The sequence below is a fragment of the Vigna unguiculata genome, chromosome 6 (assembly GCF_004118075.2).
Source record: "Vigna unguiculata cultivar IT97K-499-35 chromosome 6, ASM411807v1, whole genome shotgun sequence".
Lineage (NCBI taxonomy): Eukaryota > Viridiplantae > Streptophyta > Magnoliopsida > Fabales > Fabaceae > Vigna > Vigna unguiculata.
The window spans coordinates 20514325-20586413 of NC_040284.1; the positions used below are offsets into that span (position 1 = coordinate 20514325).

The following is a 72089-nucleotide window of genomic DNA, read 5'->3' on the forward strand; positions in this document are numbered from 1 at the left end:
AAATTCTCCTTTTTTAAATCACACGAAAATCATATATGTTTATGTTTTACTTTTATATTTCTATTGACTGAGAACATTAGTTTCCATAATTGTTAACCACCTGTGTTTGTCAATGATGTATATGAGAATATGAATCTTAATGATTTATATTCCAAAGTAATTATTATGGCCACGAGTATTTTTCTTTTAAAAAAGATAACTTTTTACGAACAGTAATGGGAATGCTTATCCAAAAGAAACTTTTTTTTTTTTCCCTCAAATTGCTAGCCATTTTTTCTTTGGAGAAGCAAACATTTTGATAATAATATAAACAATAATGGGAATTTTGCTTTGGCTTCTAACACCGTTGCTGTGTGTTCCCACGGAATCTCATCCACATAACGCTTCCCTAGTCAAAATAGAAACCAATTTCCATTTTTCATAACAGATCTGAGATATTATTAGTTGTAGAACAGTTACGCTTGACTCAGCAATAAAAAGTCAAGCTCACAGAAATGGCGAATTTAAGATCCTACTTTGCCTAATTTTTCGCTGCAGAGAACTATGATCTAGCAGCTGAAAGAGGGTAAATCCTAAAATCACATGTTAAAGATTTTTTTTCATCTTTTTTTTAGTCACATCACACGTGAGACAAGTCAACAGTCTCCAGCAGATTACTTTGTGGCCTATATCTGATGAGGAATAATAGCAATACTCTTAGATACTGATTAACAGAAGTTAAATATTATAAATTGTGTAAATCTCATTTTTTTATTTACTTTTATATGATTTTTAATAGATTTTAACTAACGGTAAAAACAAGAAGACGTGTCACAGGGTGTGTAACCTATCTTTGCTCCATCAAAGTATATATACACATTGTTCTTCAGTATGGTTTGCCCAATGATGGATGATGCTTGATAAAGTTGCCAACTTTTAAGGTTGGAGATGCGCTTCTTTGATTCCGTGCCTTTTGCTTTTGAATTCTGATCTGGGGTTTATCATTATGAGATTTTATCAGCGGTTTGCAGTCAAATTTAAAGTCTTTTTTGTTTTTGTTGTTCTTTTCTTTTAACTTCTACTGATTTATGGATTCGTGTAATTGGAATCTTGAAACTTTCTGTTATTCTTGAATAGAGTGCTCTGTTTTTGAAGTGATTGAATATAACCGAACATTAGAATCAAAAACTGGTTTCTGGAACCTTTTGAGGGAAAGACCAGCAAAGTGTTGAGGCGCAGTTATAACTGAGATTTCTCAAAGAAGTGTCTTTTTCTTTAATTTGAGTTCAATTTTGACCTTTGTTTGTAATTTGTTATTGTTATTCTCCGTTGTTGCTGTTTCAGTTTGTGAATTTCTGTGCTGGTTGGTTGGTTGCAATTGCAAGCGAATAGTGTGGACGAGTGTTGAACCACAATGGCAGAGGATGATATATACACCAAAGATGGAACAGTGGATCACCGTGGAAACCCAGCTAATAAAAAGGAAACTGGAACCTGGAGAGCCTGCCCCTTTATCTTAGGTATTTTTTGGTGTTTGTTTAAGTCCTAGGTGGGATGACATGTGTTTGAATTATGTTGTGTGTGAAATATTTATTTATCATTTTAAGATTCCATTCACAGGAAATGAATGCTGTGAGAGATTGGCTTATTATGGGATGAGCACAAATCTGGTGCTTTATTTTAAGAATCGGCTACATCAGCACAGTGCTACTGCTTCTAACAATGTCTCTAATTGGAGTGGAACATGCTATATCACACCATTGATCGGTGCATTCTTGGCTGATTCCTACCTCGGAAGATATTGGACAATCGCAATTTTCTCAATAATATATGCTATTGTGAGTATGGTCACTTCAACCTGTCTTTACTGGGAAACTTTATTACATGGTCCAGGACTATCATGATCTAGACCAGTTTTCATATGATATGTAATTAAGTTCTATTGATTGTATCTTGTAAATTGAAAATTTTGATTGTGTGTTTGGTAGAAATTGGTCGAACCATAGACATATGATGGTTCTAAATCATGTAATAGTTTCTCCCAAACCAGACACCGCATAGAAACTTCAAATAATTTTAGATGCAATTTTATAGCTTTTTACTCTTATGTTTCAAACTTCTTTTATGTCAAAACTAATCAGAATATCACAATAATAAAATATAAACTTTGCTGTTGTACTGCATATATATCTCAACATATTCATATTTCCTTGATCCCCACTACAGCCGCACACAAATGTTTAATAGTTTATTCTGTGAAGTCATTCAACATTAAAGTTTACAATGGTGTGAAAACTGGTCTAACTTTTTTATGAATCTGTGTTGTAGTCTGTTAAACAACATCTAATAAAAGGTAATCTTGTTGATGTATAATAGGGAATGACACTGTTGACATTATCTGCATCAGTTCCTGGCATTAAACCAACATGTCATGGAGGCGAAAAGTGTCATGCTACTACTCTTGAGAGTGCAATCTGCTTCCTAGCTCTTTACCTTATTGCTCTTGGCACTGGAGGGATTAAGCCTTGTGTCTCATCCTATGGAGCAGATCAGTTTGATGACACTGACCCGGTTGAGAAGGAACACAAGAGTTCTTTCTTCAATTGGTTCTATTTCTCAATCAACATCGGTGCTCTTATTGCTTCTTCTCTGTTAGTCTGGATACAAGACAATGTGGGTTGGGGATGGGGCTTTGGAATTCCTGCTGTAACCATGGCCATTGCTGTGGTGAGTTTCTTTTCAGGCACTAGATTGTACAGGAATCAGAAGCCTGGAGGCAGCGCCCTCACTAGAATCTGTCAGGTCATATCAGCATCCATAAGAAAGTACCATGTTCAAGTACCTTCTGACAACTCTCTTCTATATGAGACTAATGATGGTGAATCTGCTATAAAAGGAAGCCGAAAGCTTGATCACACAAATGAGTTAAGGTAAATTAAGCAATAGCAGCAAATTTCTAGACAACCAAGTAGTTCCTTTTTGCTTACTCATAATCAGAAGCAATTTTGATGTCACACTTGCATTATATGGTATACAAGGCAAACCTTCAGTCCAAATTCATGCCATTTAACTTGAAATCATATTACAATATGACAATCTTATGATCAACCAGTTTTGCAATTGTTCCCTAAGAAGTTGAAAACATTATCCTTGCAAGTGTTTCCTTTAGATGCTATATCTTTAAGTGTTTCTGATGCTGTTCTTTAATCTGATATGAGCAAAAATTAGATTTGATTTGATACACTTTTCTTATTCTGTGTAATAGGTTTTTGGACAAAGCAGCAGTGGTTGCACAATCAGATAAAGTGAGAGAATCACCAAACCCTTGGAGACTTTGCACTGTAACTCAAGTGGAAGAACTAAAATCCGTTTTGAGATTACTTCCTGTATGGGCAACTGGAATCATATTTTCCACAGTGTATGGTCAGATGAGCACCTTATTTGTGTTGCAAGGGCAAACCATGAATACTCATGTTGGGAACTCCAGTTTCAAAATCCCACCAGCTTCCCTTTCCATCTTTGACACCCTCAGTGTCATATTTTGGGTGCCAGTGTATGACAGGATCATTGTGCCAGTTGCAAGAAAGTTCACAGGGCACAAAAATGGCCTAACTCAGCTCCAGAGAATGGGAGTTGGCCTCTTCATATCCATATTTTCCATGGTAGCTGCAGCAATATTGGAGCTCATAAGGCTCAAAATGGTGAGAAAGCACAACTACTATCAACTTGAGGAGATACCAATGACAATATTTTGGCAGGTTCCTCAGTATTTTGTCATAGGTTGTGCAGAAGTGTTCTATTTCATTGGTCAGTTGGAGTTCTTCTATGAGCAAGCCCCTGATGCTATGAGAAGTTTTTGTTCTGCTCTATCACTCCTCACAGTGGCTCTTGGACAGTACTTGAGCTCTCTGCTTGTGACAATTGTGACAAAGATTAGTACTAGGAATGGAAGTCCAGGGTGGATACCCGACAACCTAAACTATGGTCATATAGATTATTTCTATTGGCTATTGACACTGCTAAGTGTTCTCAACTTGATAGCATTCCTTATAGTGTCCATGTTTTATACTTACAAAAGACCAGTGGGAACTCTGCGCTGAAAACTTCGTCTAAGTGTTGTACATTGGAAGTAGTTTCATTTCATTATACATCACATTGCAAGTTTCCTTCACTACTAGTCTTCTTCTTTGCCAACACTGTTGGATATCACCAATTTTATTTTCACACTGTAATCTCTGTCAAATCCTTTCAGCTTTTCAAAATTCTGTAAAACTGTTATTATCGCCACTGCTTTAAGAAGATTGCGTTCTGTAAACATTCTCGTCGTTTTTGTGACCTTTACTTTTTTTTTTTACTTTTTCGTATGTAAAATCCTCACCTTATAATATAAGATATAAGATAATTTTGTAAAATTGAATTAAGATATAAATTGATTTTGGAAAATTGAATTTACTTTAAAGTTTACGATATCTAACATAACATGCAACCTCTAAGTTAACAATCACTGATCTGTTTTGAAATCGAAGGATATAAAATTTTACAATATAACACATTTTTATTCTATTCAAATTTTAATATTTTTCCTATTTTTAGAGTGAACTTAAGAACTAGAGATTTTTACCCATTCTTATTCTCATATAATCCTCGTCATTGAATTATAATACAAATTAAATTATTATTTATTATTTATTATTTAGTATAATCTATATCTAATTATCAAATAGGAGAAACGCAAGTTATAACCATAAAGTGTAAATTTAAAATTTAAAGAAAAATGAATGTGAAAGAATCTATTTAAAACTTAATTCAAATTGTATGTTTATAATTAAATGAACTAAATTTTAAGGAAATGTATGCTCATAATTTTGTGAATCAAACTTTATGAATTAAGTTTCCATTGACAAAGAATAGAAAACACAATAAAAAAGAAGAAAATGATAAAAGAATAGAAAAAGAAAATATAAACGTATTTAGGTTATATATATATATATATATATATATATATATATATAAATATAAGTAAGATTATTTGAAATGATAATTAAAAAGTATGTTTAACATACAAACTTGATGATAAAGTTGAAAATATTAAACATAACTCTAGATTTAGAATTTTAATTTTAAAATATGAAATTTATTGTTGAAGGAAAAATTGTTACAGGTGACATTAGCAGTCCATTATCAAAGACCAAGTGAGTCGAAAATAAAAATTGTGAAATTCAATTAATAAAAATTGTAATCATCTTTTAAAAATTATCAATACTTTTGCACTATTTTCTAGGTCGTTATAAATTATATTATAAAATAAAAAATTTACCCATTCTTAAATTATATTTTAGTTTTTTTCTTTCAAATATAATTTAATTTCAATATTTGATTTAATAATTTTACTCAGATTTTAATTTTAACTTTTGATGTTTAACTTTTCCTCCTTTTTAAGAAAATATATTTTATTTCTTTTAATTTTTCTTCTCTTTTTAAGATAAAAACAAAATAAACTATAAAATTTCTCAAAATTCGGTCTTCCGGATTTGGAGATTTCTTTTTTCAAAATATGTTATTTTAAGAAAAAAAAAATCAAATTTCGACGTGTTTAGTTGTTTGTATTAGATTCATTGTTATATGAAGTTGTCAACCACACCTAAGTATCTTCGTTGTCAGGTTTTGATTCTGAAAGTTACCCTCGACAAATAAACACCCCAAATCGGCACATTCATCAAAATTTAACTATTACAATGTTCCGTAAGCTTTTTCGGGACTCCAAAACAGGTACTTTTTTATGTTGTATTAAGTTTGCAATTTCACTCGAACCCAGGTTTTGCTCGTCAGCTGTTTGATGAAATGTTTGAAACAGAAACTCAAACTTGTCTTTTTGTTACATTGCATATTCTTTATATACTTATCTTCGACTGCAGGTTTTCATCTGCTTAGTTCAATGAATTCCAAGAAATACCTAAAAAACATTGGATTGGAAAGAGAAGACTACTACTTTTTGAAACATGTTGGGAAGGGCTTGCTTTGCACCTATGCTGTGCTTGGGGCTCTGTGGCTCTACACTGAGAAGAATTCCTCACTGGGGTGGGGGAAACTGAAGCCAAGGCTGAAGGAGCACGAAGAAGCATTGAAGGATTTCATAGGCAAAGGAAGGATGATTGGAGACGCTGTTAGTCCAAAAGGGATGAGTGAGAGTGATAAGGATGGGAACTATAACAACCAGAAGGAGACGCAGAACAAGAATTTTGATGAGGAAGCTCAGAAGCTGTGGTTGAGACTGAAGCATGAGGTCGCAACTGAACTAAAGCAGAAGGGTTTTGATGTTGAATAACTGTACGCTTTACACTTAATGAATGCCAGTGTCATTCCCATGATACATGACCTGATTGTGAGGCTGTAGTTGTAGTACATGTTAGGAATCTTATGTATGCTACATGGTAAATAAGTAAGTAGCATTTTGCTGTGTGAAGTATTTGATAAAAACCTGAATGATGATAAAAGGAAGGAATGATCAGTCTGCTTGCTCTTTGTTGAATAACCAGGACACTCTTCCATTACCCAACAACTGAAGTGCTCGTTTGATTGAAGTCTGAAAACTCCTTTTGATCTTTCTTCTCAGTTCAAAATTATTTAATGTTTCGGGGTAGGGACCAAGAGCCTACTGAAAGAATTCCTTCACTTCGTGATACCTTCCTCCTCTCCAATGACTTCAGCAAAATCCACTCCTTAGCTCGATCGGTTGGGATGACGATCGGGGTACCTGTCTAAAATACTCCGATGCTTAAGTCAGAAGGGACCGATCGGGGTGTCAGATTATCCGTTGTAATAAATGCGCAATTAAGATCCTTACCAACTTACCTTTGGGTCCTATTTATAGCTTTTGGCATGGGCCTGTAATTAGGGTTTCTTAATCACGGCCCAATGATCCCTTAATGACGATTATCGACTCGTTTAACCGATAATCGTTGGCTTAAGTTATATGACCGTGCGACCGATGGTTGCTTGGCTGGGTTAAATGACGATGTTTTCGACAAGCTAGTAATGCGTTTTACCGATCGACCGTCCTGTGTTTTTATGAGGTCCGTCGTTGTTGTTTTACCGGTGAACCGATGGACTCTAGAGGTCAGAGGGTCCATCGTTGCTGTTGCACCGATGGACCGATGGACCCTTGAGACAAGAAGGTCCACCGCTGTTAATTTACCGATGGACCGATGGGCGTTCAAGGCTGGAGGGTCCACCGCTACTGTTCTACCGATGAACCGATGGACTCTAGAGGTCAGATAGTCCATCGTTGCTGTTGTACCGATGGACCGATGGACTCTAGAAGTCAGAGGGTCCATCGTTGTTGTTGTACCGATGGACCGATGGACCCTTGAGACGAGAAGGTCCACCGCTGTTGTTCTACCGATGAACCGATGGGCATGGGTACAATTAAATCCTTATGTTCGACCGTCTGACCGATGGTCCTTTAATGATGCTACATGGTTGTTCGCTTACCCGTGAGACCGATGATCCCCTGGGGGTCAGTAATGGCCGATTGACCGATTGGACATACTGTACACAAGCCCTCCCAGCCTCGAGCGATAGGAATGAAGCGAAGAGGTTTTATCCAGACCGTGGTACCGATTGACCGCTGGCGTTTCTCAACGGTTACATTGCCTCGTGGAGCGTGCCTGGCAGTTATGATCTGAAGCGTCGCGAAGCTGGGACCGTCGATCCGAATGTGATCGTAGGGTCCTGGGGCTGCCACGTGTCACATGGTCCCCCCTATAAATAGGTTTGTGTGGCTGTCGTTATTTTCACGCTTTCCTTTCTCTTTCTAGCCGAGCTTCTGATCGTTTTTCTCTATCTGCAGGTAAAAATGTCTTCAAGCGCATCGGGTTCAGAGGGTTTGTCGGGTGGAGAGGTCAGGTATTCTGGGGGCGTTGGGTCAGTTTCCGCCTTGTTTGAGTCGTCTGAGTCGGGAACTTCGCTCGGGGGAGTGTCGAGCGGCACGAGTTCCCTAATTCTCCTAAGCGGCAGTTCTGAGGCCGAGCCCCCGGTCGCGGAGGCGGTGGAGCAGGTCGCTGCTTCTGACGAAAGCGGGGACATCATCGGGATTGACGTTGGCGACGAAGGGGACGAAGTCAATTTGCCGGAAATGTCGGAATATGATTGGGCCCCCTATGAGCCGCGTACGCTCGCGACAAGGTTTCGCTGGGGGAACGACCTGGGGGATCTGGTCGAGCGGACCAGAATATTCAGCGAGGAGGTAGAGGATGGGCACCTTCGGGTCAAGATATGCGCCGGCAACGAGAGAGTGTGCCACGGGAAGGGAGAGGCGAAACTAGACTTCTTCTTTGTGTATGCCTGCCTTTTCCATGATTTAGGTTTGAATGTGCTGTTTGCCGACTGGCAGATGGCAGTCCTCCGCCAGATCCAGTGTGCACCGACGCAAATCCACCCGAACGCATGGGCGTCTATGCAGGCGTTCGACGTCCTTTGCCGAGCGGCCGGCCTGACGCCCACCATGCCTTTGTTCCTTCATTTCTATAAGACGCGGCCGACGACGTCTAAGGGTTGGGTTTCGTTCCTCGGGGCGAACAAGAGCTTGTTCACCCTCTATCTTGCCTCCTACAAGGGTTTCAAGACCGGATTTTTTAAGGTCGCGATTCCCCGCAAGGGAAGGAGATATATCTTTGACGAGCAGGATCGTCCTAAATTTCCACTTTATTGGACGGCGTTCCCACCTCCCACGGATGCTTGGGCTGAAGAACAGTTGACCCCGGCCGAGCGGACTGACCTGACCGTCCTCAAGACCCTGCCCGACAAGATCCACCCGCGACCGCTGATCCAATGCATCCGCTCCCCGGACTTATCGAGGGCGGTTTATGGTTAGTTGTTCTGATATTACCGATCGTCAATCTTGGTCGCAGTTTAACTTATTTGCTTTGCTGTTTTGCAAATATAATGGCTCGGACGACCGCTGCTAATGCCGAGTTTGTGGCTCGTGCTAAGGCTCGACGGAGGGGGGAGGATACTGCTGTGGAGGCGGTGCCAATAACGACCGTCCCTGCAGCCCCTCAGGCCGATCGAGCTCCTCCTTCCACCGCCCCTGCCGGGACTTCGGGCGCCGTCTCGCGGCCTCGCCTGATTGTGAAGCGGCCCGGTTCAGGTGCTGGCGCCGCTGCTGCTGGGGACAAAGGGAAAAAGTCTAAGAAAGATGACTCCCCGTCCGACCGACCTCTCAAAAAACAAAAGAAAGGGGAGGCGTCTGGATCCCTGGCCGACGCTTTCCTCGGCGGCGGCGTACGCCTTGATGACGAGGTTTTTCTTCAGCTGGGACCTCGAATGACCGAGGCGCTGAAGGGCGTGTCTGAAGAGGATGCCCTTCGGACCGCCGGGGAGCTCACCCTCAGGCTAGCTGCCCTGTACACCAAGTTTCTTCGCCCCGAGCGGAGCAGGATAGAGGATTTGGAGAAGGAACTGGCAGCGGCCAAGGCTGAGCTCCACGAAGTGAAAGCGTCGGCGGCTGACCTGAAGGCCCAGTTTGATCGGCTCAACGGTATTAAAGCCGAGCACGCCAAGTGTGCCGGCCTATTGAAAGCTGCAGACGATCGAACGAAGGCGGAGCAAGCGAAAGCAGGTGAAGCCGCTGATGAACTGCGCAAGCTTCAGCGACGCTTCGATGATCTTACTCTGGAGCACATGGCCACCGCTGGTTCAGCTGCCGACTGGCAGAAGAAGGCGAAGGACTTAGAGGCCGAGCTAGGAGTGGCCGACGAGCAAGTATTTGCTCAATATGAAGCGGGCTTCCAGAGTGCCGTCGACCTTGCTATCTTTTACTACAACTGCTCTCCCGACCGGTTCGATGTTCATATGGGGGTGGTTGATGGGAAGGTCGAGAAAGTGTTCGACCGGCTGGATGAGGTCAACGACCCTCATGTATAGATTTTATTTTTTCTTTTTGATATAACCGATCGAACCCGATCGACCGTTTGATTGATCGCGTTCGCTCGGTTATTAGGTAATTTTTTGATAAACACTTATGTAAATTTTAAATTCCTCTCTATTTATCTCATTTGATAGTTCTTTACATCTTTCGTTCGCTTATTGCTCCCTGTTGGCGACCGGCCATACCTCTATTGTTTGCTATCGTTGGCGATCGGCCACTTAATTGTTTAACTTGCTAATCTCGCTTAGTTGTGCTTATTGAGCTGATCGATCGACCGGTATGCAAACGTTAAACTTGACATCTTGATTACCTGTTTTATACAGCTGACATGTGCATTTGGTTCGTTTTTTAGATCGTTGGTGTTAAACACCGATCGACCAAGACAGCTCGTGTCACTTGTTTACCCGTAGGGTGATTAGATCTCTAGGATCGGTGCTGACGGAGTGGGGCTTCCTCTTGGAAGTCCCTGTCTCGATCGGTCAGGCTTTGCTTGGGTCCCGCAGGGACGTAGGGTAATTAGATCGCTAGGATCGGTGCTGACGGAGCGGGACTTCCTCTTGGAAGTCCCTGTCTCGATCGGTCAGGCTTTCCTTGGGTCCCGTACGGAGCCCCGTCGGTTAGAATGTTAGATGGAGTTGTATGAAACGCTCATTTTATTCATGATTAACTGTAATACATTTTGAGGTGTGACGCGTTCCATGTGTTGGGTATTCCTTTGCCGCTCAAGTGTTCCAGCCGATAGGCTCCATTCTGCAAGCTCTTGGTCACGCGGAACGGGCCTTCCCAGTTTGGTGCTAACTTTCCCTGTATTGACTTCTTTCGCGCGTCGTTGGTCTTTCTCCAAACTAAATCTCCTCTGACGAAGTTTCTTGGTTTGACCTTGGCGTTATACCTCCTTGCTACCATTCTCTTGCACGCTTCGGCTCGCACGGCTGCTCGCTCTCTTCGCTCGGTCGTCCAGTCTAATTCCTCACGGAGTCGTCCATAATTAACCTCGAGATCCTGCATCTCCCGCCGAAGGGTCGGCTCTCCTACCTCGACTGGCAGCATAGCGTATGTTCCGTACGTCAGGTTGAAAGGAGATTCCCCGGTCGTCCCGTGTGGCGTGCATCGGTAGGCCCAAAGGACTTGTGGCAGCTCGTCAACCCATGCTCCCTTGGCCTCTCCCAATCTTTTCTTCAACTCAGCCACTATAACTTTGTTCATGGCCTCAGCTTGACCATTGGTTTGGGGATGCTCGACCGAGCTGGTAACATGCCTTATCCCTACCTGTTTATAGAAGTCCTTCAGTTTTTTGTCGATGAACTGACGACCGTTATCCGTGATGATCGTGTGGGGGAGGCCGAAGCGACATATAATGTTGCGCCAAACGAAGGAGTGAACCTGCCGAGCGGTGATATTAGCCAAAGCTTCCGCTTCGACCCACTTAGTGAAGTAATCTACTGCTACGAGTATGAATTTCTTCTGCGCTCGGCCAACCGGGAAAGGTCCAACGATATCCATACCCCATTGGGCGAACGGCCATGGAGCTGTTAAGCTGTGTAATTCGGTCGGTGCCTTCTTCACATCATTTCCATGGGCTTGACATCCTTCGCACCTGCGTATCATGGCTTCGCAGTCTTGCTCCATGGTCGGCCAAAAGTATCCCGCTTGGAGTATCCTGGCTTTCATGGTTCTCCGACCGGTGTGCATCCCGCAGATGCCGTTATGGACCTCGTTCATGACGTACTCCGCTTCGTCTGCTGAGAGGCACTTCAAGAGCGGCGCTGTGAAGCCTCTCTTGTATAGATCATCTCCGATGATTACGAACCGGAGCGCTTGCCTTCTCTCCGTCGGTCTGATCTTTTCTCCAGCCTCGCACCTCTTTAAGAGCTCCCGTATGTCGCCCATCCAATCGGCCGATCGACCTGCCGCAACACATTCACCCGTTGAAGGTCTCATCAGGGTTTGCCTGATGATTGTCTTTAATTGACCATTCTCCTTTCCCTCTGCCAGTTTAGACAGTCTATCGGCTCTGGCGTTCTCCGCTCGGGGAATGTGATGGATGGTAACCTCTTCAAATTTATTCATGGCTTCAACGGCCTTGTGATAGTACTGAAGCAGCAAATCATCCTTAACCTGGTATTCACCTTGCACCTGCCCGACCACGAGCTTCGAGTCCGTGTTACACTTCAACCTCGTGGCGCCCAAGTCCTTGGCTAGTCTCAACCCGGCGATCAGCGCTTCATACTCTGCCTGGTTATTCGAGGCTTTAAACTTGAACTCCAAAGAGTGCTCCACCGAGAAACCGTTCGGTCCTTCGATGACAATTCCTGCTCCAGCATTTCGTCTGTCCGACGACCCATCAACGAAGAGAATCCATGTTTGCTCGGACGCAGGGGTCAGTCCGTGAAGTTCGGCTGCAAAGTCGGCCAAATGCTGCCCTTTGACAGATCCTCTTGGTTCGTATCTGAGACCGAATTCGGATAACTCAACCGACCACGCGATCATTCTACCGGCTAAGTCGGGCTTCCGGAGTATCTTGGCTATAGGATGATCGGTTCGGACGATCACCTGGTGGCTCTGGAAGTACTGACGTAACCGTCGTGCGGTCGTTAATAGCGCCAAGGCCATCTTCTCTATCAGCTGATACCTTGTTTCTGCACTCTGTAAAACCCGGCTGATGAAGTAAATGGGTCGCTGCTCCGGGACTTCTTGTATTAAGGCCGCACTGATTGTGTCGTCCGATACCGATAGGTATAACTGCAGGGGTAATCCTTCTACCGGCCGGCTCATTATCGGTGGACTGCTGATCATCTCCTTTATTTGCTGGAACGCCACCTCGCACTGATCATCCCACTTCTCCGCTGTCTGCTTCTTCATAATCTTTAGGATCGGCCTAACCTTCTCTGTCAGTTTGGGCAGAAAACGTGCCAGAGAAGTCAGCCGCCCCATTAACCGTTGAACCTCCTTCAAATTTTTTGGACTTCTCATCTCAACGATAGCGGCACACTTGTCTGGATTCGCCTCTATGCCTCGGGTGGTCAGCATGAAACCTAGAAACTTCCCCGCCGGCACTCCAAAGACACACTTCTCTGGGTTGAGACGCATGTTATACTTGCGTATCTGTTGAAAGACCTCGCCGAGGTCACGTACATGGTCTTCGGCTGTCTGCGACTTCACGACCATGTCGTCCACATAGACTTCCATGGACCGACCGATCTGCCCGCGGAAGACCCGATCCATCAACCTCTGATAGGTAGCCCCCGCGTTCTTCAGACCGAACGGCATGACCTCATAGCAGAAGTTTGCTCGATCTGTGATGAACGCCGTTTTAGACCTGTCCGGGCCGTACATAGGGATTTGGTTATACCCTGAGTATGCGTCCAGAAAGCTCAGGAAGTTGTGCCCCGAGGCCCCGTCTACCAGCCGATCGATGCTAGGCAGGGGGTATGCGTCCTTTGGGCAGGCTTTGTTCAGATCAGTGAAGTCTGTACACATCCTCCACTTCCCGCTCGGCTTCTTCACCATGACCACGTTAGCCAGCCATGTCGTGTACTTGATTTCCCTGATAAAACCAGCTCTTTCTAGCTTTCTGACCTCCTCCTCGACCGCCTTCCTTCTTTCTTCTCCCATCTTTCTTTTCTTCTGAGCGACCGGTCGGGCTTCACGGAAGATGGCTAGCTTATGGGACATCACGTCTGGGTGGACGCCTGGCATGTCGGCGCTCGACCACGCGAATAGATCTTTGTTTTCCAGGATCACGGCGCCGACGAGCTCTTCCTCTTCTGTGCTCAGGGCTCCCCCGATCTTCGTAACCTGCCCCGGTTGACTTCCGATCAGGATGTCCTTGATTTCTCCTCCTGGTTGAAGCCGATCCTCTGTATTCGTCCGGGGGTCTAGGTCTGTCATCGCTACCTCCGATCGGTGTTGTTTACGCGGTCGGCTGTGAGGTCTGATCCTCAATCCTGCAACATAGCACCCCCTGGCGACCTGTTGATCTGCATGCACCGTGCAGATGGTCCCCTTGTCCGACGGGAACTTCATGGCCAGGTGCAGGGTAGACACAATCGCTCCGAAAGCGTTCAAACAGGGTCTCCCTAGCAACACATTGTACGAAGTGTTAGCTTCAACCAGAAGGAATCTAACCCTTACGTCTCGGCCATCCTTCCTCGACCCGATCCTCGTGCGAAGATCTACGTATCCCCTCGTGTCCACCCGTTCGCCCGAGAAACCTACTATCTGCTCGTTGTATGGCACGATCAGGTCTTCGGAGAGGTTCATCCTTTGGAAAGTCTTCCAGTATAAGATGTTGACTGAGCTTCCCTGATCGACCAACACCTTCCCGATCCCATACTCGGCCACTTCTATTGAGATGACCATCGGGTCGTCATGATCAGGATCGGGCGCCTTGAAGTCGTCGTTCGTGAATGTGATGGGAGGCATCGATCGGATCTTCTTCTCAACCAGATGAACCGACTTCAACGCCCGAATGTGCCTTTTTCGCGCAGCGGAGCTTGACCCTCCTCCGGCGAACCCCCAGAGATGGTATTGATGTAACCCCTCAGGGGTCTCTCCTGGCTACGACTGCGACTCCTTCTTGGACTGCGATGTGATCGGGATGGTCCTCTCCTAGGCTTCTCGCGCTCGGGCTCCCTTTTCTTCTCCGATCGGGTTGGGGGGACCCTTCTCCTCGGGCTTTGGTTCCTCGTCGGACTCCGCTGGGGACGATCCTGTCGAATGTATTTCTTCAAGTGTCCCTGTCGGATGAGCTCTTCTATTTTGTCGCGGAGCGTGTGGCACTCCTCGGTGGTATGCCCGATAGTCCGATGATACTGACAATGCTTACTCCCGTCGGCGTCGGGTGGTGGAGGCTTCTTCCTGATCGCAGGGAGCGAATCGACGCTGAAGGCCTCCTGCAGGATCCTGGCTCGGGGAACAGCCAGGGGAGTGTAGGTCGTGAACTTCGGTGGCTTTCGTTCGGTGGGTCGACTTGCAGGTTTGCTCGGTCTAGAAGCGATCGGCTTCGGGAGCGCAGCATCCTCCTTCTCCCTCTTCTTCACCCTAAACTCCTGCATATCCTCCATCTGTATGAATTTTGCCGCGCGTTCCCTCATCTCCTCCATCATCTGCGGCTTCTTACGGCTTATCTTGTCTACGAAAACTCCCGGCTGGAGTCCGTAAGAGAAGTGATGTCGCGCAATCTCGTTGCTGAGACCCTTTATCTTGACCGACATCCGATTATACCGGTCGAGGTAACTCCTCAGCGATTCCCCATCCTCTTGTCGGATATTCACCAGATTGTCAACTGTCAGAATGGCCGGCTTCAGGGGCGCGAACTGTGTGCTGAACCTTGCCTTCAAGGTGGCAAACGAGTCGATACAACCGGCCGGTAGCTCGGAGAACCACTCCAGCGCCTCCCCAGTCAGCGAAGTTGAGAAGACTCGGCACCAGATGGGATCGCTGACAGCGTGAAACATCATCTGATGCATGAAGACCCGCATATGATTGTCTGGGTCGGTCGTGCCGTCATATTTGTCAAAGGTCGGCATTTTCCACTTCTCCGGTAGTGGCGTCTCCAAGATATATGAGGTGAAGGGGGAAGACCGCGATGCAGGGATCGGTTGTCGTGACGGGCGGCCCCCATCGTTTGCTCCCGAACTCTCTGCCACCGTGCGTGATGCATTTCCCCTCGACGCTTGTGTCCTTTCAACTCGAGCAGGTTGTGACTGCTCATGTTCTGTGGGGGGAAGGCGGCTCTCTACCCGTTCGGCGTCCCTGTGCTGCTGCACACGACTTAACCTGTTCGGGTCCGGTACGGTCGGTGTGGAAGGGATTCCGTCCTCCTTCTGCCTTAGCATGGCATTCTCCTCACGTAAAATCTGCATCTGCGCTTCATAGTTCCTCTGCATCTCGTCCATCCTCTGCTGCATCACTCGTATCATCTCCCTAGTATCCGCTTGATCATTTGCTAATCTCCCTCCGTCCATGTTGCTGTTTCGATTCCTCGTGGTCACCATATGGGTATATTTTCCAAGGAGACTGCTCGGCCCCACGGTGGGCGCCAAAAATGTTTCGGGGTAGGGACCAAGAGCCTACTAAAAGAATTCCTTCACTTCGTGATACCTTCCTCCTCTCCAATGACTTCAGCCAAATCCACTCCTTAGCTCGATCGGTTGGGATGACGATCGGGGTACCTGTCTAAAATACTCCGATGCTTAAGTCAGAAGGGACCGATCGGGGTGTCAGATTATCCGTTGTAATAAATGCGCAATTAAGATCCTTACCAACTTACCTTTGGGTCCTATTTATAGCTTTTGGCATGGGCCTGTAATTAGGGTTTCTTAATCACGGCCCAATGATCCCTTAATGACGATTATCGACTCGTTTAACCGATAATCGTTGGCTTAAGTTATATGACCGTGCGACCGATGGTCGCTTGGCTGGGTTAAATGACGATGTTTTCGACAAGCTAGTAATGCGTTTTACCGATCGACCGTCCTGTGTTTTTATGAGGTCCGTCGCTGTTGTTTTACCGGTGAACCGATGGACTCTAGAGGTCAGAGGGTCCATCATTGTTGTTGCACCGATGGACCGATGGACCCTTGAGACAAGAAGGTCCACCGCTGTTAATTTACCGATGGACTGATGGGCGTTCAAGGCTGGAGGGTCCACCGCTACTGTTCTACCGATGAACCGATGGACTCTAGAGGTCAGATAGTCCATCGTTGCTGTTGTACCGATGGACCGATGGACTCTAGAGGTCAGAGGGTCCATCGTTGCTGTTGTACCGATGGACCCTTGAGACGAGAAGGTCCACCGCTGTTGTTCTACCGATGAACCGATGGGCATGGGTACAATTAAATCCTTATGTTCGACCGTCTGACCGATGGTCCTTTAATGATGCTACATGATTGTTCGCTTACCCGTGAGACCGATGATCTCCTGGGGGTCAGTAATGGCCGATTGACCGATTGGACATACTGTACATTTAACATCCAATTAACGCATATCTTCTTTTAGAATATATACAATATGATAAGGGGATGCACAATGGATAGTTTTTGGCCGTTCAACATAATGTATACATTAAATTGCATGATTTTATCTTGAATCCCAGTGAAGTAAAATCCGCTTTAACATAAATTATGCCTACAAGTGCAAAGCATTCTATCTGTTCAAATCATTTTATATTTAGTTCATGAATATCTATACTATTGTTTTCATTATCACTGTCACTCGTGCTTTTAAATATAGTTTTACTGTAAAGAATGAACCAGGGATGGAGAAACAAAGATAAGTATTGCAAATCATGAAAAAGACCCGTTGTGAGTGAATATAAAAAATGAAACTTGAGTTCGGCTACGATCCTTCAAATTAAAGTCAAAGCATGCGCTTACAAAGCATTTTTATATCGAGGATATTTCTTTTCAACTTCATTATGGTAGCCTATGACGCATTGCCACAAGACTAGCAAAATGTGAAACAGCTTCACAAATCTGTCAGAAACTTTCCTCACACAACCTGACATCTCATGAAGCCTGAATAAGTAGAGACACATTCACCTGACTGAGATATAGATTACAAAATCCCAACCGTAACAGCAACATGAAAAGTAAAAGCGACCTTGTCCTAAATTCTAGTTTAAGCCCGTTTCCAACCAATATCCCAGCACCATATAAATTCAACGCGAAACGGAATTTAGAACGGAGATGCCATTATAATAATTCAACGACGATGAGTTGCAATAGGGTGAACACCTCTACTCATCTTTTTGCTACGACAATCTATATATATAACAGAAAACCCATATTTATCCTAACCAGTGTTAATTTCCGGTTAATCAGATGTTATAGCAATGAAATATATATCCTGAAACTATCATAATCATCCCTCACTATTACATCAAGAGCTATAAAGTCTTAATCCAATTTATTTATTCTAATCTCAACTTTATATAACAAGAATAAGAACATTTATTCAGTTAAAGCATATAAGTTTAATTTAAAATAAAGAGAAAAGTTACATACTGAAATAGAATAAAGAAATTAGGCTGGTAATCATAGTAGTTATATAGATTTACAAGAGCTTTTACTCCTTCATGCATCCACAGAAATTGCATGGTTGAACCACAAATTGGCGGAAAAAGATTAATACTCTCTGCTATCTGAGAGGCTTAACAAACTTTACCTACATCTTGTCGACATTTAAAAGCAGACTACCTTATTCACAAGGGTGATGAAGTCAAAAATTACTGTAACATTAGTACTATAAATGTTTTATTCTTCTACCAGCATCATGAGAACAACTACTACAACAAGTCTGATTATCTTTCCAATGTTATGTTTTCCAACAATGTGAAGTACTTTGTATCAAGGACAAGAATCAATTTCATTATATATGTTTTTACAGCCCAGATACACTTCAATTAGTTACCGCCTCAGAAGAAACTTCTGGCCGTTGAATTTGAATTCTTTAAGCTACCCTTTGCAGACCTGCTTCGCCTATAGCTTTTCAACGGTGTCAAATAGAACCTTAACAAGCCACTGTCAACATTACTTGGTGAATACCTAACACTCCGGTTTTTCTGAAGCATAAACTTCTGCCTTCCATTCAAAACATGGCCTTTAGTCTCAGAACCCCCAAAGCCATTGACTAAACCCGAAGTTCTACAAGGATCTCTACAACTAACACTATAGCTACGAATAAGCTTCTGGCTAACTGACTCACTCGCTTGACCGTTAACCACCCTCCTCAGCTTCTGCCAAGACTCTGCAAGTGGCTTGTTAACCGCATCGCCACCACCGTAATCACCTTCTCCCAACATATCTTCCCTTCTCCTCTGCAATAACCCCAACTTACTCCATAACCTACCCCACTTGTGAAACTTGTTCAATCCCTGTTGACCATCTTCAATTGCAACATCACAAGCATCAACCTTGGAACCGGACCCCATTACACTATCAGACGATTTCAAATTCACATCCCTCAAACCGTTCTCAGTGATCAACACCTTCGCCCCATAGAACAACTCGGTTGTGGCTGGAGAAACCTTAGCATTAGATATCACTCTCAATTCATCAACGTCTCCCATAATCGACTTCCTACGAGAATTTGATCTATCAAAACTCCTCCTCCTCCTATGCCAATCGGAATAGTAATGCTTCGTCTGAGCAGAACCACCAGGACAGCATTCTTCGCCATTCTCCAAACTCACGTCTCCCTCTTCTTCTTCCTCGACCAAAACCTTATCACCAACACGAACCATGGGGGAAACCCTAGGGTATGCTTTCCCAATCAAATAACCATCCCAGGAAGCTCGAGGAGCTTCGAACGAAAACCGCGAATCATCAATGGATAACCTCGGATCAGTGTCACACGATCTTCTACCCAACGCGAAACCGTATTCTCCAACCTCCGATTGCGTCTCCCGCAACGACTTAAACCCTAGCTTTTCGACGGAACAAACGTCGGCGCCGGCGACGTCGCTGTGGCGGTGGTTTCTCTTCGGATTCAGCTTCCGTTTCCATTTCATCAATCGCTTGCTGAATTCGGAAGCCGCGCCGCGAAAACTCGCCGCGATATCTTTGAAATCTCTCCCCGCGCCCTTCCTGCTCCGCAATTCGAGATCTATGAACTCTTTCATCGTCTTCCCCTCCCCGTCTTCATCGCCAGAAACCCTAACTGCGTCGCCGCGCTCGCTCTCACTGATTTCTACGCCAGCACTGCCGGAACGGATCTCGGCGTGCCGATTCGTTGGCTTCTTGCTCTTGTAGTCGCGGTTGAAGAGGTCCGACAGCGAGCCACCCGGTGGCGGCAGTCGGACCTCGCAGGACCTGCGGCGGGGCTCCGGGGCCGCGGAGGAGGAGACAGCGCCGGCTGTACGGTCGGAGAAGGACTTAGTGCGGCGGAGGTCCGGCAAGGAGGAGGAGGAATCGATGCCGGCGAGGCGTTCGCGGAGACAGGAGGCACAGAAACCGGTGACAGGTGTGGAGGGGTGACGGTGACAGGTAGTGAAACGGTGCGTTTTGGTAGTCATGAGTGAGTGTGAAAAAAGTGTAGAAGGAATTGTGGTGGGATCATGTTAGGTTAGTTATGGTACCGCGAAAAGTGAAAGCCACACTCACCCTGCGTTTCCCACCTTTCACTCATACTATATAATCTTAGATATTAATGTTTTCGACCCTTTTTTTTATTAATTTAACTAGATTTCATACCTATATTAGATTTTCGAATCCTATTAAGTATAATTACTCAATATCTAATGTTCTAATATTTAAAATCATGAAATAGTATACAAATTGACCTACTTAGCTTTAAAATAGATTTATTTTTGTTACGAGTAACTTTTTATTTTTCACTCCTCGTAATAAAAATGAGACTTATAATGTTTATTTACTTTTTTTTCATTTAATGTAGTATAAACGGATGCTTTTTTGGATCAAGTGGTCTATTTTTAAAATATTAAATGAAAATATTTTATATCTAAGGTTAATATAAAAATATTTTTTCTTTTTTTTCGTTTTTCTCTGCCGGACTTTATTCCCTTTTCATCTTTCCTTTTATTTTAATTTTCATACCATACCTTAGTGAAATTGAGTAGTGAAGAAGTATTTTGAATTGATTGAATTTTAAAATAAACGAAGTTCAATTTTTATATGATTTTTTTAATTATTCGTTTTCCATCTTGCATGTAGTCTTTTTTTAGTTACATTTTTTTCTACCTTTTAGATGATATTTTATTCATTTGTAATCTTATTTTTATTTGGGTCCTATTATGTGTGTGGAAATAACAAATTAAATAGAAGAAATCTTGTAATGGATGATTTGTTTTAGGAACTCGAACTAAGGCAAGGAAAGCTAATTATTTCATCAATTTGTGATTTGTATTTGTAATTATATGAATGAAAATTTATGATTGAAAATCTATGATAAATGCATTATGATTGAGAATTAATAGATTTAATTTTTGATTGTGATCGAAAGATTGAAGGTATATAGAATTGTTTGCAGGTGAAATTCATAAAGAGAAAAGAAAAACTAATGTAAGAATTGTGAAATTGAGGAAAGAAGAGAAATTTTGTTTTGGTTTTTTAGTAAGTAATGTGACTAAGTACAATAGAAATGGTACGGAGAAGATTAAGTTATGGTTGCATATATTTCTTCATAAAGATTGAGTCTTTGAGTAGTTTGATGTATTTGAATTGCTCTTTGATATCTGAATTTAATGTACTGTAAAAATAAAAATGGTATTGAGAGGATTGGATTATAGTTAATCTAATCCTCCAAAAGGTTGAGTCATGAGTAGTTTAATGTATTTAAATTGTTTTGTGATATTTGAATTGATTTGAGAATCATTATAAAATAGTTTAAAATGCTAAAAAATTGATATTATTATTAAATTTAAATTAAGACAATTCAAGAAATAAATAATTTAAAAAGAATAAACCATAACTAAGGGTGACAAAAGAAATGAAAGGAATATAAAGTTAACCATTTTAAAATATAATTTGTGAGATTAATGTTACATTAATATAAGAAAAAAACATTGGAAAAAGAAAGGACCATCAACTATGGGACATCATTTGCACCTCCACGCTGTCTAATGCGTGGGAGCCATAATGCTTTGGAACCATCGTTAATTTGAATAAGCACAAGAGAAAGAAGATAACATATAAAAACAAAACAAGAAATTATTGGAAATCTACGAGGTATACCACATTTCCCAAACACCTTTTGGAAATTAGATTATTGGATATTGTGTACATAATGCTCCAATTCTCCCGCTCAATTCTTTTCTTCTATCTTAAGGACAACATTAATTTACTTTTAACAAATCATAGGTTTTGTATTTAAGAATTGTGGGAATGAGAAAAGATGAAAAAATAAAGAGAAAAGGAGTAAAAATTATATTATTTGGATTAACATAAAAACAGTCAAAACAAAGAAAATTGAAGAAAAAAAGTTAATAAAAATAAACTATTCATCACAAAATTACTCCTGATCAATATATAACACTATAACTCTGCATTAACTAATCTTATCCTTTTTTTATAGAAGTACCAAATTCATTCAACATACATATTTTAGACTAACCATTTCATCGCACTCATCTAATTTCATTTTCCTAAAACCATCACATTATTTCCATCAACCATGGATTGATATTTCAATCGAGATATTGGAATCTAATATTAATGTTTTGTCTCGTTCTTGAATTGATTGGAAAAGACAACAAATTTCAAGTACTCGCTTGCTTAGCATGGTACTATCTTTTTCTTAAAAAAATATCAACATTAAATCACGTCAAAAATTAAAGAATGGAAATAAAAAATAGAATCATAAAATAAATTTTTTTCTTTTATTTCTAAGTTATATTATATCTTTATTTCATTTATTAAGATAATGCTACGTGTGTGGTTAAAAGTTTGTTAGTAAAACTTGTCATAAATGATTTTCCTGATTATAATGGATCCCTCTCTCATTGTTTTTTGAATTTTTGTACAAAAATCTTGAAACAGACCCAGGTTGATCGGCGAGTTTTCGTCTCGTCAATAATATTTTAATAGAAACAAAATAACATGCAAAATTTATTTCATTTAAGTTTAATACAATTTAGGTTTGAAAAATAAAAATAACGTGTACAAGGATATATTTTTTTCATATACTTCTTGTATTGTTTAACCTGTAAATAAAAAAGGATTAGCTTAAGATAATATAAAATATTTTATTAGGTAGAATGAGTTAATTAAGTATGATCCAGCTTATTAAAGAATCCATCTATATGAAAAAGTATTTATAAATCAAATAAAAAAATATAGTACACCATTCATTCTTTTGGAGAGACCTATCCTATAGTTTTGTATAATTTTGTGAAGAAGTTAGAGGAAGTATAAACAGTGTTTGAATTTGTATGCTTAAATGCCTATATATCTCAAGAGATAACAAATGCTTATTATTATAGGCACGTTAAAAAGTTGAGTTTATATTTTCATTAAAAAACACGCAGAAAAAATATAAAAAATGACATACAATGGTTGAAAGCCCTATCAACCATAACAACAACAACCTTGCATAGCCTAAAACACATAAACAACGTAATACTAGGAGAATCTTAGAATTGACAATTCAAAACTCAAAACTCTTCATTCATTGCTAATTGTATCTGGTTTAAATAGAAGGAGTATTCCTGCACGTGTGACCAAACTCCCATTTCTTGCCACAAATGTAGCAGAAATCGCACCCACACCTGAAAACATAACAGTGGAGATAGTAACATAATCTCTTACCTTCATATTTCATGATATATATACAAAGATTGCAAGTCAAAAACCAATGATAACACAATAACCTGCATGTAATGTGTTCACATCCACCAGTACTTTCGACAAAGACGGTGCAATGGGGACATGTCTGCCACTTTTTCTCTATAGCCAACCTCAAAAGCTTCTCATCCAACTCTATTATATCCATCAGTTTTCGGGACACTCTTCTTTGCTTTGTTATCGTGCAACTCTTGATGATGCAGTGAATATATATAATAAGTTGCAAGTCTGTTTACATTCTATTCATAATCCTGCTACGCATTCATTCATTGTTATAGGTTAAACAAAGGATAAATCAAGCTTTGTGATGCGTGCAACATAACATTCTATATCACCCTTTATCTTCTTCAACCTCGGAAACAAAATCACAATATATGTAGTTACCAATGCATTTAAGAAACTCAATTACCAATTACCAACACGCTTTCAAAAGTTTATATCTAACAATTTATATAAGCCTGATTCGGCATAGATTGAAACAACAGAAACATAAATATGCATCCTCATAGATACTATTTTATTTCTTGTCAAATACCACCAATTCATCGTCAACGGCATATATGTCCATACCAATACGCCACCCCACAACCGTAGCAAATTTCGCATCCACACCTGCAAAGACAGAATTTAAGCATATACATATATACCTCCATTGTTACAGTAATGTGGAAACTAATTCCGTAGAGTACTAAAAGTGAAAAGCTGTTAAGTAAGATGGAAAGATTAAGGCTTCAATTCCACAACAGAATTAGGGTCTGGACAAGTCATATTGAGCATATTTCGGTGTATTCGACTTTCCACATGCTTGGATAAGCAGTGAGTGCAAAATGAGTGTTTGTAAAACCTACAATTGCCATCTTTGAAACGCTCAGAGACTGGCTTGGATTCCAAGCATATGCCACAGATGAAATCATCATAACCCCTTTCCATTATGGAGTGGAGGTGGATCTGTAAGGTTGAGACCCCTAAATAATGAAATATATAGTACTGTTATCAACTTTACCTTCTCTTCAAACTGTTTCGTCTTCATCAGTCAACACAGAAAAAAGTAAAATTCAATGTATTTCAAAGGAAAATTATATTTGGACAAAGTTTTATTAACAAACATGTGATAAAGCATATGTGGTAATACTTTAACAGGTAAAATAAATGTTTGATATGAGTTAGAAAGACAAAAAAAAATGTTTGGTCTATGTTAGAAAACAAATTTTGTCCAACTTTGTTAAAAACAAAGTTTGTTAAAGGAATATAATCCTGTTTGAAATATGGAAAAAAGTTGTTTGAAATATGAAAAAAAGTTATTTGACACAATTTGAGGACTATTTGACCACTTGTATAAAGGTAAAATAGTCTTAACAAAAATTAACTTTTATATTTTTAGAAAAAAGAGAAAGTAAATAGTAGTGAAGGGTAATGTTAAATGGTAGTAAAAAAATATTAGTGTCCTTGAAATATAATCGATCAACACCTTCTCTCATCATTCTACGGATACGATATATGTATTACATATGACATGTCAATAATTCGTTTATTTTAAAAATAGGATATGATACGTGGTATATGAATATTGGAAAATATACAATAATTTTTTAAAAACATAATAAATATATGATTGTTATTGTATGAATCCAAATTAAAACTTTTGTAGTTAATGTTAGTGACAAATTTAGAAACCAATTTATAATATAAACTCTTTAAGTTATCAATTTAGAGATCAATTATAATTTTTTGAATTATTTTAGTTGTCAATAATGTTTAGTTTATAAATTCATATAATTAATTAATTATTTTTTGTCACTAAAATTAATAATTATTTAAATATTTTGTTGTAGTCTAATACGAATTCATAAAATAGATACTTCATTAATAAGTATTGATAAAATATTCTAAAATAGAGGACACTGATACGTGTCGAACACAAATACATAATCCAAATTAAAATATCAGTGTATCATAACTAATAACAAATTGTTTACTTTTAAGATAAAAATTAAAAAGTCAATTCAAAAGAACAATAATGGGCACAAGCTGCAACATATTGATTATTTAAAAAATAATTCTATGAGCTGGACTCAGTATTTTGAGTCGAATAGCTAGTTGAGCACATTATTAATATCTATACTTATTAATTTTATAATTTTATATAAAATTATAAAATACAAAAATATAAAATTATAAAATTATGAGATCGTAAAATTATAAAATTATAAAATTATTAAATAAAAAATTTATAAAAATATAAAGTTATAGAAGTATACAACTATAATATAATAAAAATACATGTAATGAGAACTTAACAATAACGCACTAATCACATGTCAATCAATTTGAAAGTAACAAAATTTGTGAAAAACTTAAAATAATAATTAAACCTAAATAAATTGAATGGTAAGAAAGTGTAGACGTGTAGATATAGAATATAACACTGATTTCAGTAGCATATTTATTAGTGGGGTGGTCTTAACAATTTTCCTGTGATATACTTTTACTGATGAAATTTTAATTATAAACATAAATAATATTTATGTTCCAGAATTTTTTATTATTATTTATTTAATTTAAAAAAAATTAGTTTAGAAAAGAGTTAAATAAGAAAAAGAACAAAATGTAGAAACAAATGTGATACCATAATCCTCTTACAGCGAAACTAATCCCAATGCACGCATGCTTCCAAATCAATATCTGACCGTTAAAACTTCTTTATCGACGTCCTTAAATGTCTATTTATCAGTCCATGGATAATGGAGAGGAACCGTCGATTAATATACAATCCAACGGCAGAGATATAATTCCAAAGCAAGCTAACACACCCTTCCCGCTCCCATAAATACTCAATCTCCCTCCAAGTTTCTATAGCATTTCAAATCTGAAACCTCAAATCCCTAAATTGTAGTCGGTAGCAAAGTTTTCCCCAGAAAATGTCAGGTCGTGGAAAAGGTGGCAAGGGATTGGGGAAAGGAGGCGCCAAGAGGCACAGAAAGGTGCTACGAGATAACATTCAGGGCATTACCAAACCTGCAATTCGTAGATTGGCCAGAAGAGGTGGCGTGAAGAGAATTAGCGGTTTGATATATGAAGAAACCAGAGGGGTGCTCAAGATATTTTTGGAGAACGTGATCCGTGATGCTGTGACTTACACCGAGCATGCTAGAAGAAAGACTGTTACAGCAATGGATGTTGTTTATGCTCTTAAGAGACAGGGAAGGACTCTCTATGGTTTCGGAGGCTGAACAATTGCTTAGTTTGTTTTCTTATTATGTACTTCTTTTGAAAGCTTTTACTTCCATGGAAACTTGTTTAGTTTAATCTTTAAGATACATGTGATACTTTTGAGATTTTATAGATTAGGTTTTACCTGGATTGGGAATTACTGTGTTGCAACAATATTTTGTTGTGTATTTAACTGGTATGGGAATCCCACAATGCTTAACTTGATACTGTGACTTTTGTTAGATGAAAAGTGGTCTGATTTGATTGCTTCAGGTGGAGGTTGGAAACCATGTGGAAAATATCAATTGTGGTGCACTTGATTTTTTTTTATCTAATATTTAACTTAGTGGTATTTTTAGTGTTTATATTTGTGCTTTTTATAAGTTAGCTTTTGTAATTTTTAACGAGGAAATTGCGTTTTCATTTTAACTTTTTTTGGGTCATTTTAATTAATTAAAAACATATAAATTAACTTAATTTTATTTTAAGTCTCACCAAATGTAATTTAATTAATTAAAATGTATAGAAAAATTTATGCAAAAATATAAATTAGATATAAATCACTACTTATTAAAATTTGGAGGAATATGTAAACAAATAATGGGAAAAAATAAGTAAGATGTAAAAAGAAAAGAGCATATGAAATTTGAAAACATTAAGAATGGGTTTAATTTACAAAATATTTTATTATAATATTTATGCCCATTTTTATTTTAATTCATTTACTTAATACATATGTTTAACATAAAATATGCAACAAATTACTTACTATATATTATAGTGCTGTGTGAGATTTTTCTGTAATGCAGAATTGTGTTATTTATTTACTCCTTTTTAATATTTTGAAGTTAATGTTCAATTTTTTTTTTTATAAATTGTTTTTAAAATATGAATAAGCATTTACTGTGAATAAGTTATTTTACTAATATCTTAAAATTCTAGTCAATGTATAAAATTATGTACACTAATTGATATTTGATAAAGTAGTGTTCTTCGATGCTTATTCGATAAAGTAGTGTTCTTCAGTACTTATGGAACTAAATGTAATTATTTTTATTTATTATATCTTTTTAATTAAAACGAGTTAAAGTTAGGTTATTTTATTTGTTTTATTTTTAAAATTTGAATTAATTAAATTTTTAATAAATTTTTTTGGTCTAAATACTAAAATATTATATATTTTAATTGCATATGCCGAAAATCATGATTCACAAATTAAATCTTGGTTGTACATCACTCATGGGCATTTTGATCGTACATCACTCATGGGCATGTGAGCAACAAATATGATCTTCTCTGCAAATCTAAGAGCATTTCGCCACACATAACTACACTCCCTTCAAAGGCATAAGACACAAAGTTGATTCCGGTAAGTATGTCAAACTTCTTCTCTTTCTCTTTCTCCCTTTATAAGAAACCTTTGGCCAGAACCTCAACTCTCATATCACTACTGGAAAATCACGCATTACAAAAAAATAATTTCTTCAAGCGGAAAGATATTCACAAATAAGAACAAAAAAATATAAATGAAAACACACTAAAAATTTACGTGGTTCGACACCTCAAGACTTACATCCAGATATACTCAACAAGAAACGTTATCACTCAAATATAATTTTTGAACAAAAATTGTAAACCTTCGCATAATTTTTTATGGATAAAAAACTGCAAACTCTTAATAATACAATCTTTGTAAACAAAAATTGCAAACTCTTCCTTCAGTTTTTGTAGACAAAAATCGTAAATCATTCATTCTTAATATGAGACTTTGATGAATGCTCACTTAAGAACCAACATCTATTAACAACTCTTACCAGAAAATTGAATACTTTCAAAATAATCAAATTAAACCATGATTTAATGGGCTAGAGTCAATATTTTGAGTCGAGGATACACAGTTGTTAATATATGATATAATATAGAAGTGTCTTTAATTACATCAAGATAGGTATAATTCAAGTTCAGTGGTTCGTATTGTGGGAAGGAATATTGTTTATTTTATAATACAAGTATATTTATCTTTTTAAGTGAATTTTTTTTCTTATTCTTAAAGCATGATAAAAGAGGGTGTTAATTATATTTTAAATAGATTGAATGTTAGGGTGCTGTCTTCGTTCAATTCAAAATTATCAAGACAAAGTCAATGAAGTGAAGGTAGGTAGAGAATATAGGAATATAGCACTATTATTACATTTATTATTAAGGTGTCTTAAAAGTTTTCTCTGCATGAAATTATTATTATAAAAATAAATATAAATATTTTATTTATTTTTTTAATTTATTAAATAACTAATTTAAAAAATAATTAAATAAGAAAAAAGAACAAAGTTTTTTAAAAAATAGACTTAATTACTTTGTTTTGATCACCTAATTTATTGGTTTAATTTATTTTTATTATTTTATTATTTTTTGATTTGATTTAACTTTTCGATTCTTTAAAATAGTTCAATTTTATCTGGCTTGAGTTAACATTAACACCAAATACATGTCATGTGTATTTTCAAAAATTTTCAATTTATTTTTATATTTTTTGATTTTTTTTAACTTTGTCATAAACTCAAAGCTTAATTAAAATTAAAAAATTACAAAAAGTGATGCCACAGAAATCAGCAAAAGAAAGTCGCAATCCGCGTAGCGCTTTAGAATGCGAAATCTGAACGTTGAAATAACTTATCGACGGTCCTTACTTGTTGATTTATAGTCCCACGGATCGCAAGCGGAACCGTCGATTAATTCAAAATCCGACGTCAGAGATCAGATTTCAAAAACACATCAGATTCCTCTTCCCGCTTTAATAAATATCCCTAATTTCCCTCTAGTCACATATCGCAATTGAATTCGAAACAATAATTTCCAAATCTGAGTTTGGCAAGTTTGGATTGAGAAGATGTCAGGTCGTGGAAAAGGTGGCAAAGGTTTGGGAAAGGGAGGTGCTAAGAGGCACAGAAAAGTGCTTCGTGATAACATTCAAGGCATAACCAAGCCTGCCATTCGTAGATTGGCGAGAAGAGGTGGCGTTAAGAGGATCAGCGGTTTGATCTATGAGGAAACAAGAGGTGTTCTCAAAATTTTCTTGGAGAATGTGATTCGTGATGCTGTTACTTACACCGAGCATGCTAGGAGGAAAACTGTTACTGCTATGGATGTTGTTTATGCCCTCAAAAGACAGGGAAGAACTCTCTACGGTTTTGGAGGCTGAAGATTGTTGACTTCTGTTCAATTGTACTTTAGAGTTCATCTTACTCTTCTTTTGATTTGATTCCATGTTTAGTTTTATGGATATCTGTTGTAAAGTATGCTGGCATATTTTATGCAACTTCAATTGAAATTAATCTATGGATATGATTTTCTGGTTTATGTTATTCTGTAAACATTTATTTTTTATATCTTTAGATCTTTAAAATGAAAGCACAGTATGAAGCTAATTTTTCTGAGTTTTTTTATATAACTTGGTTAATTTACTATTTAATTAAACTAGGTATAACAGAGTTAATTTAATTTTGAAAAACCACGTGTAGGTCTAAGTTGTGCTTTTTGTTGACATGAATTTATTGTAAAATTGTTGTGAAAATCACCTACAACTAGTAGAAGTTGTGGCATGGATGAACGACTTCAACCCAAAATAAAGTCGTAGTACCTATGTTTGACATCTTTCAAAATAATGTATAACTAAGCTGCGAAACATCACGGAAGTCGTGTATAAGGAAAATGACTTCTGCAACAAAAATTAACTCCCGAAGAAACCATGTATGTTAGAAGTGATTTCTGCAAAAAATAAATCGAAGAGAAAACATTTATTTAAGTTAAAATATATAGAAATATCAAAGACATTTTTAATCACGTTATATCATAAATTATTTGCAGGTACCGCTTCCTACATTCACGATTTTAGTCAGTTCTTACAGAAGTCGTTTCCGACTTCAGTATAAATTGTTTTGATTCTTCTAAATGTTTCACGACTTTAATGACTTTAATTTTACATTATTTGGAAGATGTCGTCCATAATTTTTACGATTTGTTTTTATATCATGTCACGACTTCTGTTTAATTACGAATTTTCATTGTAAGATTAATTAACCGATTGAAGTCGTGCAAACAAAACACGATTTAGTCCTATCTATAATTTTATTATTTTTTAAATTGACTCACATACATAATTTAAAAAGTAAATTAATCCCGTAGAAAAACAAAATTTTCTGCTACCTATTAAACATTTAATATGCCTCGATTATTTGAGGTGGTGGTGAAGGTACATTATAGGTAGAAATGATTTGTTCAAGAATGTTTGATTAATCTTAGAACTTAAGATTTCGGTTTAGGGTTTTTGGGCCGGTCCATATTTCGTGTGGCTCATCTATTTTATGTTCCAGTTTTATCCTTCTGGCCTGTTGGGTCATAGTAAAGTGTTTTTGTGTTTTTCTTGAAATTAATGAGTAGGACCAGGAAAAAAAAAATATATATATATATATATATATATATATATATAATTTTTTTTTCTTAAAATTCCTAAAGTATCGGGGTTTGCAGAATTATTTATAACAATAGAAAATGTTCTAAACTAATTTTTTATTATTACCTGTGCTTAGAATATAAATTTTAATTTAATTTAATCCACCAAAAGCGATTTACAAGTGAACTTGTAAATTGTAATTTTAAACTATCTGAACATAGAACAATGAACAAAGTTGTTTGGCTTGAAGACTAAATTAAATAATTTGCCTATTAATTAAAATAATGATAATTATTATAAGACCAGTCAAAGTAGCAAAGAAAAGTCAAACAAAAGCGAGATTCCATTTCCCCCTAACGTTACGTTGAAGTTAATGAAGATAATAGATAGGTCTAAATCAATATATTGTCTTCTTCGTGTTTTCTTCACACATATTTTAATATATTCATTCGTTATATTATACTTTCTGATTAGTTAATTTTTCTAAAATTAACATAACTTAAGTAGGATATGAACTTATCAAATAAGGGAAGAGGCCTGCAAACATATGGTTTTTCTGTAATTTTAATAATTTTGAATAATTAGAAACGTACTAATAAAAATATGTTAGAAAATGTAGTGTTAATAACATTTTTTCTTGAAACTGAGTGAGTAGGTTCACACATGGGTCATAGGTCAATCATGGCAATAACATAGTTTCAGATATTTTTCAGATATGCGCGTTCAAATTGTTGTGTTTTATTTTTGTTTCCTTAGATATGATGATACCTTATAAAACTGGTATAAAACAAACATGAAGATGAAGTCTTGTATCTCCACAATCTTCAAATCTTCGGTCATTCTCTCTCAGAAATAATGTGAATACAAGTTGTTAGTGAGTGACTTTTTCTGTTTTATAAATCACACGCACTTAGAAAGAACAATTTTGTTTGAATCAGAAGCATATTCAACACTACAATTCAAAAACAGTAATGATCTAGTTACTGTTTCGATGACCCTCTTTCGTATATTGACATTGTAAATCAATCGCATGTCATTCTCATGGTCTTCTGCTTCACTTCCGCGAATGTTTTTTCTTCTTCTTACCTAGAATTTCTTTGTCAGTTTCCAGGAATCCTCAAACAATGTCTTTTCTTCCATCACAAGATAAAGAACAAATCGAGACATGTTCTTATTTTCTGACTGACAGCTATGGATCAAACACATAGTATTTTCTTGGTCGCAGTTTTTTCATTTTGGAAAAAAAAAAAATCATAGTCAACATCATTATTTTCATATGAACAAAATTATCAATAACAAAAAAAACACCAGTAGTAACTATTACACCTTCACATGAAACATCTGCTACTAGTTCATTACCTTCTCCCACTTTCCATTCACAGTTTAAATTGCTTAAATTCTAACTTTTGCTGACTTGACCCATTTGTATAAACAGTGACCCATTTCAAAATATTTGCACTTTAGAAGAAATAAAGGTTGATTACTCATTTCTCAATCATTAAAATCTCATTCAAATACTTAACAGAACCACTTTTCAGAATAAAAAAAAACAGATCCACTCTTAAACATTTGTTTATACTAAAAGTTCGTTTGATCATAATCAGTAACTTGTGTCTTTCATGATACCTCAAAAAAAGACATTAGGAAGGACCCTAGGAAAACCGCGTGCTGACTATGACTGGCACATTCCGGTCAAACTCCAGCTGGCCATGGACCTGGAATGGTTTTAATGCATTTTTTTTCTTAGCTGGTGATCTTTTGACCTGTGGGATGCAAAAGGTAGGACTTTTAGTTATAAAATAATAACTTCAACTTGCAGGAAGCAAATTCACATTGGAAGAACAAAACGCATGAAATGGAAGCCTTTGAGATCATCTTTCTTTTGATATTTGGTGGTTACAAGAGATGATATGCAATAGCATTAGCTTATGCAAATGAAGAAAACACCAGTTCACAGTTTGCATCAATCTAATCAAGGAAAAAGGAACGTTGGTGTCCAAGATAGAGGTGCAGGCAATGGCACCCACAAGCGCAGTGTTGAGAACCATTCTGTTCTGACATATTTCAATTCTGTGAAGAATTTTTTTTCATTTTTTCTATCTGGGAAAAGAAAATTTGCCTCAGAATCCCCTCAGAGTGAAGATGGAAAGACCACACACAAGGTCGGAGGGGTATCGTGTAAGTTTCTTGAATAAAGATCTGTGCTTTCTTCTCTGCAATTTGGTTATGTGAGTTGATTTCATACTGTATCTGTTCATTGTCAAGTCAACCCTTTTTTATCTAAAGATTGTCAATGCTTTTAGGGTATTGTACTTAGCCTAGGGCATATCATGTGTTTGTGAGATTGCGTTGTGATGGGTTTTCCCAAAACTAATTTTTTTTTTTTTGTAATTTGCAGCTTCAGCAGATGTATCGTCTGATAGTTCTAGGAGTTCATCAAAATATGTATTCTCTCAATCCTCTACATCATCTGGCACTTCAAGTAGCCACCTTGGAGTTGGGAACTTCACCTTTGAGGAAATTTACAAGGCAACAGCAAAATTCTCTCCAGACAATAAGATTGGGGAAGGTGCGTTTGGAACAGTGTATAAGGGAAGGCTTTATGATGGATCCCTCGTTGCTGTGAAGCGTGCCAAGAAGGTATGACATAACATAATGATGTTCATCTTTCTAGACTCTTTTCAATTGAAGTTGAAGTGAGAGAAGCATATTCATAATATGTGAGACTGATCATATTTTAGTTTTAGCTTTTATCAATGAGCCTGATATAGGAAAATTTTGTTGGCAGGATTTACAGAACAAGAACTTAGCTGAGTTCAAGAATGAAATAAACACCTTGTCAAAAATTGAGCACAGGAACCTTGTAAGGTGGCGTGGGTATTTGGAGCATGGAGATGAAAAGATTCTTGTTGTTGAATATGTTAGTAATGGAACTCTTCGAGAACATTTAGATGGTGAGCATGTTTATAAAGAAACTCTAATGATTTCAGCAATCCCTCATAGTCTATGTACTGCCCTGTTGTACAGTTATCAAATAGTGGATGCTCCAAACCAGTTTGAAGAATAAACTCAATTTTGTGACATGTTTGGTTGTGTTCAAAGGTCAATTTTTGTCTAAAAGTAGTTTTTGTATAAGCAAAACATGAACTAAGTTTGCAAACTTTAATCCAAACAGATGTGTCCTATATTGACATACAGAAAATTGTCACTTGTTAATGCAGGTGTTCGGGGAAATGGACTAGAAATTGGTGAGCGTCTGGACATAGCCATTGATGTAGCTCATGGAATTACTTACCTTCACATGTACACAGGTATGTGTCATTATAATTAGGTTACAAAATAAGAAATGTGTTAGAACAAATTTTGGATGGCTTAATTATTACTCTGTATCTGCAACTGTTCCTGATAATGTAATAATTTAGTCTTGTTTGTGGTCTTAATCTAGAATGTATGTGTTTGATTCACAGATCATCCAATTATTCATAGGGATATCAAAGCATCAAATATCTTGATCACTGATAAACTAAGGGCCAAAGTAGCAGACTTTGGTTTTGCTCGGTTGGGTTCAGAAGACCCTGCTGCAACCCATATTTCAACTCAAATCAAAGGAACAGCTGGGTACATAGATCCTGATTACATGCGAACGCACCATCTATCTGAAAAAAGTGATGTCTATTCCTTTGGTGTGTTGCTTGTTGAATTGATCACAGGACGACATGCAGTTGAACCAAAGAGACCTCTCAGTGAGAGAGTTACGATAAAATGGGTAAGTTGGTCCAATCTACCTAATGCATATAGAAGAACCGTTTGATACATTTTAGTCTCCAAACTTCAAAAATAAATGAATATAGTTCTTTTAACTTTTTTGACACGTCAAACACGTTTTATGTTAGTATATGAGTTGGTTACACTGTTTGATACGTTCTTGCTTCAATGTTAGCTGAGAGCGTGTTAGCTAAGAAACGCGTTTGGAGACCAAAATATATCAAATTCAATCTCGCGTTAAATTTGTTTAGCAAGTTGAATTAGATTTGCAAACTGTTGGGTTATTTTTTTTTCATATTCTTTGGTTATAGTCATTGAGAGATTGTGGTCGACATATATATGATATTAGTCTTACATATATAAGGTATTTGACACCACTTTTATCCCAAAACTTTAAAGTAATGGTGTCATGAGTCTTTATTTTTATATAATGTTTAACTTTGTCTATTTTATCCAATGTGAGACTTTTGACTCACACTTACTATTCCCAACACAAACAGCATAAAATGCAGAGCACACCAAGCGACTTGTTTTGTGTTTTATAATGACCATTGCAATGAAATTGTGAGAACATGGTACACTTCAATGAAGTCTTAGCTTATATAATTTGCATGGCATGCAGGCAATGCAGTTGTTGAAACAAGGAGAAATAGTGATTGCCATGGATCCAAGACTAAAGAGAAATCCAGTATCAAACAAAGCAGTGCAAAAGGTTCTGAAGCTAGCTTTCCAGTGCCTTGCACCGGTGAGGCGATCACGGCCATCTATGCAGAGTTGTGCAGAGGTTCTGTGGGAAATCCGCAAAGACTATACAGATAGATCATCTTCTCATACTCATAATGGTTCTCACCATTCTGCAAATTTCCCTCAAAGAGATGGCAGAAAGAACAGGCATAAGACATATGGTATTGAAGATGGTAAAGGCTATAAATTTGTATCTGCATAACCAATTTCACATTGGAAGTTTGTTCATTGATTGTTCAAATAGTGAACACTTGTCCACTACAGCTCTTGTTTGTATAATGTTCCTTACTTGAAGCTGTTAGTTTCACAAGGTTTTCCCTCTTCCATTTTGAAATTCTCAAGGTTTTAGATTGTTGAGACTGGAAGGTATGATCTGTTTGTAACCCAAATGGGTAAGATTGCCAAGTTAAGGGACACTCATCAGCTTGAATTTCAGGATATGCTAGCTTTTGTAAAGTCTTTTGTTGTAAACAATAAACAGTGAATTATTTTTTTTTATAGAAGTAAGAATCTATTATTTGACTTTAATAATATGATTGTAATGTAATACCAGATTCTTAAGAAAAGAATTTAAATTAGTACGTTTTTGGTATAGTTGTTAGTTTTGGTTTTCAATTATAATTTTTAAAATAAAATGTCTTAAAAAATGTGCTTGAAATGATTTTTTAATATTGTTTTATACACTTTTGCATTTATTTAAAAAAATTTCGTGAATTTGATATCTTTTTCAAATTACACGTCAATATCTTGAGTCACCGTCATATATACCTTTAAAGTGGTCTTAATAAGATAGAGAATGTTTAAATTTTGGGAGTAGATGTTGCAACTACATTGAATGAATATTTAATTTTTTTAATTCTTATATATTACTTTCATTGCCTAAAATATTATCTTCATCAAATTATAATTTTTGTTCAGTAACTTTTGTAGATAATGTGATAGGAGATAATAGAAGTACTTTGAACAAGACAATTTTTTTAAACAATTTTTTTATCTTCATCAAATTATAATTTTTGTTCAGTAACTTTTGCAAATAATGTCCTAGGAGACAATGAAAGTAATTTGAACAAGATAATATTTTTAAAACATTTTTTTATTAATTTTATGTATATTTCAAACATATGGTTGACCATAAAATCTTGTATTATAGATGTCAAAATAGATTTTAATTTTGAGTTGAGAAAAATTAAATTTTTTCAAAAATAAATTGACTCACTTAATCCACCAACATTCTTTTACAATTTTTTTATAATTATTTACTATTTCTAATTGTATAGGTTAACAATTTCATATTTTTAAATGCTAAATATTGTTCAATAATATTTAAATAGTTTAATTATTTAATTAAGTTGATTGTTAAGTTATATATGTTAATACTTTAATATTTAATTGTTATCTTTATAATAAATTACTCAAACAATCATCTTATAGACAAAATCTTCTTCTAAATTAGCATGACAAAAAATATGTAGTTTTTTCATTTATACTTTGTTGAATAACATGACAAAAACCGTGTAATATTAGTCATGTTTTCTTGAACTATATAAACACTTTATTTAAAACAAGTTATCATATATTGGTAGTCGGTATGATGAAGATATTGGTTCTTAATTTTATTTTGATTGTCATCTCATAGATTACTTCAAAAATTATTCAAATATTTGAATCTTTAAAAATATTTTTTTTTCTTTTTTACGTGAGTTAGTGAGTCAACCCACTTAATCCACCAATCCGTAGAGGATTGAGCCGGATTGTAAAATTTTTTGCTCACCATAAAGTGAGTCGAATTGGACTCTTATTTTTAACCCGGCTAGTGACCAGATTGGCTCACTTTTAACATATCTACTTGTCTTATCACCATTCAAACGTATTATTAAAGTGATTATAGTAAGATTTTTTTAACTAATCTATTTCAAAAATATACAATAGAAGAAGAACAAACAAATCTTGAAAACCAAAATCACCCTAAAGTAAACGCTAAATGTAAAAATAGCAATGATACTTAATTTGATCGTACATCAAAATACTCTTAAAATCATTCACGTCTTTTAGTCTTCTAAATAATATAAAAAGTATGGAATACTGATTATGCCAATTTTATCTAATAACTTATTTTATTATTTTGTTCAATAAAAAAATTCGTATAAGATATTATTACTTTTGTTATTTGTAAAATTAATAAGTTAGAAAGTATCAAAATATAAATATAGAAGTTTAATATTTTATTCTTAATATTTTACATCTTATATCTATATCCATCTTTATACGATATTTTTTTTGTCTATAATTGTTTTTCTATTTTATCCTTTAAATAAAAGGTTTTTTAAAATAAAATAATTATTTTATCAATTTTATCTTTTAAATATATTTTTTTAATTTGAATGTTTTATAAAAGTTAACTATTTTTAATTAAAAAATTATGTACAATATAAATAAAAATTATTTACAATAAAATTATAAAAATTATTTATATTTAATTTTACAATTAAAATAATAATAAAAATAATTTTATTAGTTTCTATTTTCATAGGAAAAAGTGGACAAAGATAAGGTACATGTCTTTTGAGTAATACAAGTAAAAAGAGTAAGAGATTCACGTAAAGTTAATTTTCAAATTAATAATTTTGTAGTTTTTTTAAATAACAGAAAAATATGAGACATTGAATAAGTCACAATTTTTAAATTAATAATATATTCAAATTTTTTGAGAGTAAGATAAGTCAAAATATCAATATCTATTTAAATTATCCCCTTTTATTTAAAAGAAAAACAACAAAGCTTTGAGATGCATATCATATAAATTTTAATCAACAAGATATTTTAATCTTTGGTAAATATTTGAAATATTATTCATGCTGATTTCAAAATTAATGATTTATTATGATATAATAAATATATGCATTTTGACCTCCACTTTCACATATATAAAGTTTTCTAGGAAACATGTTTTCTTTCTCAAAATTTAACAAAATTAAACTTAAATGTACGCCATAAATTAAAATATTTAAAAGATAATAAAACATAAAATCAAATGCAAATTTGGTTATCAATTCATCAGGATTTTGTGCGGTACTTATAATAGATACAATAATAACTCTTTTTAAAATAATATTTTAGTTCTACTTTTATTTTTTATCAGAAAAATCTTTTGGTTCTGTTACAGCTATTCAAATTTTAATATTTAATAATGAACAAAAAGAATTCTGTTCAATGCAACGTAATTCAAGTAAGTACTAATATTTTGAATTTTTGAACTCAAATGGTTGAGTAATGTCTCTATAAATAGATGTTGTTGGATGAGCACTAATATGACCTAATGGTAACACAAGATTCCTCAACCCTTTCTCCTATCTCAAAGGAGTTTCTGAAAGTAGCATGCTCTCTCTCTCTCTCTCTTTCATCTTCTGCCAATATAAAAAGTTCCATTAAGAAAGCATCCTTCAACAAGATAGATGGAATGGAAGATGGAGGCAAATCACCGTTATTGTGAAATAGGTATTTTTGAGCATGACTGGCAATATGTAATATCATATTTCATGAATGAATGATTTGCTAGTCATGTTCAAAATTACCTATTTTTCAAAGTAATGTATTAAATAAGATGTATAAAATGTTTTTTTGTGATGATATTATTTATATTTGGAAGAGTATGATTTTATGTGTTTATGAGTATGGTAAGTGTAAGTTTAAATTTTACATTGAATGAGTATGGTTATGTGTTTATGAGTATGGTCTTGAAAATTCAAAAATGAGTTTAAGTTTCACATCCGATGAAAACCTATAAATCTTTTATGTTAAAGTTCTTGGTTGGAAGTAATATTAATCTCTTATGTAAATTGAGTTTAGGTCACATAGTATTGAGTCTATTCGGAAAGACCCACCCATCATATGGTTTAATTTGATTCCATAATTTTGTAAATTTTTTATTTCTTAATGTTGATCTTCATAATGATATTTAATATTATTGTAGGTGGCATAATCAATTGTCTCGTGATTGAGGCCAAGTGTGTCGGGTCACAATGGAATAATGACGCTAGGACTTGTGTGTTACACTCTTAAGTAAAAAAAGTTGTGTCTTAACTAATAGCTATAAATTTTGGTACCTAGTGGTAAGTGCTCGATTCTAATAATTGGTATCAGAGCCAAGGTCACGAGTTTAATTCCTGGTGAGCTGTGTTCTGACTAATAGTTATAACTTTTCTCCTAGTGGTAAGTGTTCCAATTGGGTTTTGATAAATAAATAGTTATTCTTTAAGATTTTACTCTGTTTTTTCTCCTCTTTGGAGGATTTATCAAGGGAATATCGGTATAATGTTTGATTTTGAGAAGATTATATGGATGGTTATGAGATTCCTAAAAGTGCTTAGGAAAATTTAGACATATATTATAATTCAAATAAACGAGAGTTAATATTCACCTCTATTGAATAAATTATTTACATAAGTGTGTTGTGATTGAATATATTTTTAAATGATATGCTACATGTTAAAGTTTGTTACTCATTTTCAATTTATGAAATTTTATAAAAAAAAAAAATACAAAGCATGAAAACTACACTAAATTTATAATGTCAAGAGGTGACCTTTATTCCAAATTCAATCTAACAAAATTGGATTGTAAGGTATAGGTTTATACCTACTTATATATGAGGCACACTTTAGAGTTCTTTTTGGATTTTCTTCTTGATCAATTTGATAACTACGACATTATCATCATACCATCATATTGAATTATTATACCGTTGTTATGTTTTAGTTGTTTACAAGTACGTACTGCTTGTTTGATTACCACAACAACAATGTCACCAATATAAACATATTGTCGATTACTAGTTCCTAGGATTTGAGTACAACAATATCACCAATATAAACATATTGTCGATTACTAGTTCCTAGGATTTGAGTACACTGAAATTCATGTGCTATGTGATTTGAGATTGAATCATACATGAAATTAAACATAGATATGCGAAATTAAATATAAATAGGTGGATCCATAACGTGTGGAATAATACATCTAATAAAAAATAAAATATTAAACTACTTATACTTCCTATAAATAAAAATCAAATTAACTAACTTATTAATCAGATAGTTCTCATTAAAAAAATATAAAACACTTTGAACTATATTATTAAAAACATACTTTTTTTTTGTTTTATTAAAAAAATATTGACATAGTGTTTGATTTAAGAAAATTGTATGGATTGTTATTGAAAGTGCTAAGAAAAATATAAACATGCTTCGATCTAAGCTCAATATAAATAAGAAGAATTAATATTGATTTATATTGAATGAATTGGTTATTTACAAACGTGTTTATTTATAAGTTAAAACAAATGACTTTTATTATTAGTTTAATTAATAATATATTAGATCATCAGTCTTCTTTATAACTTCTATGACCTATCACAAAGTTAATCAAAATAATTAAATGAAAGGAATCGATTAAATTTTTTAAAATGTTAAAATAAAACATAAATTACAAATATTTAAATTGATAAAATATTTAAACTTAACTAAATTTAAACAATATTACAAAAGTATATTTATCAAGTTTAATTATGAGAAAATTTATAATTAAAGTATAAAAAGGATAAATTATCTTATTTATAAGTTAAAATGAATTTATGTACACCCTAAAAATAATATCTTTTGTAAATTAATATTTATACACATTATTTTAATTTATAAAATATTATTATGTTTCTTATATTTTCTTTTTAAAATTAAAGTTTTGTAACATATATACGGAAGCAACTAGGGATTTTGGGAGAGATTAAACAGGCCATTATACCTCCCAATTTTTTTTAAATTAATATATTTATATATTTGAAATTTTTAAATGTTTTAAAAAATTTTAAATTATATGTAATATACAAATAATAATTAATAAAAATTAAATTAAATTTTTTTATTTCTTTTATAACACAACATTTAATGTTAATAAATAATAGAATATAAAATAAATTATAAAAAAGAGTAAAAATATTTATATATTTTTTATTATCTATTGTGTTTATCACATATTGTACTCATTCCACTCTCATATATTTTCTTTTTGTATATGAAGAAAAAAGTAAGTTATACACAAATTCACTATTTTTATTTTTTCTTTAGTTTACTTTCATTTTTGAAGAAAAAAAATTAATTCCTTTTTGTATCACTTAATAATAAAAATATTAGTTTAATATTTAGCATTATTTTTTTAATCTCATGAGACTTTGTATATTATTTTTTATAAATATAAAAAATAATAATATACTATATTTTTTCATAATCGATTTTTGATTGTGACTTTAGTTATCATAAATTTATCTTCTAATAATTGCGCCTTTGAATTTTTTTAATTTGATTATTATAAATTATTTTTTAATCTTAAAATTAAAAAAATATTTGAATGAAAAATAAAGAACAGATTTATTTTTTAAAAGAATATATTCAACTTCTTTACATATTTGGAAGCATGATATTAATAATGTAATTGTTCCATTAGAGAACTCATTTCTTGAGGTTAAAAGAATAATTACAGATCATATTTATTTTTTGGAACATGTGACATGAGAAAACGTCTTCAAATATGCAATTGAAAGCACAGATTAGCAGATAATCACCACCTATTCCATCTCGCTTGAGCGACGAGATTTTTGAATGATAAGTACACTCTTGCAATAACATCCCTTGTTTAACTCACATTATGAGTGGTGTTATTATGCTTCAACCCTTTCACTTGACATAGGGGTCATGGCCCCCTCCCCAAATTTTTTTATATCTATATATTTTTTTATATAATTTTTTTTTAATTTTGATATTTTTAATATATTTTATATTCTATTTTTTTCGTACATCTATATTTTTTCATTTTTATCTTTTAAATACTTTTAAAATTAAAATAATTATTTTATTAATATTATGTTTTAAGTGATTTTTTTTAATTTAACCATTTTTTGTTTGACTATTTTCTAAATTTAATCATTATAAATGAAAATCAATTATAGTAAAATTATAAAATTATTTGTATTTAATTTTATAATTATAATAATAACAATAATTATAATTTTTTTATTTTTTATTATCATAAAAAAAGTAAATACAATGTTTTTATTAGTATATATATAAAATTTGGATATTACTTTTTTGGTTCCTATTTTTGTTCAAAAATATTAAATTCGTCTTCTAGTGTTTTTAGTCTTAATATGATTCCAATTTTTTAAAAAATGATGCAATTTAATCGTTTTTTGTTAATTTTTTTTTATTAAATCAAAATTTTTTCATCAAAATTGAAGTTTGAAATAATGATAATTTTCTTGTTGGTGTAATTAACATAATCCTAATATCATGAAGACCTGCCACGAATTACATGATTATTGACGAAAAACCCCGTAGAAACAAGGATGGGATGGATTGTGCGCATCCATGGTGGCCAAGGCGGCGGAAAGGTGGCTGTGGAATGCCATGGAAGAATGCCTGTGTGAATTGGAGTGTTGGAAATCGATTCTTAGTTTGTTGGAATCGATTCTTTAAGAGCAATGCATACGTGTGTTTTTGAAACTTTAAAAAATGTCTAAAAACAATAATAATAAAAATAAAAACATAACTTTTACGATTATTATTAAAATGAAAATTAATACAGAATTAAACCAGCATGTCAATAAATTTTTAACCATAATAATAATAATTAGTATCTAAATATCTTTTATACCAAATTAATTGTATTATTTATTTATTACTATTATTATTTTTTTCAAAACTATTCATTAACAGATTTATTTTTAAATTATTTTAACTGATCCAAAAATCATTTATATTACTTTTAACATAAAAAACAATTTTGTAATAATTTTTTTTATCTATTACATCACTTAAATTATTTAAAAACTTCCAAAATCAGCCGGTGATAGATTTAAATTCCTCAAAAGAAAAAAAATACATATTTTACTTTCAAATTCAATTAAATTTGTCAATTTACCCGCTCTCCTTCAAATTCAACCTATTAGTTATAAAGGGCTAAAGTAGCATTCAATCAAATAGAAACTAAAAATTTAAATATTGATGAACTAATTTAACAAAGACATAAACAAAACCAATATAATATTTATTTAGAATAAACAATAACCTTTTACATTTATATTAAAATGTTGAGGTAAAGGTATATGATTTGTTAGTGCAAGTGCCTTTCACTTTCACAATGGAGCGACTTCTGGTCCATCAAAATCCAAACAAGGAATATGCTATTGAACAACAAAATGTTCCATTCTTTGAAATATAAAAGAAAAATAATTAAAGAAAATTTTGTATTTTATTCAACAAGTCACCTCATGTCTAAACCCACCTCTTATAAATATACATCAATGACCAATTGGTTGAAAGGGTTATTCATGCGCAAACAAACTTTCACAATACTATAATACAAATGCCACTACCATATGACCAAACTATTCAAATTTGACTAATTCAAAAACAATAAATAAATAAAAAACAATACCATCTAACAAACTCTTTTTCATGTATATTTTAATATTAATTGAAATTTATTAAAAATGTATTTTTTAAAATTTTAATTGATAATAAAATGCATGTTCAAAGGAGGAGCATTTTAGAATAGTAGGAAGATTTATTTTATAAAATAGGTCATGAGTATTCTTCAAACACAAAAATAACTCGTACTAATATAATAAAGTTTAGGGTTAAATATGTTTTTATCCTTCAAGTTTTATGAATTTTAGAATTAGTTTCTTATTGAAATTTTATACTAATTTAGTCCTTCATCTTTAAAAATGCGTGAATTTAGTTCTTCATTTTTAAAAATGCGTGGATTTAGACCTTCTTACCAAAGTTTGTTAAGTCTATTTGACATTTTAAATTCATTTTATAATAATATTTGAGTTAACATTGAAACAAAAATGTGTCAAACGGTGTAAACAATTAAAATACTATCATCAAATGCGCTTCAAACGTCCAATAAATTTAACAAAATTTGGTTAAAAAAACTAAATTTACACACTTTTAAAAATAGAGGACTAAATTAGTTAAAATTTTTGGAGAGGAACTAATTCCAAATTTTACTAAAATTTGAGGGATAAAAACATATTTAACCTAAAAATTAATTTGAATACTCTATTCTGCTACTAATACGTAACTTGTACACGAATTATAAAAAAAACGTATTAGATTGTCTTATTTTATTTAAGAATTTAATGAATATTGAAATACTTATATATTTATATTCATTAATTTCTTGTTGACTTATTTTAAAAAGTTTTACTTAAAGGGTCTAGGTTTACGTTTCTAAAAAGGACACGCGTATTAATTAGAATTAAGAAGTAGGGTGATGTGACTTTATAAAACTCAATGTAGTCTAAATTAAACTACAATTTCAGTGCTTTGGAAATAATATTTATTTTTAAATAATCAATTTGGTAATGAGACTTTCTAAAGAGCTGATGATGATGTAAATTTGGAAGATTAAACTAAGATTTATTTTTCCGACATTATTGAAATGTTAAATCTTGGTCGGTTGAACTATTCCTCTTATTTTGCACAAAAAAGTGCCTATTTTTATAACATTACACAACAGTATCACACATGATCAAATTATTTTTTACAGAAATTTCAATTTATACATTTTATTTATTTATTTCAAAGATTGGCGGCATACCTTATCAACTAAATATCTGGAGTTGAATTAGGTCCCTTTTTACCGAACCCTAACAGCGCCAACGATGACTCATTTTTTCTTTTTCGTTTTCTTAACGAAATTTGAATATTTTTTTTCTACACCCATACTTCATTTCATTTCACATATTTTTTCAACATCCAAACAATTATAAATTCAACAAATTATTTTGAATTCAAAAAACTAAACCTAAATTTCATTTCAAGATTATTAATGCATCATTGTCATCTCCTTTTTTTTATTATTTTTCTCTTGAATTTGAAATAAGACTTGAGTAATTTTTTTTTTCACAAAACAACAAAACTACGATGGTCATCACATAATTTTTCCAAGAATGTATTGTTTTCGATTACGCAAGTTACTCTCTTTTCACATCTGTCATATTTTTTTCTTTTATAAAAAAGTAAAAATAAAATTAATAAACAGATAACATCTCATTCAGTTTTAAAAAAAAAGCTCCACAGCTTTGGGTGTTTCGTAGAAAAGCAAAAGACAAAGACAGGAACAAAAGATCCTAAATTTGAAAGCACATCCAATGCAGTGTCGTCTTTTACTTTATTACCCCTCACTCACCTCTTAATTAAGTAACTTAACAGCAACTCCTTTATGACCTCAACTACTATAACTTTTTCTTTCACTGTTTTCTAACTCCGTTCACCGGAGATGGGTCTCCGGCGGGTATCCATGTCTCTTTTCCTTCTCTTCCTCCTCGTCTCCGTCAGCGTCGGAAAGAAGCACAAATTCTCCGGTCCGATCAAAACCGTGGTGGTGATAGTGATGGAGAACCGCTCCTTTGACCACGTCCTTGGGTGGCTCAAACCCTCGCGCCCGGACATCGACGGCCTCACCGGCACCGAATCGAACCCTCTCTCCGTGGAGGACCCCGCATCCCCCGCCGTCACCGTCTCCGACGACGCTCTCTTCATCGACGTCGACCCCGGCCACTCCTTCCAAGCCATTCGCGAGCAAATCTTCGGATCGAACGAGACAACCCTAAATCCGGCCCCTATGAACGGCTTCGCGCAGCAAGCCGAGACCATCCTCCCCGGCATGGCCAAAACCGTCATGAGCGGCTTCAAACCGGAAACCCTCCCCGTCTATACGAGACTGGCCACCGAGTTCGCCGTTTTCGACAAGTGGTTCGCTTCGGTTCCGGCCTCGACCCAACCGAACCGGTTCTACATCCACTCCGCCACCTCCCACGGCGCCATGAGCAACGTCCGGAAGAACCTCGTCCTCGGCTTCCCCCAGAAAACCATCTTCGACTCCCTCAACGAGAACGGCCTCACCTTCGGCATCTACTACCAGAACATCCCCGCCACGCTCTTCTTCAAGAGCCTCCGCAAGATCAAGAACGCGGTGAAGTTCCACGACTACGCCCTCAAGTTCAAGAAGCACGCCCAGAGGGGGAATCTCCCAAACTATGTGGTGGTGGAACAGAGGTACTTCGACGTGGAGGTTTTGCCGGCCAACGACGACCACCCCTCGCATGACGTGGCGGAGGGGCAGATGTTTGTTAAGGAAGTGTATGAGATTTTGAGGAAGAGTCCTCAGTGGAAGGAGATGGCAGTGTTGATTACGTATGATGAGCATGGAGGGTTTTACGATCATGTGGCTACGCCGGTGGAGGGTGTCCCTAACCCTGATGGGATCATTGGAGCTCCACCCTATTACTTTGGGTTTGATAGGTTGGGTGTGAGGGTGCCCACTTTTCTTATCTCGCCTTGGATCGAGAAGGGTACTGGTATGTGATCGAAAGTTTTGACCTTTTTCAAGTTTTGTTGCTTCATTCAGATTTGAAATGATTGGGGTTTGCCTGAAAAACTGATTTTTTTTTTTTTTTATAATGATTTTCATGCAAACTTGAAAATTGCTTTGTTCATCTGTTCTAGTGTTCAGGGAACAACGTTTATTGAAATTTTTGAGCTTTTGTGGTTGCATTGGAAATTGAGATGATTTGGGTTTTGTCTGACTTTAAAGAGCTGTTTTTTAAATTATATTTTGAATACTATTTCTAGAAGGAGTGTTTTAAAAATCCGAAAAACGGAAATGGGTAGATTTTTTTCGTCTTGTTTTCAGGGAACAAATGTTAAGAAAATATATATGTGATTGTGGGACAAAACTTTCAGATGTGGATCTGATTTACTCAAAACTAGATGAAATCTCAGCCATTTTTTTTTAATTTAATAATTTTAATATATAAAAGTTTGTAAATGTGTTGAGACAAACAAATTTTAGAAAACAGTAGTCAAACAAGGTCTTGTGCTGTTAATGAGTTCTGTTTTGGTTTTATGGATTCAGTTTGTTGAATGTGCTTTGGCTTTGTTGGGTTGCCAGGGGATTTTGACTTCGTGCCGAGTGTGTTTTTGTTGTTGGACTTGGAATTTCAGTGCAGTTTTTATAGAGTACATGCCCGTGTTGATGTCATTTTGGGTCTTGACATAGAGTTAATTGGCCAGTAGGTGGGTACTGATATTGGAGTTTTGAGACATAATTTTATGAATATACTCACTTTTGCACTTGATGGAGTTATGTGTGTGTACCGTTATCAGTATTAACGGGAATTTTTTTTGTATTACTTCAAACTGATGTACTAAATTATGCTCCTGTGTGTACTTGTGTAATATGCTGAAAACTGGTTTTGGTAATCTTTGTGTATACTGTAGTTCTCACTCTCAGACAATCTATGCTTGTAGACTTGTGAGTTGTAAGATAATTAGCTTATTGCTTGAGGCCAAATTTTGCAGTGATTCATGAAGCAGAGGGTCCAACCCCATATTCTCAGTATGAACATTCATCTATTCCCGCCACAGTAAAGAAGCTTTTCAATTTAAAATCCAATTTCTTGACAAAGAGAGATGCATGGGCTGGTACCTTTGAAAAGTACTTTCACATTCGTGACACTCCTCGTAACGATTGTCCAGGTTTTCATCTACTTCTTCGATAGTTACATTACGTCTGATTCCAGCATTCTTGGAACTCTGTTATGGTAGCAATCAATGCACTTTGAACTAATATATGCTTTGGGGAATTCATTTGTATTCAAAAGCTTTTCCAAGCATCCAAATTAAGCAGCCTTTTCCTGACCAGAAATGATTGTGTGTGAAAATTTGGTCTATCACCAAAACCTAACTTCATATTAGTATATAAAAGCTTCATAATTTGGTGTTCTTTTGACAAGCAAGCCATGCTTGAATGCAGTGTTGGAAATTTCCTATGTCTTTCATGGTAACTGCATTGAGAAAAACCTAGTAAGTTGCCACTTTTGTCTGTATGTAAACCAGATTTGGAAGTATATTGAAACACCAACCATGTGCATCCAAAATAGAGAACACAGTTTTTTTTAATCTGTTATTTCGCATTAAGAACTGTTTGATGCAAATGATATGCTTATTTCATGCATTATGTTTTTAACATTATTTCCATTATGGTTATATTTTTATACAGAAACTCTTCCGGATATCAAGACACTAAGGGATCATGGACCAAGAGAAGACTCGAGTCTTTCAGAATTCCAAGTGGAACTGATCCAGCTTGCATCACAGCTGAATGGTGATTATGTACTGAACTCTTACCCGAACATTGGTAAAACTATGACTGTGAAAGAAGCAAACAAGTACGCAGAAGATGCAGTGAAGAGGTTTGTGGAAGCTGCAAAAGCTGCTCTTAAAGCTGGGGCTAATGAATCATCGATTGTCACAATGAGGCCTTCCCTCACAAGCAGAGTTGCAGTGGGAGATAACCCAAAACATGTAGAATCATACTGATTCTTTCACACACCACTGTAAATATAGTATATATATATTTAGCTTATTCAATATAAGGTGTAAGAAAAATAATATTGAAATTATTAGAAGTATTTTCAGTTCAAGAACAATTAGCCAGATAATTCATAGATTCTGTTCATCATGAACAGTAAGTCAGTTATTGATCACCAGTTGATTGTTCTTAGTTGAAAAGAATTTTACCTAGAATAGTTGTATTTCCTGTAAACTATTTTTAAATATGTACTAATACTTATAAAGAGGAATCCTAGCACTAATACTTTATATATATATTCTTAATCTGTTACCAAAAATCTATTGGAAGTTACAACTTTTTGTTATTTTTGTCTTTTTTTATATATTTCATGATTTCATTTTTTCACTCCAATTTTTTAAAATGATTAATTTATCTTTTCTATTTTATAAAATTGGAGGTTTAATTTTTCTTAGATTGTTCAAAAGTTTTTCAAATTGAAGAATCTAAAATAATAATTCAAGTTTCAGTAATAAAATATGTAATCTCTCAGATTTTATAATCCATTTTAAGAACTAAATAAACTTCAAAATGAACGATCTATGAAATTGAGTTTCTTTTTTGTTTTGTTTATTTCTTTTGTAAAAGAATTTGTTTTCTCGTAAGTTTGTGCCTAAAAATTTAGTTTGATCCTCTATGTTTTTATTTTTTATTTTTTAATAAATTATTTTAAGTGATGACATATAATTATTAAATTTTGAATGTCAATCCAACTAAAATGTCATATCTTATAATGATCCTTAATATGATTATTTTTAAAGTTTCAAATTGAGAAATCTATCAACATAATTAAAAATTGTAAGTTTGATAATTTAGTATCTTTTTTAATTTTTGAATTTGGTCACTGGAATATTAATTAAATAAGCAATCAATTCTACTCTTTTTTTACAACTTTGGGCACGTGTATAGAGATTTTTTTTTTTGTTAAATTATGGTTGTGTTCTCTAACAAAATATCAATCACGTCTTTTTGGTAACGAATATGATCCTTGTCATGGAAAATTTAATGCAATAATGTCATTCTCATTGGTACTGGACTAACAACTTTAAAAATATATGTATTTATTTGTGATTTTTAATTTTTTATTTTTTTTAAAATTAAAAAAAAAAATTGTCATGTATCAAATTAATGTTGTATTATGTGATAATTGTCAATGTCACATCAAATGTCAATTGTCTTAGTCTTAATTTGTTTCCTGTATTTTTATTTTATCTCAAAATTTTAAAATATAAATTAATTTCATCACTCTCAAAATTAAAATTAAATTTAATTTTTATATAAATATTATATAAATATTTTTATTAAAATTATTATTCTTATTAGTTTTTTTCTCTCCTTATATTTTACACACTCATTAATATTCACCTCTCACACTTTAGGGAATAAAACACGAAAATATCAGATTTTGAAATCCGGTAATTTTGAAATATGATTTATGTAGATTTCACATCTCGAAATTCAATTAAGAAAATTATCGAATTTCGAAATATAATTAAAAAAATTTTAAATTTTAAAATCCGATTAAGATAATTATTGAATTTTGAAATCCGATCAAGATCATTATCGAATTTTGAAATTCGATAAACGGATTCCAATAAGATGATTACAGAATTTCAAATTTTATATATATATATATATATATATATATATAATTTTGATTTTATATAATGTATTAAAAGAATAAAAAAAATATGATTAAAAAAATTAATACTAAATAAATTAAAATTATATATATATATATATATATATATATATTTATTTATTTTATTTTTATATAAGATATGAAGAAACCTCCTTTTTCTCTTTGAATTGTTGCATATAATAAAAACTGATGCGATTAATAATTGTTATTTATAGATAATCCTTCATGTGCACAACTTTCACTCTGACTTCAACGTATATCGTTACATGACAAAAGTAAAATCATTCATTATTTTGTTATTATTATTATTATTATTACATTATAAATAATCCTCATAACAGACACCATTTTGTCAGCGAAAACTTGATTCTTAAAATCACATTAACACGGAGATACAGAAATGGCAAAAGCTTCAGCATTGTTTCCTTGTTTGATAGTTTTATTTCTCATGACATTTGGAACAGGTATTCCTCTTGTTTAATTTTCTTTATTCATTATTTTCTTTAAGAAATCATTAGGGTTCTAATAAAGGGTGAACAAATTTTGCAGAGTTTGCTGATGCATGCGACTTTAAGTGCAACACTGCAGATGATTGTGGAAATTTACACTGCTTGTTACCATGCTGCCTTTGCAAAAAGAGATGCGAGAATAATTGCTGCTTTTGCGATTGTATGGCAAAACCTGGTCAAAATGTGTTGAGAGAAACTTGAATTCACTTTCAGATGTTGTTTTTATTGTGAAATATGAATGAGATGTTGGCTTATTTTATATGTGAGTAAGTGTGTTTATTGGCCTTTTGAAAATATAAGTAACATTTTATGCTATTTATTCTCTAAATAAGATTTAGCATCATTAAATATATTACAATTCAAATAATTTAATTTTATACTTTAGAACAAGTATTAAAATTTTGAAACCTTACTAAAATTCTAATGGCTAAGCTAAGCCTATGTTTGGATCTATATATTCAGTATTAAAATGGGACGATAATAATAAATTTGCATAATTGTATATGTGTTTGGTTTTGAAAATTTGTGACGGTGAGTTCTATGAAAAGAAAGGTCCAATAAATGCACGATGAAGAGTGCTTTAAAAGAAGGAAGGGGTTGAATTAGAAAACACTTAAACCCTATTCTAAAATAATTAAAAGAACTTTGATTTTATATTTGTAGAGGTAGACTAGTCTAATAACAACATAAGGGTTCAAATGAGTGGACGTGATAGGAATGGTGAAAGTGACGATGAATGGCCCATTGGTGATATTGTGGTGGAACTCTTAGAAAGTGTTAGGAGGGTTTATCCTTATCTTCTAAAACTCACCGTATTGTATAGTTTTACACGTCCATATTTCATTGCGTACTCAGAAAATGAAGCTTGTATTAAGGTAGAAATTTTTTCAATGACAAAAAACTATATATAAATGATTTTTGTTTATGTATTAAAATTATATTTAAACGTATATTTTAAAATTTTTATTAATTAATTAATATTTTAATTAGACAAATTAAAATATTTATTATATTTACATATTGAATTATTTTAGTATAATTAATAATCGAAATTTAATTTGCAAAAGTTAATTATTTACTTTACAATATTATTGTATAATTTTATTTTTAAAATTATATATATATATTAAGGTTATTTTTAATCACATAAATATTTTTAAATTTTAATTTATTAATTAATATATTTATTTAAAAATTAAAATAATTATTACATTTACGTATTAAATTATTTTATTATAATTAATAATTGCAATTTAATTTGTAAGAATTAATTGTTTATTTTATAATATTATTGTATATTTGACTCCTTAAAAGAGTATAATATAGAAAACTTAGACTTTTAAAATCTTTTATTTTAACTTTTAATTTAATCATGTAAAAATTTTAATTATTTTTTTACTATAACATCCATTTTAGTAACATGAAGCTAATAATGAGATATTTCACGATAATATTCATGATAAATAATTCAGAGTGTAAAGTATATTAATATAGTTCTACAAAAGATAAGACTGTAGAAATATAACATTTATATAACCATACTAAACCAACAAAACTCTTTACAAAAATTAACCACTACTTATGCTCCCAAGGCCTCCAATAACTCTAACTGATGGCTCCTTATCATCTGTAAACTTGCAACTTCATATGTTCACACTAATAAGGTGATCATTGCAAAAAGAAATATACAAACACACATAAGACAAACAACACAAGATGGTAAGCTAATTTGCAAAAGAAACATCATATATTTATAAAACATGTCATATCACAAAACAATGCAATCGAAACAATCCACTATATATAAACCATATAATCAAATACTTTCCTAGACTCAATTATCCGAATACGTGCATTGATATCATATCCACTGGAGGGTGCACTTATGGTGGCATCTACTACTCTACAAAGCCCTTGCAAATGGGTTTCACCCTACCACACAAGAGGTTAATCCCTTTCGCGCCTTAGGCCAAACAAAGCTCATAGACTAGGACCTTTTACTACTCTTCTCTAAATAACACATTCTACTATATTTGAGTGTGAATGATTATTAGAACGTCAGAATATCTCCTTACTTCAATCCATACATCAATTCATAAACTACAAGAACGTCACTATATAATCTTTACACGAGATTCCTGGAATTATGCCAAACACATACAATGCTCATATCCATTAACAAGCCCACAGAACAAACAACAACACAGACACTCAATGGTGGCGCTCAATGCTAAAGCTTTTGCAAAAACTGATGCTCAACGGCACCTTATGGCGCTCAACGCCAAAGCATTCGCAAGAAGTGACACTTAGTGCAATGGCGGAACATCATATTAACGTAGGAGAGCCACGGCTCCCCCAAAATTTTTTTGAAATTCTTTTTTATATATATTTAAATATTTTTTAAATTATAATTATATATTATTTATATTAAATTTATATTATGGAAAATAATAATAAAAAATAAAATAAAAATTTAATGGAAACATTGATTTATAAAAGAGATTAGGGTTTTGTTTTTACTATAAGATCTTTTTGTCATGTAAGTTATTATGAAAGTATATGAAGAGAAAAAAAATACAAAGAGATAGACGGGGAAATAGAAATTGGAGAACACATAGATTGAGATTGAAATATACATTTTTGCCTAATCTTTCACATATCAACGTTAGTATCTTATAATGATTTATGTATGTTAGATTTATGATTCTTCTTAGTATGTTTATCCCAAATTAGTATAAACCTTATTATGATTTCAGGGATTCTTTTATGTATGGACCTTAATTATAATTTTTCCCAAATTAGTATAACCATTAATTATGAAATTTAGGGATTTTGTGTTTTCTTGCCTATGGTAAATTTTTTAAAGTTTTGAATTTATACATTGTTGTTTATTTAATTAAAGTGGTATGAGTTTTTTTATATTTTGCAATGTGATAATTATGAGTTGTGAATATAAATTTATCATTTTCTAAATAGTTGAAAGGTGATAAATTTATATTAGAAAGATTATGATAAATGGTAAAATAATTGATTCTTTTTTTAAGGAGGAAGGTTTGTCGTAAAGATGAAAAAATGCATTAATTAACTAAACTTGAAAATTTTCATGAGAACTAAGAATAAGACCATGAAAAACAAATCTCTAAAGTTCTTAGAGTTACATATAATGAATTTAAAAATTCATTAGAATGCGATCCTGGAAAAACGTCCTTAAATTTCTCAATACCCACCAAATCAAATTGATGAGATACGAAGGACTTATCTAAAATGGTATTCATGATTTGGTATCATGATATAATAACGAATGATAGACATTTTTTTAATTCTACTATTATATGTGTTTGTTTTAAGCAGAAGAAATAAAAAGAGAACATGAAGAACTTTTTTTTAACTAAAAAAAAATTATATATAAAAATTATAATTTGGCATCCCTAAATTTTTTGTCTAAGTTTCGCCACTCACTCAACGGTACTTGATGCTCATCGTCCTAGAACTAAAATGCTTCCATACCTAATTAATGGAACTAGTGCTCAATGTCATTTTGTTGTTGCTCAATGTTGTATCAGAAACCAGAAAAAAATGTTGTGATAAATGGAATTTGATCTATTCAATTGATCAATTTAATACTTAGTGTTTTAGTTTAAAACAATTTCACATACAATGAGACTTGTACCAACTTGCTTAATATATAAAAACGAATTAAAATCAATCACAATCACTCAAACATATAGTTGTCAATCTAATTCACACAATACCACATCAATTTTACATACCAAACCAGATTTCGCAGAAAAAGCCATTTTTATCCGCAATTCATTCTAGAAACACATGGAAATTAAAGCTAATAATTACAACATATAAAGAGTGCATATTTGGTTTCCCTCACCCGACCAAATAGCTTTAAGACAATTCAACATTTTCAAATTCACATATGCTCTATCTACACACAAAAATATCAAAAGAACGATCAAGACTTATCATTATGATTACCAATCAACAGAGCCTCGTATAGAAGACTAAAGCAAAACAAGCAAGCAAAAGAAAGCTCACATGCAAGAGAAAATAAATTGGGCTTAAGAAAATTGAAGAATTCCCCATGAGGATCACTGATATGGTCTCAGATCTTCAATCAAACGAACAGAGGGTGGCAAATCCTATAAAGAAGGCAAAGAACTATATAAAAGTGATTTTTAGAGAAATAATGTATTTTAGAATAATGAAACTTGTTGATAAAACTTCCTATTTATATAAAAAAATTTAATATTAAAATAACTAAATCTCTTTATTTTTAAACAACTATCAATTCTAAAATATCATTTTCTAGGTCCTCACATTCATCATAATAAATACTCCACCATAATATCATAGTGATCCAGTTTTTCTAACTCAACTGTTGCATTTAATGAAAAAACTTATGCAATTAATTATTCTCATAAATGATCCTTAATATGCACAATGAATTATTATTATTTCATTATCATTGCATTATAAATAGGGTCCTGTTAACCCGTACCCTTAGAGCAGTGGTTAAGAATAATTCATAAGTATTGAATTTTACAAAAGTTTAAAAATTTATAGTTAAGTGTGATATTAAATGAATTTTGAGTTAACCATTAATGAGTTTTATTTTATTTAAAGGAGAATGCTAACCAATGGACACTGGTTAAGGAGTAGTTAATGTGCATTGGTCTCATTATTGTTACATTGAAAGTTAAAATTATTAAATACATTAACTAAAATTACATAAATGCATATAACAAATTTTATAAAGACAAAAATACCTTTTTAAACTTTTAGACAATAACTTTATGATACAAAATAAGGAGTTCGGAATTTGTAAGGTCTCAACTAAAAAGCGAGAAAAACTTTTTGACACTTCAAGAGTTTATCACTTAAAGCTTCAGATTTTTTTTTATATAAACTTTTTATATATTTAACACTATATTTTTGTTAATTTAATTTTTTTATGTTTAATTATAATAATTTTTAGAAACATTAAAATATAGTTATTTTATTATTTAATTTTTTTTTAAATTTTATTGGTGAGCATTAAATAAATTATGAAACACACTTGTACAACACTTATGAGCATTTTTGTTCTTTAAATAAAATAAAATAAAATTGCATTAATGGTTATTAAGTCAGATTTCATTTATTATCACACTTAACTATGCACTTTTGTAAGATTCAATGTATATTAATTATCCTTAACCAATTCCCTACGAACACTGGTTAGCCAGACCCTTAATTAAATGATAAAAATGTCCATAAGTGTTGTACAACTATATTTAATATTTTATTTAATGATTACCAAAAAAAGTTAAAAAATAATAAAATAACTATATTTTAATGTTGTTAAAAATTAAATTATAATTAAACATAAAAAAAGTTTAAATTAGAAGAAAAATAAGAAAAAAATAGTATTAAACATCTAAAAAGTTTATAAAAAAAACTCAATTAAAATATGAATTTGAGACTTCAGTAAGTTTTCTTTATCTTATTTTTTTGATATCTTTTGCAACAATTCCTCTTAATTTAAAAAAAAATCTCGTATTAAGAAAACAAAATATTTTAATATTTGAAATTATTAATTATAAATACATAAATATATAGCAATATAAATAATTTAACTACTAAACTTTTAAGTGAAACACAAAATTTAAATTTGGATCTTAAGTGTGAGAGTGATTTTTTTGTTTTTCAATAGAGACCTTAGAAATGAAATTTCAAAATGCTTATGTTATAGAGAGATATTGTTTAGAAATTTCAAAAGATATATTTGTATTTATAAAAACTGTTATATGAATTTATATTATTTTAATTAATAAAATTAATTATTCCAGATCAGAATGTAGAAATAATAAAATTAATTATATTAATTATATTTTAACGAGTGTTTTAAGGAACAGTTATAATTCTCTTTATAAATAATCCTCATAAACAGACACCACTTTGCCAGGAAAATTTTGATTCGTAAGACAATTTCAAGAGAGATACAGAAATACAGAAATGGCAAAAGCTTCGGTACTGTTTCCTTGTTTGATAGTTTTATTTCTCATAACATTAGGAACAGGTATTCCTCTTTGTTTAATTTTCTTTACTTATTAATTTCTTTAACAATTAGGGTTTTAATAATTAAGGGTGAATAAATTTTGCAGATTGTGCTGATACAAAGTGCCAGAATTTTAAAGAATGTAGTCATATACAGTGCATATACCCTGGCTGCGCAAGGGCATGCGTCGCTGGGCGCTGCCTTTGCAGTTGCCGTGAAACACCTGGGGAAAATGTTTTACCATGAATTCATGATAACAAAAGAATAAAGTTTAGGTTTCAAGGTTCTAATAAATTAAGATGAAAATATACCATTCCTTTGCTGTGGAATTTGTGTCATGAAACTGTTGAATGATAGCTTCTTTGTTTTTCCATAAACAATATTTGTTTATCTTCATTTGAGTTTTTATTATTGCCTTTTGGTGTTTTATATGTTCCGAAATAATTAGTTCTAATAAATAGTTCCTTGTTATTACAAATTATTAGTAACCAGCATAAACACATGCCCTATCGTGTCTGTGTGTATGCATTTTTTAAATATTTGTGATATTATATTAGTAGGTAATAATATTATAATATTATTAAATTAATATATAAACTAAAATTATATTTATTAAAAATAAAGTGAAATATATCAGAACAGACGAAAGAATAACCATTGATAAATAAAGAAGAAGAGAAAAAGCAGAGCGATTTTTTAAAAATTTAATAAATTATTATATTTAAAGGGTAAAATTGGTATTTTGAAATGTGTACACAAAAAGGAGAATCCCCTTGATATATTGTTATAGACTAAAATTATATTTATTAAAAATAAAGTGAAATATATCAAAACAGATGAAAGAATAACCATTGATAAATAAAGAAGAAGAGAAAAAGCAGAGATGGTCGATTTTATAATAAACTTGTAAAAGTAACGGTCAATTTTTAAAAATTTAATAAATTATTATATTTAAAGGGTAAAATTGGTATTTTGAAATGTGTACAAAAAAATAGAATCCCCTTTATATATTGTTATAGATTCTGCTGGCCAACGTTGTCATTCAGTGGACACTACTAGTCTTCTTTGTTCAAATATCCAGGGATAAGAAACAAAGAAAAATTAATTTTAATTAATATTTATAGAGTATAATTTTCGTATGCACAAATTCTTATTATTATACATTTAAATAATTATTTTTTTAAATTAAAATAACTATTAATAATAAAAAATTAGTAATGCATGTAATGTATATCTCATTAGTCAATTAACAAAGAAAATTTTCTTTATAAGATTTTTTTAATCAAAATTTTCTTTTTACACAATTCTTTATCGATTTTCTCTATTACTATTGGAGTTGTCAAGACAAGTTATCCCGTTCAATTTAGTCAGGCCCACTACGAGTTGGTTACTTAGTGAAGCAATCCAACCTGACTCACTTATTAACAAGCCAAAAAAAAAAATTCGAACCCAACCTAAATCACACAGGTTGCTAGAATATACAGGTTTGCTCACTTAATTAAAAAAATATAAATTTTTTTTCTTTGGTCACAAAAAACCTAAATTATAATTATGATTAAAATCTAAATTAATTTCAATACAATCCAAAATGATGTTAAATTTCAAATACAAACCAATATCACAAAAATACAAATTAATATATAACAACAAATTAAAGACGACCCAACTCGACCCAAATGCAAAGCCCAACATAATAAAAAAACATATGAGTGACCAACCCGACTCACCACAGGTTCAACCTGGGTGAGTCGGGTTCTTAGTGTGGGCCGAGTTAAAAATTAACCCATTTTCTGATATTTGTAAAAAAATTTCAACCCAATCCAACCCGCACCTATAGTGGGTCGGGTTGACTCATAGGTTCTAACCCATTTTGACAGCTCTTATCTCATTTTATTATTTTTAATGTTTAGATTTTATAACTATTAATTTAAACACAATTGATATGTAGTCTCTAATTTTAAATTAAAGACTAATTTAGACAATAAATATTTGATACTCATTTTAGATTATAATTCACATACCAATTATAATCTTTTATTTATAGTAAAGGCTATTTTGGGCACTAATTTTTAGTTCATAAATTGGTATATAAATTAATTATTATAGTGACTAATTATTTTTTGCCTCTAAAATTAGTTATTATTTAATAATTTTCTTATATTGGATTTACAAACGAACTTACGAATCATAAAATCAAGGTAGGTTCATCATAATTCAAGATGCACACATACATATGTCAGAGTGTGTCACCATGTATATCTTAGTTTGTATGACTTTTTTAAACAATGGTTCACACATCATCCGAGACGTATCACCTAAAATTCATACAATTCTCACAGACGTATCACCTAAAATCCATACAATTCTCACAATCTCAACAATCATTTTCATATAATATACAAATCCCACCGTGTTATATAATATAACTCATTTAAATAAAACCATTAATCAATTATGAATTGCTCAAACATCATTTTTTATTCATTTCAAATCAATCTTTGTCCTTTAAGCTCATATCATTTTCGTAAACTATTATAAAAAAATATAGAAATGTACACTTATTATTTAAAGGTATAATTAGTCGTATAGTACCCAGTTTGGGGCTAGAGTATCAAATAGGTATCCAGTTTAAAAAAATGTCAATTGCATCCCACCTTTTGAAAAAATGCTTCAATTAGGTCCCTTTCAGACAGAGTTGACTAATGCCGTTAGTCAACGTGCCACGTGTCAGTCTGTGGTTTTTTTTTTTTTTAATATTAGTATAACATTTATATAAATAATAAATTTGGTCTGAAATTGAGAGGAATAATATAAATATTGGTACTTAATTTTGTAAAAATATTTATACTTAATTATTTTTAATCTTATAAAAAATGGATTACAAAAATATTTTAATTATTAAAAAAAATTGGGACAAAATTGAATCAGATACACATACTTAGGTACTAAATTGAAACAAAAAGACATATATGGGGACTAAATCGAAATCGACACAATGACATCTGATAGTGACACTGACACATGACATTACAATGCCACGTGGCATTGACAATGCCACGTGTCACACACAGGGACTTGACACGTGGCATTTTTTTTAATTTTTTTTTCAAATATTTTCTTAAAAAAAATTTAAAAATTAAAAAAAAAAACCACAGACTGACAGGTGGCACGTTGACTAACGTCGTTAGTCAACTCTGTCTGAAAGGGACCTAATTGAAGCACTTTTTCAAAAGTTGGGATGCAATTGACACTTTTTTAAACCGAGTACCTATTTGACACCCTATCCCAAAACTGGGTACTATATGACTAATTATACCTTATTTAAATTATATTCAAAACTCAATTCACAAAAATTCTATAATTTGCATACATAATTTTGTTATCAGATCAACATGCCAATAAGAATATTCAATTCAAAACATCTTAAATAACCATCTATCATACAAACGCAACAACATTTAAGTTCAAACATTTAAATATTTTCTTAACCAACTATAATTTTTGCAAACTAAAATCTAGTTACCAAGTCTCTTTCACATAGAGATTGTCTATTAGGCTGTGTTAAAAAAAAACATTAAATAGCTTCCCCTTATATGAAATCCTTTATTTTAGTTAAATCTTTGATTCAAATGTGAACTTACTGAAAATCTAAGAACGTCAAACAAAGTATCTAATCATAACCAAATTTCTAAATTTCAGTATTATCAATTATCCTACTAATATTAATGGTGAAAACATAATAAAAAGTAAGAACAAAAAATATTTATAATAAATTAAAATTAAAAAAAAAATTGATCGGTTAGAATTAATCTTTATGTCATCCATTCCGACGATGTGCGATCAAATTTTGAAATAGATAAAATTTAGAAGAAAAAAAATTACAAATATATGAAAGAAGAAAAGACAACTTACACTCACCATTATAATCATAAGTACGACTTATATTAAAAGTATTATTTATAATATAAAAACTTATATTTAATATAATATTAAATATGTTTTATGTAGTTTATTTTAAAAAATACTGTAGAGATGTGATTGAGTCGAAAATAATGCAAAACATCAATGTCTTGTTTGCTTAAAGACCCAAAAGTTAAAGAAATTAAAAGAATATATAAAAATAAGAAATAAGTAAGCTAACAATCGTAAGAATTGAGTAACATTAAGTGTGTTAAAATTGTTGCGTAGATGTGAATAAATTTACAGGAAGGGCTTACAATTATCAGAATTAGTGGGTGAATTCAGTATGTAATAATCCTGTTTATTACATAAGGATTAAATATGCATGTAATTTGCGGGTAATTTTCCCAAGGTAGTTTCTATATCTCTTGTAGTAAATTATATTATAAGACATAATCAATTATGTATATAATTAATATTTATGTTTTTATTGTAATAAAAAATTATTAAAATAAAAGAAAAAATATGACTCATAAACAAATATACATCTTATTTTACTCATTTTTATTTAATTTTCTTTTTAATTAAAATAATCTCATTTTTTTTTATCATTTTTTACGATCTCACTTTGTCATCAAATCCAAAAAAAGGTGATCGCGAGTTAATTTTGTTTAGCTTTAATTATACAGAAGGTATCCATTTTAGTATAAGTGTGTCAATCTGATACTCGTTTTATAAAAAATGTCAATTGCATCTTACCTTTTGAAAAATCTTCAATCAAGTTCCTTTCAGACGAAGTTGACTAACGCTGTTAACGACGTGCCACGTGTAAGTGTAAGTCTGTGGTTTTTTTTAATTTCTTTAATTTTTTTTTAATTTTTATTTTAATTTTAATTTTTTTAATTTAAATAAAATAAAAATAAAAATGTCATGTGTCAGGTCCCTGTGTGTGACACGTGGCATTGCAATGCCACGTGTCAATGTCACTATCATATGTTATTGTGTTGATTTCGATTTAGTTCTCATATATATCTTTTTGTTTCAATGTAGTACCTTCTTTTGTGTATTGATTCAATTTTGTGCCAATTTTTTTTAATAATTAAAATATTTTTGTAATCCACTTTTTATAAGATTAAAACTAATGAAGTATAAATATTTTTACAAAATTAAGTACTAATATTTATATTGTTTGTCTCAATTTCAGACTAAATTTATTATTTGTATAAATGTTATACTAATATTTTTTATTAAAAACAACTTTTTAACATATTACTTTATTAATTACCTTTTTATTAAGTATTCATGTTTTGTTAATTTTTTTTTTCCAAAATAGAATAATATTGTCTCTTATTAATTTTAAACCAAAATTTCTATTTGTATGAATGTTATACTAATTTTTTTTATTAAAAATGACTTAATAAATTGACTTTTACCACTAAATTTTAATATAAATTTCAAATACTTAATTTTTGTAATAATTTTATACTTAATTACTTTTAATTTTATAAAAAAATAGATTTTAATTATTAAAAAAATTAGATCAAAATTGAATCAGATAGACATAAGTAGATACTAAATTGAAACAAAAAGATATATATGGGACTAAATCGAAATCAACACAATGACGTCTGATAATGACACTGACACGTGGCACTGATAATGCCACGTGTCACACACAGGAACCTGACATGTGACATTTTTTTTTTCAAAAGATTTAAAAAATTTTAAAAAATCATATATTGACACGTGGCACGTTAAAGGTATTAGTCAACTCCGTCTCAAAGGGACATGATTGAAGTACTTCTTCAAAAACGGATACCAGATTTGACACACTTATATCAAAGTGGATATCATACGAGTAATTACACATTTTGTTTACATATAAAAGTAAAGTACAACGATCTAGATATATACCAACATTGAGTATACTTTTAATATTAACTAATTAACGGATTCATGAATGACACTATTTGGTAAAAAATTTATATCAATATTATAATTAATATATATATATATTAGCATTTTTTATTTTTATTCATATATTGTTAGTCATATACGAAGATTAGATGCTTATAAATATATTTGAAACATAAAACGCATGTATACAGTGACATATTTTCAAACTATACTTTAGAGATATTAAAATTTTGGTTAAATTATTTTCTTAATTCTTTTTTATTTAAAAATGTCAAGTTAATCTTTCAATTTTTTAATTTTAATTTGGTCACAACTTTTTAAAAAATTATGCAATTTATTTTTTTTTATTAAATTTTTTAAGCAAGTCAAAAATTAAACCTGTATTAAATTTTCAAAAATCAAAATTAAATTGAAACTAAAATAAAATTGAAATATTAATTTAATATTTTTGGACGAAAATAAAAATTAAAATAACAATTAAACCCAAAATAACTTTTATATAAAAAAATAAAAATATTGTACTTAATATTTTTATGATAATAAAAAATAAAAAATAATTATTATTGTCATTCTTATAATTATAAAATAAAATAAAAATAATTTTATAATTTTATTGTAATTAGTTTTCATTTATTATGATTATGTTAAAAAACTAATTAAATTAAACAATTGGCCACTTAAAAAATTAACAATAATTATTTTAATTTTAAAAAAATAATTTAAAAGGTAAAATTGAAAAGGAAAGACTAGAAAAAAATAAATATAAATAAAAATATATAAAAAAAATTTCAAAAAATATCAAATATATAAAATATATTGAAAAGATACTAAATTTTTAAAAGAAATATTTGAAATTATATATTAAATTATATAAATATTTTGTAAACGATGGTCAATATTAGAGAAAAAATGTGGTATTTTATAATTCGAATAAATTTAATTATATATTTTCTTTGTATGCCCTTATTAAATCATGATGTGTTACCATTAAATAATTGAAAGAGATTTGTGAATCAGTAATCAATAAATTGTTTTTGTATGTTGTAATATATTAGTTTAGAATTTATACCCTTATTTACAATTAACTAATTTAACAGTATTTAATAAAGATAAAAATGAAAATTAGTAAATATGTCCGACAATTTTTTTTTTTATCTATTAAATTTTATCCCAAATCTTTTATAGTAGTGATAGTGGAGGGAGTAATAAGTAGAGGGCGGAACCATCACATTGAAAACTTGCAAAATAATTTTCAAAACTCTACCTTTTAACGTATATTTTTGTCTCTTATAATTTAATGATCTTTATTATTACCATTAATATATTTATTGTTATCATTATTATTATCATTAAGGTCTTAAATGATGTTATTAAGACACTAGTTAAGAATAATTAATACGCATTAAATCTTATAAAATTTTATAATTAATTGTGATATTAAATTAAATCTGATCTAATAATCATTAATACAATTTTATTTTATTTAAAGGACAAAAATGTTCATAAGTGTTGTACAATTGTGTTTAATATTTTATTTAATGTTCACTAATTAAATTTAAAAAATAACTATATTTTAAGATTGCTAAAAATTAAAATATAATTAAACATAAAAAATTTAAATTAATAGAAAATCAACAAAAAATAGTATTAAATATCTAAAAAGTTAAAAAAAGCAATTAAAATATTAATTTGGAACTTTATTGAGTTTCGTTTCTCTACCTTCTCGATAATTTTTTGCTATTAGCTTATCAAAATATCTTATATTAAAAAAATAGAATATTTCAATTATTAATTATAAATATAATATGTCAGAGAAATATTTTTTTCTACTTTTTAGTAGAGACCTTAAAATTTTCAAAATACTTATTTTGTATTATAAAGTTATTGTTTAAAAATTTCAAAGGATATTTTTGTCTTTACAAAATCTATTATATGCATTTATATTATTTTAATTAATGAAGTTAATTATTTCAGCTTTTAACATAAAAATAATGAACAATGTGCATTAATTATTTCTTAATCAGTGCTCTCAGGGCACTAATTAGCATTCTCCTTATCATTATAAATAATCTTTAGAGACGCAACTTTGTAATTTGAAAAATTATTCTAAAAATCCTTAAACACAGACACACACCAATGGCAAAAGTTGTATTGTTTCCTTGCTTGATGGTTTTATTTCTCGTGATATTTGCACCAGGTATGGTCCACTTTTTTCTTTTATACAATTATCTATATTATTTTATGGATTAAATATATTTTTGATATTTTAACTTTTGGTAAAAATTGAAATTAGTTTCAAATACGTTTCTCAGTTAATATTAAAATGAAAATATATGAAATCGTGTAAACAACTTAAATATTATTAAAAAACACGTTTAAAACATCAAATAAACTTAACAAACTTTGTTTTAAATGATTAAATTTACACATTTATAAAGTAGAAAAACTAAGTTTGACCAAAAATTCAAAATATAAATAATTTTAAAGTAAAAGTGAAGGAACAAAAACATACTTACCATTTTTTTTATTGCGAATTTAAGTAGAAAACTAAATTTTATTGAATCAAAATGAAAACTAAATATTATATAAAAATATATAAACTTATTATTTTAAATTTTATTTTAGAAGTGATGTATTATGAATTAAATTGATACGTGATTAATGTGATTTTTGTAGGGTTTGCGAATGCTTGTAACTACCCGTGCCATGACCCAAGTGCTTGTGCTAAATTACGCTGTGATCCCCCCGGTTGCGTAAAGCGATGCCGCAACTCTTGCTGCATTTGTCAATGTCTTGAAAATGAAAAAGCTCAAATAAACATGTAACAATTCCATGACATTGTCGTGGAATTTATAAGTAATAAGACAAGTTGAAGTAATAACATTGTTCATTATTCCCTATCGGACCTAGTCCTAGATTTCAGCGTGAGAGAAGTATGTTTGAAGTTCAAACATATTTCATAAATGGTGTGTTTGGTGTTGATACGTATTAGGAACCAACACATGTATGATATTCGTAGGATACACAAATTGGTAAAGTGTTAAATTTGAAAGATTTTTTTTGTCTCTAACATGATTTTGACATGACGCCAACAAAAAGTTAATAAGCACAAATCCAATGATATTCTAAAAAAACTCATAAACTTGTAAACTTACGATATAAGTTTCTATTATGATTACATAAATAAGAAACAAATATTATATAATCACTATATTTTGTTTTCTGGATTTTAGATAAATAGATTAAATTTATTTTTTATTATGTGACAATGTGTTTAAATTATTATATTTGACTAATCTTTTTTATAAATGATTTTGAAGATGTGAATACATAATGATCTAATATATGGATTTGTATCCATGTGTCCTACATTTTGGAGCCTACATGTGTCGAAGTATTAGTGTTCATGTCGTGTCTAGTGTTCATGTCAGTGTCATAGCTACATATTGACTAGTGATAATACTCATTTCAAGTATATAAGTGAGTGCAAATCTCACCTTACAAGTCGATTTTATGGAGTGAGTTAGTCTTAAAGTCCACTTCTTAACATGGTATTAGAGTCTATCCTAGCGAGATTTGTTGTTTCTTAGGTCTATTGTTTTACCCGCTAGTGCATTGGCGCCTTCTGTGGGGAAAAAATGATTTCCCTTAGCCCTCCATTGGGGCATAAACCCTCATTCCCCTTATATATCAACTGCGGGACTTATGTTTTGGTACACCCAATAGTCCCACATTGCTTAGGAGTCGTGACCAATAGAAGTTTAAATACTCCTTCCTCATTCCACTCTCGGAGACGCCTTTTAAGGACAAAACCGCGAAGGAGCTTTAGACTCCAAAGTGTACAATATCTCAAATGTGATGATTGAAATTAGCGATGTTATCTCATCGGACTTGAGATAGGAACATTGATATTGTCTGTGGATAATACGTCGAATGTGGTGATTGACTCTAACGATGTCACTTGACGAACTTAGGGACAAAAACAAATTCCCTTAGCTCCATTTGGACAAGAACTCAAATGCGGTGAATGACCCTAATAATTTCCCTCGACAGACTTGGGATTGGAACATATAATGCACTACCATGTATTGCGGGGTACAAAATCCCATGGCTTTACCTCCAAGAAGTTAGGAGCATATTTGAAGCGAGTATTTTGATGGTTGTGATAACAAACGATGGAGGGGGTAGTTTCGAATTTTGAACATTAACATAAGCGATGAAGCATGTGTTATAATTACTATAGTGATGGGTTATCTTTATGCATGGTGATGATAGTATAAAATGTGGAGGTAGGAAAAAGTTTTGCCTGAGCCCCATGGTGGATGCCTATTGTTTTTATCGGCATCCAGAGCATGTGGACCTTTAGACAGGTGTTAAGATCCAAGAGGTGGTTTAAATGCTTCTAATGTCTAGAATCAAATCCCTTGTTGGCCAGATGGGAAAGATCCACAGGCAAAAGAATCTCCAACGCTTAAGTTGGTCAGTTAGAAAGTTTTAGGATCTATGAATATAATAGTGAGTATGAAAGTGTGATTATACTCTCTAGGAAAATACCACATATATTTATAGGATTTATGGGCCCCACAATGGACGCCAAATGTTCTTATCAAGATTCAGAGCATGTGGACCTTTAACAGGTGGTAAGATCCAAGTGGTGGTTTGAATGCTTCTAATGACTGGAATTGAATCCCTTATTGGCCAAAAGGGAATAAGATCCATAAGAAAAAAAGACTTTGTGACTCTCAAGTCAATTAGTAAGAAAGCTTTAAGATATATGAGTATAGTAATAAATATGAGACTGTGATTATACTCGCTATAACACGAATATTATAAGGTTTATGGAATTTATAAAATATATTAAAATATAAGAGATAATAAAAACTTACCATCGCATTTATGATAAAGTAGTATGATAAAGTAGTATGATAATTACAGTAATATTTCATATAACCACCATATCTTTTGTTGATATATGATACGAAAATATATTTATGATGTAATCAAACAACTAATATTTTGTTAATATAGTATTAAATGTTGAAACTGTATAACTTAATCTTTTCAAATAATGAAAAGTTTCATTTAGTCATAAATTCCTTTAACTTCTTTAAGTGTTTATTGTTTTCAAGGATACTTAATATATTCAAATACTTTGAATGAGTAATGTCTTTTTCCGTTATTTTTAATTTGATTAATGTCACGCTATTTTCATTCAGTAATGTATATTTTAAAAAAAAATAGCAACATATTTTAGTGATTATATTTTAGTGATTAAAAGTAAATTATAAAAACTAATTTAGATACTAAATTATAAACTAAAAGTTATTGGTATCTAAAACAATCTCTATTATAAATATAAAATCATAATTGGTTTGTAAATTAGAGATCAAATTGGTCTCTAATGTTAGATATCAAGATTTTAACTACTAAAGAATTAGTTTTTAAATTAATTTTTAATTTTAAATAATTAGTCATTATAAAAGCTAATTTAAACATTAATTCTTTCATGACTTAAACTTTGGTAGCTAATGTTAAAAACCAATTTAGACTCTAATACACAAACCAATTATAATTTAGTATTCATAGTAGAGAGTATTTTAGATACTAACAATTTTTACTTTATAAATTAGTATCTAACTTAGTCACAATAGTGACTAATTATTTTTTATCTCTAAAATTAGTTGTTGTCTAATATTTTCTTCTCCTGATTATCTGATTTTTAATTTAATTATTATTTAAGAGATAATTAAATAATAATTAAATCTTAATAAAAAGATATCAACTTATATATATATATATAATTTACATTTATAATTTCTTTAATTTTATAATTTTGATATTTGTAATACGTACATAAGACGAAGAAATTTTATTAATTTACTAATCCTCTTTTTGCTAATACTCTTATTAATTCTTATATTACTCGTGGAAACATTTTAATAAGATGGTTGATATGTGTAGGGATACATAGAAAGTGATCATAATTAGTGATTTTAAAATTATAAGTTCGTTCATTTGGGGCTCATACAGAAGTAAGGCGGAAAAAATGTCACGTAATTATTAACCAAAATTGTATTCCAAAATATTGTTGTAATCATTGCCAAAAAAAATGGTTTGGGATATTTAACACCTCCTTTTATTTAAAGTGGAATTTTTAAATTTATTTTTCATACAAAAAAAAAAGATAAGTGAGAAAAACATCACATAAAATCATGACAATGGAGAAGATTAGTAAATTTTGTACTTTCTTCATGACTGAATTGATTGTTTCGGTTAAATTTGTTACCTAGGTTAAAAAAAACGGAAAAGTGTGCTTTGTCAGGAAAAAAAAAAAGAGTCAACAAGGATGTAACAATCACATTGAAAACTTTCTAAATAATCTATAATGCTTCAACTTCAACTTTAACTAATATCTTTATGTCTTAAAATTTATTTAATTGGAAAACTATATTTTGATTACTATTTTTTTATAACTTTTCTTACTATCATCTTATTTGGAACAAAAATAACATTTTTGTAATTTATATTTTTATTTCCATGTTGGTGTTTCTCTTTCTGTCCTTCTAAGTAAAGAAATAAGAATTCAATTATGAATAAATGGACCTAACATAAATATGGAAATAAAAATAAAAATTAAAAATATTATTTTTGTGCCAATACAAATATAAGGTAGTAAGAGAATTTGTAAAAAAATGATAACAAAATATCATTTTCCTTATTGATATTATTTTTTCCATCATTGTAACTTTTGTTATCACTATTATTATCATTATAAATAATCCTCAAAGACACAACTACGTAACTTGAAAAATTATTCTAAAATTCTCTTTAAATACATACACACCAATGGCAAAAGCTTCATTATTGTTTTCTTGCTTGACGGTTTTAATTCTAGTAATATTTGCATCAGGTACGCTCCATTATGTCATTTTATACATTTATCTATATTTATTTTGTTTTTATTCAGAATTTAAGTACAAATCCAAATTTGACCGAATAAAATTGAAATCTAAATATTATATAGAAAATTTATAAAATTATTATTTGAAGATTTTATTTTAGAAGAAATGTATATTGAATTAAATTGCTATGATTTTGTAGGGTTTGTGAATGGTTTGAATGGTTGTCGAAACCCTTGCGGTGAGTCAAGTTCTTGTGCTGGTCTTACTACTCTGCTCTGTGATTCCCCTGGTTGCGTAAAGGAATGCCGCAGCAATTGTTGTCGTTGTGTTTGTCCTGGAAATGAAAAAACTCAAATAAACGTGTAACAATTCCATGTTTTTGTTGTGGAAGTTATCGAAGTCGAAATAATAACATAGTTCTTTCTTCTTCATCAATTGCATTTCATATATCTCATTCTCAAATTGCATAAAACTAAAACAATTATATTTTCCTTCCAATAATTTCATATTGTTTAGAGATTAATAATCATAGTAAAAAATATGTTACTTAAAACATTTTTTTATACATATATTACTTTTATTAGTTAGTAGTGAAAACAAGTGTATTCACTTTTTTTTATCATGATAAAAAAAAATTAAAAATATCTTATAATTTTTATATTAGAAATAGTTGATTGAGTTTTAAAAGTATTTACAGAACTTAAAAGATAAAATAATACAATAAAATATATTAATAAAGTAAAATTAATAATGAATTGTGTATACTGAAATAACAGTTACAAAATGGTTATAAAAGTAAATTAAAAAGTATTTACAAAATTTTAAAAATGAAATAACAAAATAAAATAGACTAATAAAAGGTAAAATGGACATAGAATGGTATACTTCGAAACAACAGTTATTAAAGTGAATTATCTTCGTACATAGTTGTAGATAAATTTAATTATTTAAGTGATTTATTTAAGATAAATTATTATGATCGTTATTTAATAACATAAAAGCATATAAACTTTTGATCTTTTAAAATGCCGACGACATCTCTCTGTATTAACATGATATAAAATTTAAAATTTTGACTATATATTTATAAAAATAAAAAATGAAAAAATTATTTTAACAACGTCAACAATCAAATAAAACAGTAGAATAAAAATTATAACCAAATCTTAAAAATAATCTGACATATTAAATTCAAAAAATAAATTAAGTTTTATAATAAAAATCATGTTATGTGATATGAAAAATGGTCAGTCGAACATCATGTACAACCTTCATTAAATTTAGAGATATCATGCATATTATAAATTTACAGTATTAAATGTTGAATAATTTAAAAGCAGTGTTAAAGGTCGAAACTGTAGAATTTAATCTTTCAAATGATGCAAATTTTCATTCAATCATAATTTCCTTTAACTTCTTTAACTGGTTTTTTTTTCTTTTATAATAAATTATTCTTTTCATCTTTCTATTTGTCAAGTAATGTTAGTTTGATTCTCAAGTTTTTGTTTTCTGTCCCAATTTGATCCTTATTTTCTAAAAAATATTTAATTTAGTCCTTATGGTTAATTTGACCAGATGGGGTTAAAGTCAATGTCAAGTGTCAATTTTTTGTTTTTTGAATTTTTTGAATTTTTTTTTAAATTTTTTGAATTTTTTTAAAATTTTTTACACGTGTCACTTCACGGTTGTGTCACATGTCAAAATGATTCAATTTGGTCCCTATATTTGTTTTTAGTTTCAATTTAGTCCTAATTTTTGTAAAAATGAAGCAATATTGTCTCTCGTTAAATTGACACTCAATTTACTTTTTTGTAAATCTTATGGTGATATTCTTACTAAAATTAACGTTTTTATTAAATATTTCTAGAAATATTTAAAATTAAATTTAAATTCAATATAAAATATTAGAAATTTAGTTCCTAAACTTATGTGTGACAATTTATTTAATTTTTAATTTTCACTAAGTTTATATAATATGGTACACTTGATGCCTTTATATATGATGACAAAATTGTTAATTGTTGAAATTAAGTTTGGGCTTTAACTTTGTTTAATAATAAAACTAAATAAAAAAAAGCTTGTTTAAAAATATTTATACAAATATTTAATAAAAATGTCAATTTTAGTAAGAATATCATCATAAGATCTATACAAAAGTAGATTGGGTGTCAATTTAAGGAGAGACAATATTGTTTCAGTTTTACAAAAAATGGGACAAAATTGAAACTAAAAACAAATATAGAAACCAAATTGAATCATTGTGACACGTGGCACAACTGTGAAATGAATCTGTAAAAACTAAACAAATTCAAAAGAG

General features: G+C 31.8%; 7 protein-coding genes and 2 long non-coding RNA genes across 11 annotated transcripts; 7 read left to right on the forward strand and 2 right to left on the reverse strand.

Annotated features, from left to right (window-relative positions):
• Positions 1-450: 450 nt before the first annotated feature.
• LOC114188245 (protein NRT1/ PTR FAMILY 8.1-like) lies at positions 451-4294 on the forward strand. Of its 3 annotated transcripts, none has more exons than XM_028076816.1 (5): positions 451-565; positions 1324-1499; positions 1600-1817; positions 2356-2909; positions 3245-4294. In XM_028076816.1, exons 2-5 carry the CDS (start codon positions 1394-1396, stop codon positions 4077-4079), a joined length of 1713 nt encoding a protein of 570 aa, XP_027932617.1. In that variant the 5' UTR covers positions 451-565; positions 1324-1393; the 3' UTR covers positions 4080-4294. The 3 variants fall into 3 exon arrangements, with proteins under 3 accessions (XP_027932617.1, XP_027932616.1, XP_027932618.1); XM_028076815.1 differs by lacking the exon at positions 451-565 and adding an exon at positions 815-920; XM_028076817.1 differs by lacking the exon at positions 451-565 and adding an exon at positions 981-1002.
• Positions 4295-5583: 1289 nt separating this feature from the next.
• Positions 5584-6511, forward strand: LOC114188863. Its single transcript, XM_028077521.1, has 2 exons — positions 5584-5748; positions 5895-6511. Exons 1-2 carry the CDS (start codon positions 5715-5717, stop codon positions 6302-6304), a joined length of 444 nt encoding a protein of 147 aa, XP_027933322.1. The 5' UTR covers positions 5584-5714; the 3' UTR covers positions 6305-6511.
• Positions 6512-14367: 7856 nt separating this feature from the next.
• LOC114188503 lies at positions 14368-15906 on the reverse strand. The gene has a single exon (XM_028077076.1). The coding sequence runs from the start codon at positions 15904-15906 to the stop codon at positions 14368-14370; it is 1539 nt and encodes a 512-aa protein (XP_027932877.1).
• A 2043-nt stretch (positions 15907-17949) lies between these two features.
• On the reverse strand, positions 17950-20036 carry LOC114188879 (protein OCTOPUS-like). Its single transcript, XM_028077538.1, has one exon. The coding sequence runs from the start codon at positions 19923-19925 to the stop codon at positions 18327-18329; it is 1599 nt and encodes a 532-aa protein (XP_027933339.1). The 5' UTR covers positions 19926-20036; the 3' UTR covers positions 17950-18326.
• A 6027-nt stretch (positions 20037-26063) lies between these two features.
• LOC114188504 lies at positions 26064-29778 on the forward strand. The gene is made up of 2 exons (XM_028077077.1): positions 26064-26436; positions 29283-29778. The coding sequence occupies exons 1-2, from the start codon at positions 26130-26132 to the stop codon at positions 29618-29620; spliced, it is 645 nt and encodes a 214-aa protein (XP_027932878.1). The 5' UTR covers positions 26064-26129; the 3' UTR covers positions 29621-29778.
• A 2871-nt stretch (positions 29779-32649) lies between these two features.
• Positions 32650-35908, forward strand: LOC114188647 (calmodulin-binding receptor-like cytoplasmic kinase 2). The gene is made up of 6 exons (XM_028077216.1): positions 32650-33049; positions 33270-33511; positions 33660-33825; positions 34093-34182; positions 34339-34637; positions 35259-35908. The coding sequence occupies exons 1-6, from the start codon at positions 32800-32802 to the stop codon at positions 35580-35582; spliced, it is 1371 nt and encodes a 456-aa protein (XP_027933017.1). The 5' UTR covers positions 32650-32799; the 3' UTR covers positions 35583-35908.
• Positions 35909-45580: 9672 nt separating this feature from the next.
• On the forward strand, positions 45581-49110 carry LOC114187856 (non-specific phospholipase C1). The gene is made up of 3 exons (XM_028076243.1): positions 45581-46799; positions 47803-47979; positions 48503-49110. Exons 1-3 carry the CDS (start codon positions 45719-45721, stop codon positions 48820-48822), a joined length of 1578 nt encoding a protein of 525 aa, XP_027932044.1. The 5' UTR covers positions 45581-45718; the 3' UTR covers positions 48823-49110.
• A 7855-nt stretch (positions 49111-56965) lies between these two features.
• On the forward strand, positions 56966-57449 carry LOC114187863. Its single transcript, XR_003605358.1, has 2 exons — positions 56966-57074; positions 57160-57449. It is a non-coding gene; the product is annotated as an uncharacterized LOC114187863 (long non-coding RNA).
• A 7456-nt stretch (positions 57450-64905) lies between these two features.
• LOC114187860 lies at positions 64906-65768 on the forward strand. Its single transcript, XR_003605355.1, has 2 exons — positions 64906-65067; positions 65547-65768. It is a non-coding gene; the product is annotated as an uncharacterized LOC114187860 (long non-coding RNA).
• The last annotated feature ends 6321 nt before the right edge of the window (positions 65769-72089 follow it).

Excerpts from the sequence above, each read along its gene's own strand:
- LOC114188245 (XM_028076816.1), top strand. The coding sequence starts at position 1,394 with ATGGCAGAGGATGATATATACACCAAAGATGGAACAGTGGATCACCGT. Across the intron at positions 1,818-2,355 it reads TCTCAATAATATATGCTATT|GGAATGACACTGTTGACATT; the intron begins GTGAGTATGGTC and ends GATGTATAATAG. Across the intron at positions 2,910-3,244 it reads GATCACACAAATGAGTTAAG|GTTTTTGGACAAAGCAGCAG; the intron begins GTAAATTAAGCA and ends TCTGTGTAATAG.
- LOC114188863 (XM_028077521.1), top strand. The coding sequence starts at position 5,715 with ATGTTCCGTAAGCTTTTTCGGGACTCCAAAACAG. Across the intron at positions 5,749-5,894 it reads TTTTCGGGACTCCAAAACAG|GTTTTCATCTGCTTAGTTCA; the intron begins GTACTTTTTTAT and ends CTTCGACTGCAG.
- LOC114188503 (XM_028077076.1), bottom strand. The coding sequence starts at position 15,906 with ATGGTGACCACGAGGAATCGAAACAGCAACATGGACGGAGGGAGATTA.
- LOC114188879 (XM_028077538.1), bottom strand. The coding sequence starts at position 19,925 with ATGACTACCAAAACGCACCGTTTCACTACCTGTCACCGTCACCCCTCC.
- LOC114188504 (XM_028077077.1), top strand. The coding sequence starts at position 26,130 with ATGTCAGGTCGTGGAAAAGGTGGCAAGGGATTGGGGAAAGGAGGCGCC. Across the intron at positions 26,437-29,282 it reads GACTCTCTATGGTTTCGGAG|GAGTTTGGCAAGTTTGGATT; the intron begins GCTGAACAATTG and ends ATTTCCAAATCT.
- LOC114188647 (XM_028077216.1), top strand. The coding sequence starts at position 32,800 with ATGCAAATGAAGAAAACACCAGTTCACAGTTTGCATCAATCTAATCAA. Across the intron at positions 33,050-33,269 it reads CAAGGTCGGAGGGGTATCGT|CTTCAGCAGATGTATCGTCT; the intron begins GTAAGTTTCTTG and ends TGTAATTTGCAG. Across the intron at positions 34,638-35,258 it reads AGAGAGTTACGATAAAATGG|GCAATGCAGTTGTTGAAACA; the intron begins GTAAGTTGGTCC and ends CATGGCATGCAG.
- LOC114187856 (XM_028076243.1), top strand. The coding sequence starts at position 45,719 with ATGGGTCTCCGGCGGGTATCCATGTCTCTTTTCCTTCTCTTCCTCCTC. Across the intron at positions 46,800-47,802 it reads TTGGATCGAGAAGGGTACTG|TGATTCATGAAGCAGAGGGT; the intron begins GTATGTGATCGA and ends CAAATTTTGCAG. Across the intron at positions 47,980-48,502 it reads TCCTCGTAACGATTGTCCAG|AAACTCTTCCGGATATCAAG; the intron begins GTTTTCATCTAC and ends ATTTTTATACAG.